Source organism: Ammospiza nelsoni, chromosome 4, assembly GCF_027579445.1.
Source record: "Ammospiza nelsoni isolate bAmmNel1 chromosome 4, bAmmNel1.pri, whole genome shotgun sequence".
Classification (NCBI taxonomy): domain Eukaryota; kingdom Metazoa; phylum Chordata; class Aves; order Passeriformes; family Passerellidae; genus Ammospiza; species Ammospiza nelsoni.
In genome coordinates this window covers 1,572,172-1,643,321 of record NC_080636.1, presented here as the reverse complement: position 1 = coordinate 1,643,321, position 71,150 = coordinate 1,572,172, and the positions used below count along the sequence as shown (strand labels likewise).

At 47.8% G+C, this 71,150-nt stretch overlaps 1 protein-coding gene across 1 annotated transcript; it reads right to left on the bottom strand.

Annotated features, from left to right (window-relative positions):
* Positions 1–32,102: 32,102 nt before the first annotated feature.
* On the bottom strand, positions 32,103–56,425 carry ATOH8 (atonal bHLH transcription factor 8). Its single transcript, XM_059471284.1, has 3 exons — positions 56,000–56,425; positions 41,699–41,890; positions 32,103–33,726 (listed from the first exon to the last, which is right to left on the bottom strand). The coding sequence occupies exons 1-3, from the start codon at positions 56,423–56,425 to the stop codon at positions 33,721–33,723; spliced, it is 624 nt and encodes a 207-aa protein (XP_059327267.1). The 3' UTR covers positions 32,103–33,720.
* Between the last annotated feature and the right edge of the window lie 14,725 nt (positions 56,426–71,150).

Sequence of the window (71,150 nt, the reverse complement as noted above, 5' to 3'; positions counted from 1 at the left end):
CCAAAAGTTGTTGCTGACAGCTGAGGAAGGAGCTGTGCTGGTGCTTCAGGAACCATGCACACCCCACTGGTGAGAGCCCCCAAAGCCAACTGGTTTACTTTTCCTCTGAGCAGTTTAAGAAGTGGTGCAGGCATGATGGTGCAGGTTTTTCCTCCCGTGTCACTCACCTGGAGAGGTGGTGCACTCTCCATCTCCAGATGGCTTTTAAAAGAATGTCCTGAAGCCTGTCCCACTCTCCACAGCTTGGTGGGACTTGTGGGTGGAAAAAGAGGCACAAACTGTGGGAACAGGAGGTTTCTGCCCATCTTTTACTTATTCTGGTGTCTACACACAGTTCCTCAGACAGGGAGTGAACAGATGGAGAGCATGGCTCTGCCCTGTGACAGCTACTGCACCTCTCACTGCTTTCCCATCTCACCTCTGGCCTGTATCCCCCTGGGACTGCATCCACAGCACCACAGGGACCCTGATTTTGGGCTCCCTGTGACCTTCCCCAGCCATGCCACAATCTCTTCCTGCCTTGTTTATTGTTCCCCTCCGCCTCTGAACCAGCTGCTCACATTGCAGAATTTACAAGGGCTGATGGTATTCCACGGGAAGGAAGCAGAGCTGCATTTCAGCTTATATTTATGTGGTTCTCCTGCTTCACCTATGCTCAGGGCTTCTGTAAGACCTGTCATCACTCAGCAGAAAGGAAGGAAACAATGAGTCCTTGCCTGAAAGTGATTTTTCTTTTGCAGACACTTTTGATGAAAACAGAAATCATCTTGGGTCTGTTAAAACGGAACTGAATCTGCCGCAGCTGAGGGTGACAGCAGTAATTTGCTTTTCCTGATCAGCCACCTGGTTGTCCATCCTTCTGTCTCCTTTTTGCTCTCAGACTGTTCTTCCAGTGCAGTCTGACTGCACCTCTTTCCCCTGCAGAAAATGGAAACCCCAGGAGGAAACTGAAGCTCCCATAAAGCACTGCAATGTGCATTTTAGGTCTGATGGTTTTCCTGTGGTCAAAAAAAAAAAAAAATCCATTATAAAAATTATTTGTTTTGAGGGAAGGTTAAAACATCAATAGAAATGTGACCATACATGGACAAGAAAATCCACCCTAGTTGTGTGCATCCAGTGTTTGCTGCCATGTTGTAGGAGTATTGGATGCAATCACTTTGCATGTGGTGTGTTGCTTTGAGATTTGTCTGTGCCCTATACAAAGGCAGTAACTCTGCATGCTTTATTTCAGGATATATTGAGAGTTCAGGTGAAGTTCTCACACACAGCTCAAAGAAATATCACAGTAAAGACCAGCTACAGAAAAAGCTTTCACCAGTGCAGACTTTTTGCTAGGAATAGTACTTGGAGAAGATGATTTCCCTTTTTCATCTGTGTCTCATCTCTTCCTTTGACAGCCAGTCTGATATTGCCACATGATTCTCAACCAGAACAGAACTCTTCAGTTCTACCTTTCTTGCCCTGACCAGGTTAGCAAACTTTTGTTCATTGACCAATTTTTGTGAGATTTATTTTAGTCTCCTCTGGCAGAAGGATGAACTTCAGAAACATTTTGACATGTGGGTGGAGAGCAGGGATTGTTGGAGATCAGTGCAGCAGAGCCAAAGCCTCGTGGTGTGGACACCCATGTGGGGTAGGACAGATGAGCTCTTCTCCTCCACTCTGGTGGCATCAACATGAGGACAAGCTGCAGCACTTTAACACATTGGCACCAGTGAGAGCCACTCAAAAGGAAATGAAGCAATCCTATTTCCCAAACAGCACCCAGCAGGGTCAGACGCTTGTCGCAGGGATGGAGAACGAGATGGTTTGAGGGCCTGGGGACATGCAAGAGGGTGTATGAGGATGTGAGCTGTGAACACCCGTGGTTCTGGGGCTGCTGTGAGGTGCCCATGGTGGGGCTGTGACCCAGGGGCAGTCAGGGTGTCACTGCTGGGCACAAGGATGTGGCATGGCTGGGGCGGGCTGGGCGCCGCGTCCTGCTGGAGCCACTCAGGGCTGCCAGGCAGAAAGCAACTCATCAATCTGTTGTGCTTACTTTCTCCTGACCTGTGTGATCAAGAGGAAATTGCCCGGGACAAAACAAAAAAAAAGTGAAAAAATGGAGGGGGGTGGAGGTTACAACCTTCCTGCTTGCACGGGGAGGCTGTAAAATGGCCTTTGAGGGAAGCACTGGGTCTGTCCCATTGTGGGGCTGCTTGTGCTCACTCAGATTTTCAGTGTCTGCAAATATGTGCTAGAGGGAGTTGACTGTTGCATTTTTGTCAGCTCCCTCCTCAAAGGCAGAACTTGACATCCTGCTTCTCTTTCCCTCTTATTTGTCTCCTCCCGCCTCCCCTTTTCCCCTGTCCACATGACAGTCATAAAAAGATAATGGAAACAATATGGGAACAGTCCCGGTTAGAGCAGCTTCCTTGTGGATGAGAGCCACGTGCAGTAGCTGGGGAGGCTGTGAGGTCCCTTTGGAAAGCCAGCAAGGGCAGGTCACGGTGTCCTTGTTTCCAAAATCAGCTCTGTGCTAGGACTGTACTGGTGGAGTGCAGCTATTGGGATACCAGCACTGGGCACTGCACTGGTGGGACTGGAAAGCCCAAAATGAGTTTATTACATTTGAACTGGGTTTTGTACTGAAATGCTCTTTAGGGCAAGGCCATCAGAGGGTGATAAAAGCATCCTGAATTCTCTCCTCCTCCCATCCTGGCCATGGGCCTTCCCAGTCCCTGCCAGGCAGGAGCTGCTGGGGATAGGCCTGTTGGCTGTAGCCTGGCAGCTGTTTGCAGCCAGGAAGGACAATATGCTGATTGCAGAATCTGGTTTAATTACTCACAGCACATGCCATTAAGAGAAATTGGCTCAGCTTTTTCAGGAGCAACACATCTGAACTGACTCACCTTCATAAAACTTGGCTCACATGCTAATTAGATGGCTTGGCTTAAAAAGGTTGAGCCCCTATTCTGCCACCAGCTTGCAGGACCCAGTGTTATTTAAAGATCCTGGATTTCCTTATATAAGAGTTCAATTGTTTTTTCAACATTAAAAAAAAAAAAAGACTCAAAAGAGAAAAGGAAAAAAGAAAAAACTCAACCCACCCTTTAAACAGAATATAAATTTATACATCATTGAGTTCTTAATTTTCATGGAATTTCTCTCCCCCTCACAGACAGAAGTTGTATATACAGGATTTTAGTATTTCCTCTCCGGCTCCAGCCCCAATTTGAAGGACTGTAAAAGTTTGAACCGATTCCAATCGCGCGCGGTTTGCACGGTCTGTGCTGCGCTGCAGAGTCAAAACAGCCCACACAGTAACAGACATGCAGTAAATCTTGGGAGAAGTGTTTCCTTTCTTCACACACACACACACAGAGGATTGAAATTCAATTATAGTTTTAGAATAATACTGAAATTTGGAGGCAGGGGATGAGAAAGCAGCGGCGCTCCTCACAACGAGGAGCCCGGCGTGTTTTGAAGCGCGATCAGGTTTCAGGGAGCTCGGAGCTGATGATAACGTGTTCAGCACATTCTGCGGTCAGGCTGGTTTGCAAACATGAACTCATTATTACTGAATGATCACAGCAGTTAATTGTCTTTGGAGAGAGATTTAAAGTCCCCTTGCACTGGGGTTTTTGCCTATCCCATGTACTTTTTCACAGATCTCGGGAAGAACAGAATGTAAAGCTACAGATAATCAAATTAGCCTTTAATAATGCTGTGAGACCTGCGTGCACCACAAATACACAAAATCCTTCCTTCTCCTCTGCTTCTTCTCCCTTGCACATATTATAAACAAAGGAAGAGAGCAGCAGGCTCTGTGCCAGATCTACCCATGTTTTCTCTTTATCTTTGCTTCCATCACGTTTTTGACTAATTATAACGTCGTGCCTGTAGGAGAAGGACCATATCATCACATATTTGCAGAATGCTCAGCAGCAGCAACGACTGTGGAACCCAAAACAACCCAGGACTTTGCTGGCTGAGCGTGAGGCATGTTTTAATAACAGAGTGACACTGGGTGGGGAGTTTGCCAGCGATGCTCACATCAACCCCGCAGCGTGAGGCTGGACTGAACACCCTGAGAGGGGATGGATGTTGTCTTCTACTGAAAAGGAGGTTGGGCTGTGATTTTGGAGAGGAGAACAGCCCATTTTGGGGAAGCTGCTGCTGTCTCCCGTGCAGGAATGAGCCCAGAGACTGGATGTAAAAGCTTTAGTTTCCCTTCTGGGTCAAGAAAAGCTGTGAAAAAGACCCAGGTGAGAGGTAAACATCACAGAATCATAAACCAGTTTGGGTTGGAAGGGACCTTAAAGGTCATTTAGTTCCAAGCCCCTGCCATGGGCAGGGATGCCACCCACTAGACCGGGTTGCTCCAAGCCCCATCCAACCTGGCCTTGAACATTTCCAGGGATGGAAAATCCACAGCTTCTCTGGGCAATCTGTGGCAAGGTCCCACCACCCTCCCAGTAGAGAATTTTTTCATAATATCCAGTCTTGACCTGCTCTCTTTCAGTTTGAAGCCATTCTCCCTCGTCCTGTCACTCCATGCCCTCATCAAAAGCCCCTCTCCAGCTCTCCTGCAGTCCCTTTAGGTACTGCCAGGCTCTAGAAAGTCTCCCCAGAGGCTTCTCCAGGCTGAACAAGCTCGTGTGTCTCAGCCTGTCTCCATAGGGAAAATACTCCCACCCTCTGTTCATCTCTGCGACTTCCTCTGGATTTGCTCCACCAGATCCACATCCCTCTGGTGCTGGGGATCCCAGAGATGAACACCACCCCAGTGGGGTGTCACAAAATCAGAGCAGAGGGGCAGAACCCCCTCCCTTGTCCTGCTGGTCACACTTGTTTGGATGCAGTCCTTGCTTTGACGCAAAGACGAGAGCCGGGAAAGAGCCTGGGCTGGGGAAGGGGAACACGAGGAGGGGTAGCAAGAACAAGGAGGGCAGTGAGGAGGTAAAGCCAAGGAGAGGCAAACACAGCCCTTGAGCCCGAGAGATCTGATCAGCTGAAGTGTTTCCAGCTCTGAGATTTGGTGGTTGAACTTTGCCTCGGAATTGGTTGGGTCAGGTGGAAAATCCATGGGGATTATATCCTTGCTCTCTTCCAGCAGGAATCAGCTTTTGTATTTCCAGGGGTAGCTGAAATACTGCTTTCCCACAGTAGGGCTTTTTTTTACAGGTGTTCAGCAGCAAACCCTAAAACACAAAAAACCCAAAACCCAGGGGAGCCGGGCTGTGGAGGATTGAGATTCATTCTCTGCCACAGAGGCTTAAAAAGTGCCTTTGGTTGATGCATTTCTGGAATAATCAGAAAATTAGCCAGGAGATAGGAGCAGATGGGCAACATCTCTACCCACCACGTGAGGTTTGCACCTCCACTTGAAGTTGCCTAACTGAAGCCTATGCTACCCAGAATCCCAAAATCTGGTCCTGATTTGCAGTGCCTTTGCTAACAGAGTTTGGGTTTGGGCTTATGGCCGAGAGCAGCTCAGCCTGTGAGTTTGGACAGAACAGGCTGGAGGATGGCACATCAGTGACACATTGCTGAGATGTGTCCCTGCCCATGGATTTCAGTCCTGTCTGCTCTCCTGAGCAGCCTGGTGCACAAGGCACATTGCCTGTGGCTTTTCACTGGTAGCCAGATCAAAGACCAAGGGTCCTGCCAAGTATTTTGGGTATGTTTCATTCCACCTTTGGTCCTTTCTCTTTCCTCAGCAAACACTCTGCCATCCAGTCATCACTTTCACCTGAGTCATTTGGTCAACAAAATTTGGCAAAGACAAGGTGGCCTCGTAAATAATTTGGGTTTTTAATGGATTTGTGCAAGCTGCTGGTGGGGAGAGCATTGACTTGGTCCCCAGATTGAGGCCACAGTGCAAAATGTACTATGGCCACATCTTTTCTGTCCTGGGAAAAAGCTGTAGGGGAAAAGTCTCCAGAAAAATAGGTTTCATTAGGAAAATAGGTTTCATTAGGCCCAATACTCCTTTTTTTTTTTTTTTTTTAATTTTTTTTTTAATTATTTTTTTTTATTCTGTGCAGTTCAAAATCCATTGTTGCAGTACATTTGAAAATATATCAGTCTGGGGGGCTGTTTTGCTTTTTTACATCCTCTTTCCAATAGTCTTTTGGCCATGCTGGGGAAGGACTCCAAAAGATGCTTTTTCTTAACCCTAGGTGTGGCTCCTCTCTAAGACCAGGTTACATAACACACTTGGGTGTGCGGACACATGACAGTATAAAGCATTTTCCAGTTAGTAATCTCTATTTTGGGGTCTTTGAAGTGACATAATCTCTAACCCCACTGGAGCTGGCACACAGGAAAGATGGGCACCCACACCAACACTAAAATTTCAGGCACCAACATGCCTGAAATTTCAGTGTTGTGTCCAGCTGCTGTCAGTAACATACCCCAAAACTGAATTGAAAATGCCATAATAATTGGAAAAACACTGACCTCATTTTTTTCCCCCTGGTTCATTCACATATTTAGGAGTGAAAATGCTTTCACAGCTGATGGCTCAGTGCAGACTGGTTTCCATGCACCCCACAGCTCTGAGAATCCCAGCGGATGTGTAATTGTCTGAGCCATTTTGGGTCACCAAACAGACAGGTTATTTCAGTCACTGCACATTAAACTTCTGGGAGCCTCTAAAGTGAGGATTTGCTGCCACATAAAACTGGTGTGGGATGGGCTTGGGAGCCAGGATTTGGTAGTATTTAATCAGAGCATTTGCAAGCAAGGGCAGCAGAGCCATTAGGGGCTTTGGGACAGCCCAGAGCAGAGCGGTGAGGAAAACAAGTTCCTTTGCTAATGGAGCAACTTAATTTTTGCTTCCTGTTCAGAATGATGCCCATAAGACATTGCCTGGGGCCAGAAGCTCTCATTCTATGGGCAGAATGGGCAGAACAAGAGAAGAGGGTTCTGTTATTCAAAGTTCATTTAAAAATATTTGATGACTCACAGGGAAGGACAAATTAGCTTAATCTTGCCAGCTCTTAGTGGCTTTTGGTTTTTTGTTTTTTTGCTTATTTGGTTTTTTTGTTTGTTTGTTTTGTTTTGCTTTGTTTTTTTTTTTTTTTTTTTTTTTTTTTTTTTGTCTTAGGAGTCTTCAATGATCATCCAAAGGTGTGAGCTGGGCATCCTGGGGAATGGTTTGGGCAAATCAGAGGGACCATGCTGGGTGGAAACTGGGGATTTCTCTTCCAGAGAGTCTTTTCCCCTATTAGGCCTTTCATGTAACCTGCTCCAGCTCAAGTCCAGCATCACAGCCTCCCAGTTTGTCTCCTTTTGACTTAAAATGAGTGAGATGAGGGCTGGGTGCTGGTGCAGTGGCTTTCACTATTACAAATCTTGTCACAAGCTGCCAGCTGAAGGTGCAATAATGCACCTGTTGCTTTTGCTTTTTGTGCCAGAAACATGGGCTTCTTGTCACTAGGGAGGATTTCTTCTAGTTGTTTTTAAGCAGAGATCCCCTGGTCTTCAAATAAGGAAACACCAGAGGTGGCATTTCATACCCACTGAAGATTAGTGGTTTGGAGAAAGATATCTTATTGGGATGAGAAGCTGAGCTGTGAGAAACAAATATTTGTTTGCTTGTTTGTTTGTTTGTTTGTGTGCCTTAGCTACAGAACCCAACATTTGTAAAAAATTTAGGTCTTCCTGTGGCCAAGCTTAAAATTTGTAGCTTTATTTCAAAAACCCAAGAAATAAAAAAACCCCCAACCCATTCTTGTGTCAAGACAAAATGTTCCTTTGGTTTAAATAATTTTTTTTTTTCTTCAGGCAGAAGATGTTTTTCAAATCTACTTCTTAGAACTTTGTATGATGAAACCCTAAGAATCTTTTCTGTCGTAGAAGGAGAGCCCATGAAGGCTTTTTCTCCAGCCTGTAGATTAAATTTCCCAATATTCACAGAATCATAGAATGGTTTAGATTGGAAGGAGCTTTGAAGAGCAGGTAGTTCCAACTTCCTTGCCACCAACAAGGATGCCATGGAAAGGGACACCCCATCCATGGCATGTTCATGTTGAGGTATGACAGGTTTAATAGTGTCAGTGAGAGAAAATGAGAAATCCCAGCAGAGCCCTTTAACAGGGTGACTCAGGTGGCACATTGCAGCCTGTATCCAGACTGGGAGTGTATTTTGCACAGAGCTCAGCAAACCGTGATGCTTCCCACATTTCTGCAGCTGCTTTTGAGTCTCCTACGGCCCACCTTGCCCTGGGGGCAGCTGGAGCTGGGTGCTGTCATCCCCAGCAGCAGGACCTGGTGTGGGACTGCTCAGGGGACAGCACGCTGCCCCTGCAGTGCTGACCCCAATAATTCAACCCTTGGGGCTTTGGAAATGTTTAATGGTGAAGCTCTGTCCTGTGGTCTCGTGGTCAGGGGCAGGAAGATTGGAGATTTTCAGATGGCCCCAGGAAAAGAGGAAATTGATGCAAGGTCCCTCTTAGCCCAAGGGAATGTAGTACCCATGGAGCTGCTGGATGAAAGAAAGGGGTGTTGATGTGTGTAAGGGAGAAACAATCAAAACTGCATTTTTGGGTAAACTGACTCCCCACTGAAGATAAATAGTCTGGCCTTCTCTGCTAAGTCACAGCCTCCCATTCAAATCTTTGGGTTTTCTGTTGACAGAATGACCTTTAATTGTGTTAAAGGCTCTGCAAATCTCTGTTTTGGAGAGGCTGGTAGCTGGAATGGAATGGCTCCTTACGTAAAGCCAAGAGACATGAATAGTTCAAGGCAGCTGCAGGGATTAATGCTTTGCAGGGCAGCTCTTTGTCTTGGGCCATGGAGAGGACTGGTATTTGGCGCTCTGTTTTGCTGCATATTTTATGGTCTGGAAGAGGTCTTAACAACTTTTATAATGCAGTCACTCCACAATGGCTCTCTTCAGTGGGGCTGAGGGCTCATTGGTGTGAAAACATTCCCTGTTTCCCTTTTTGCAGGGCCATATGGGACGGGGTGCCCTCCACTGAGGAATTCCTTTCTCAGTAGGAAGGTAGAGGTAAAAGACTTGCTGCTAAGATCTGAGGCTCCAAAGGTCATGAGATGTAGGGTGGAGTTGTGAGTTTTGGCAAGATGACACATGGTTTTGGTTTGGTTTCTGCTTTCAGAAAGGGAACATGCTCATGTGCTGAGCCACTGGCACAGGGTCCTTGGGGTCTGAGACCACGACCAGTGCTCTGCAGTGCCAGGTCTGGGGATGCAGAGACAGCCCTTAACAGACACCAGCTCAAGATATTCAGGGCTAAAGGAGGTGATCTTGAGCCCTGTAGGATGATTTGATCTCTGGGGCCAATTGCTATTGTATGCACTAAGCCACTGCTGTTGCTGCATTTTAGGCAAAAACATCTTGCTCATACCTACTAAATACAAAACCTTGCTGCTCCACCAGTTATGATACCAAATTTCCTTCATGCTGCTTCTTTCTTGCAGTTTGTTTCTTCTTTCCAGCATATATTTGCTTTCCACTTGTTTATTACAGCAGCATTTCTCTGTTCTGGCTCAAACTTTGCTTCCTAAAAGCTTGCAGCAAGTCCAGCCACTGCTCTCACTCAGCTGGAGGGACAAATCAGGTAAAATCTCCTTCTGGGCTATAGGAAATCTGCAGGGAGGTGGTCCCATTCTGAAATTTTGTGGAGAGGAAATGCACATTCTGTGAGATCATCCACTGTGATATCTGCTGGGAGGAACTAGAGGTGCCATGTGCAGTGCTCAGCTCACCCAAAGCCCGTCTGACAGGAAAAGGAATTCCTGTGTAATAAAAATTAAGATAATTGCCTATGAAGAAATGTTTCATTGTCGAGGGTATTTTCATACACATTAGTGGAGAGGAGGTCAAACTCAGAGAACATAAGATCAAGTCCTGGAAGAGATGGCTTTGTTTTTGTTTGAATTACCATTTTGTGTTTTTTTCACAAATGTCTTGGGTTCTGGGGTAAGTCTTCACTTGTTTTTCTGCAGCAAGCTTTAAAGTCCTAAAACTATGGAAGCTCTGAGAAAGAGAATATCACTGTTCTCTCATTTATTCCACACCTATTGAGGAAGATATTCCACACATATTGAAGAAAACAGCTTTTTTTATCCCAGCATCTCAAAGTGCAAAGCTGAGCAGTTCACCTGTCTCCATCTGAACCCCCAGACCAGATTTGCTCATCTCTGATGTGAGGATACTGGGAATATGGAGTTTAAAGGAGTCACAGCTGGCTGTGGAGAAGCATCTGGGTCTCCCTCATTATCTGTTCTGATCCCGCATAAACAAACTTCATGTCAAGGGACAGTGAAAGTAAAGTGGGATTTTCATGTTAAAGAGAGGGAAAATTCAGAAATGGGAATATGTGGGAGGAATAAGAACTGTTACAGATTTCTGGGCTTTTGTGGCTGGAGTAAGGGCAGTTGGGTGGAGCACCAGAAGATGCTGTTTCAGTCTTTCACTTCCCTATAAATACATGTAAGTTCAGGACTATTGGGACTGGATTTATAGTGAACTTTGCTAGGAGAAGTAGTGGGGGATGGACTTAGGGGGGGAAAAATTATGAGAAGATGCCTTCAAAATATTCAGAATGAGGAGAGATGCTCTTGGTCATGGGCTTGGAAGACCTTGGGTTTGTTCTGGGGTCAACCGTAGGGCACCATACAAAGGCTTCAGCTCATACATGAGCTTTGCAGTCGTAACAGGCTTAGAAAAAGGTTTTCCCCCAGAGGGTGGCTGGGCCCTGCCCAGGCTCCCCAGGGCCGTGGGCACAGCACCAGCCTGGCAGAGCTCAGGGGGTGTTTGGACAATGCTCTGGGGCACCCTCTGGGATTCTTGGGGCTGTCCTGTGCAGGGCCAGGAGCTGGAATTCATTGGTCCTTGTGGGTTTATTCAAGCTCAGGATATTCTGTGATCACTGTGGAGGTTTATTTGGGAAGGCCTGTACTCCTCCATGGACTTGGACATGTACACTAGGCCTTCATCTGGGAAATAACTCCTGTCTTTCCACCAAAGGGACCTAAGAGAGATAAACAGGACACCTTAGGACCAAATATTATTTTCTCACCTATTTTGGCTCTGCTGAACATCAGCACTGGCATATAAAGAGCAAAAATTTGGAAGACAATCTTCCTGTGTGCAAGCAAAGAGCAGTGTCTGTGGGGTGGAGCAACACCTGGTGGTTGGGATACTGATAGGGTTAGCAAAAACCCAGAGCTGAACTTCCAGGCAACACACTGCTGACAAGCAGGAGTCACAAACGCTCAGATTTTGATCTCTGCTTGTTTTTATGCAGTAGTCCAAGGAGTCCTTGAATGCACATGTTTCACCACTCTGTCCTTCCAGAGAGACCCCATGTGATGTTTGATCCTGAGGGGCCTTGGCCTGAGCAGCAGGGCCTGCCTCTCTGCTCGTCTCCTTCAGCTGCACTCTCCAGAGAACTCTTTTCTCCTCCTCTTTGTCTCCTGCTTAGTAACATCTCCTTCTGTTTGTCCTTGGTTTTAACAACTGAGAATGTGCTGTGTGTTGTCTGCACTGGATTTTTGAATGAGTGCCTACTGGCCAGCTGGTGCTGTTGGCATTTTGGCCTAGACTGATGAGAAGAAAGGAGAAGGACTTGGATTCGGGACTCCAAAAACTGAAACCACCTCATTTTTCATCCCCTTTGATTAACTCACTGGTTTATTTGCCTGTAACAATGACAAATGACACCACCAGCTGATGCTATCACATTTGGCAGAGTCATCCTGGTTTTGAACTCGTCAATTAAAAATCTACATTTTATGGTAATGCTTCACAAGCTCTTAGGGGAAAAATGTCTCTGACAGATACAAGCTAAGTAGGAATCTAAAAGGTTCCCAACAGTATGAACAAATAGTTCCTTCATGTCCTACTATTTATTCAGAACTACAAATATTCACCAGAACTACAAATATTCACCAGTGCTGCTCACTACCATGATTGTAGGATGTCTGTGTTTTATTCTCATTGGCTTTTTTGTCTGCTTTACTGTGGGTCTAATGTTGATGTTTATTTACACCAGTGTAAACCGGGAGCACTTTCATAAAAATTGTCTGTGCTGGCTTTACAGTAGTGCAGGCTCCAGAAAATGCCTCACCCAAGCAGCTGAGGGCAGGTGGTTGCTTGTTGAAGCAGAGATCTCACCTTTCACTTAAAAACTGGTTCCTGCCTCCCTGGATTTTAGGAGAGACTCTCTGAATGCAGAAATCTCAAACCAAGAAAGCAAACTAAACCAGTAAATGTTGTGTTCTTCCCCTCTTGTTGCCTGAGGGGTAGCTGGGAAGGTGTCTCATAGTTATTGAGTTTTCAGTCAGACTCTGCTGAATGTCAGGGCTTTGCATGGAAGTTACCCCATGCCTGCTGCATCCATCAATGCCAGCAACAGTTTGGTCTCCAAGATGCTTGTGGAATGGACCAAACCCTCTCCTGAAATATTTCAGGTCCAATGGAGAGGAACACAGACCCCAAATCCCCCAGACTACCTGGCATGCTCCATCAGGGGATCATGAATCCCACCCAGTGTCCTAAAATCCAGTTTAATTGCCATCATGAATTTAACAAGTGAATTCCAACTTTGACCCTGCAAGTTCTGTACCCAAATCCTCATGTCCCTGCAAGCCATAGAACATGCCCAGGAATAGGGGACAGGAGGAAATCTTCAGAAGAAGCTCCAGGAATGACTCACAGGAGAGTAAATGGTTCCCTTGAGTGTTCCCCTGCAAGACAGGAGCAAGAAGATAATTTGGATTTTTTTCTGCTTACCCAGGCACAGAGGAACGGGGGTTGTGTTCAGACCCACTTTTCTGGGGAACAGCTCTAATAAAATCAGAGGTGCGATGACCTGTGCTTGCTGCTGTGAGCTCTGCAGCACATGGAAGAGGAGGATGAGTCAGGAGTCACACACCTGGAGCTGTGGAGCAGACACAGGTAGACCTAAATGGCTTTGCATTTGACATGAAGTCTAATTTCTGCAGGCAAAGCCAGCAGAATGAGTGGCTGTGTTGTAAGTCAGACCTGTAAAATGTGAAGTACTCACCCCCCTCCTCCTGTGGTGCTGTTAGTAATTAATTCAGCACATCTGCTAATGCTCCTTGTCTCTCTCCACTGCCCATGGCTCTTGTTTAAATGTTAATACCCCATGTGCTACCTTTTATCTGGAGATGAAGATGGATTGCTGTGTCAGGCTGTATTTAAATTCATTTTGCTGTTAAAAATTTGTAATTATATTGAAAGGTTGTATGAAGTCCAAGACCTCTCTGGGCTACTGTGGTTAATTAGCTGCTACAGATATTGTGCATTCAATCAAATTGTTCTCACTGCATTAAATTTGGCTATTAAACACTTGGAATAGTTGAGATATTAGCAATGCTCGATGGCTGGAAGGTCACACTCTCCGTTACGCATCCAGGCCGTGTGTCAGGCAATTTCAGTAAATGGATTTGTGGGTTGAAGAGCCCTCTGAGAAGGGGTTTAGTAATGGTTGGCAGATTTGCACAGGCACTGAGCATGCAGTGGGAGGCTGGGGCTGGGACATTTATGATGAGGTGGGTTCTTCATGCAGCGGATCAGGTGAGATCTGGCCCTGCTTGCAGGCTCCACCAAGCAAACACTGTTTGTGAGGGACCTGCTGGAAAGGTCCTGCCAGGCTCTTTGCAGGAAGGGAGAGGATTCCTCTAACTAAATTCAAATGTAAGTGAAAAGAAAGCTTTCAATGATGATATGAAATTGGGAAGGGAGCTACCACATATAAGTGGAAATGAATGTTTTTGTGCATTGGCTTTTGACAAAGCCTTGTGACCACAGACAAGGAAGACATCTCTTGAAGGTGCATCTGACAGGAGACAGCTCCTGAGTGGTGGTCTGGGTTCTGCCCAGCTTGATTGAAGGCATCATGGATGTGGCTGAGACACCCCTGGGGTACCTAACACAGAGACCTTCACTTTAGAGATGGGGACACTGAGGCAGGAGGTTTGTCACGGTCACAGACAAGGGAAATCTAATCTTTTCTAGAAACTAACCCAGAGCTTCTCCATTGCTCAAAGTGCACTTCAGTGCTTTATTGTGGTTATTAAAGGTGGCCCTCAGCCCCTCTCTGGAGGGATGATGCTGCAGCATGGGGTCCACATTTCAAAGCTGTCAGAACTCAGTGCATCCCTCTGGGTGTCCACAGTTGCTGAGGACCCCTCTGGGGGGCTCAGAGACCCTGGCACACAGCCCATAACACCTGGGGATTTGATTTTTACCCCTGGAGCAAGTTACCAGCTTTGTATGAGGACATGAAACTCACACAGGTTTGAATGGTGTAATAACAAAATGATCACAGGGTGAAAATGAAGATTTTAGGATTTTTGGTTTGGGGGTTAAGGGGACAAGATGGAGGAATCTGAGTGTGTCCAGCCTTTCTCCTTCTTCTTCTTGTTTTCCATTTTCTGCAGTGATGTTGGCACTTTGGGATTGGTTTAGAGTAGAAGTGCACTGTCTAACATAGGTGATGGGTATTGGGAATTAAGAGTAAATATAATAAACATAGTTTGTAATATAAAAGGACAACACAGAGTGCCTGTGTCTGCCCTGCTGAGCAGATCTCAGTGGGGCAGAAAGAAAATTTTATAGATAAGAATTAATAAACAACCTCAAGACTGAAAAGTGAAGAGTCCAGACTCGTTCTTCAGCTGCGCGGGCCGGAGCAGAGACACCCTGCACATCTCGGGGCAGCAATTAACACCAGCAACCCGAGACAAAGCAATGCAGCAGATCCTCCCTCCTTAGCAGCTCTCATCTGCCACCTCCATGGCCCTAAATGAGGAGGGCAGTGAATATCCACTTCCCCAGAAAAAGTGCATCAAGCTGTGCTGCGCCCCTGACTCCTATTCCATGAGCTCCCCAAAAACCATCACTGCCATCTGCTCCAACACAGGAACGCGCGCGCTTCTCTTCACCGCTCCTTCTTTTGGAAAAACACAGCGAGGAGGTTGTTCTTTCTCTCTCCACTGGCCATGTGCTATCTCCCAGCCCCGCAGCCCGCAGCTGGCTTTCTTTGCCGGAGGATTTTGGCTGAGCTGCGGCGATAATTACACAGCTGGGCAGTGGGAAATCCCGCCCAGTAGCTGACGCCTGCCTAATCGCCGCTGGTCGTGTTCCGAGGCTCCAGGACCTGCTGTAATAACACAGCCACTTAATTAGTCTTTTCCTGAGTGAAGGCTTTGGAAAGCAAAGCAGTTGCAGCTTCCTAGATCCTCTTAACTACGTGAGTACGCAACGGGAGAAAGCAGCCCCGATAAAGGGCCACAAAAGGGGTTTGTGCAGCTGGGTGCCACGTCCATGCCCTGCCTCAGTTTCCCCTTCTTGGCTTTCTTGCTATCAGGACCATCCAAGTAACACCACGCCTGGGGCGGGCTTTATGACAAGGACATCACAGTTCAACATGTCAGAATAAATCAATATAAACATTGCCTTCTGTCCCAGGGCTGTCTGGCATTTCACCCACCTCTCCATTTGTGAAGCTTTCACCACGAGCAGCTCCAGCTCACCACCCAAGCTAACTGCTCCATGTCAGAGCGTCTGAAACCAGCCTGTGCTGTTATTTTAGCTCATTTCTAGGTTTGCATCAATGACAGAGTGTCTCCTCTGTGTTTGGAGAATTCAGACACTGAATTAACAGAGAGCTGAACAGCAGTAATTTACTGTGCCTGTGCTTTCACCCTGTTGCAACTGGGAAAACTTTGCAGAGGTTTAAACTAATTTATTCCCCTTGCCCTGCTTGCCTTGGGCTTAGGAGACAGCATTGTTAAGCACGGCTCAGCTGGCAGCATTGCACTGTGTCAAAGCTTAAATAAACTTTGCTGAAAATCAGAGTTAAAAGAGTGTAAAGGCCATTATTATCCAAACGTGGAAAAAGAAAAGAAAACCCCTTATCTGCTCCTCTTCCTCATTGACCACTCGGTCCCCTCATAATCCCTCATTACGCCTTTATTGCCTGGATTATGAGAATTTAGCAGCCCCTCAGACCCTCCTCCTTATCCCTGACCCATCCCCAAATCCTGACAACACCTCCATCCTCATAACCAGCTGATGGCCTCTCTCCTCCTCACCCACACATTCTTTATTCCTCCCCTTCTCCAACCCACCCCAAACCCATCTCCTTCTGCCAGCAGTTCTTGTCTTGGCTGATCTCTCCAAACGTCCTGCTCAAAGTCCTCCAACTTGGCACTTTTGCTGTGTGGCAATCCCATTTTTGCCTAAATTTGAGACTATTCACCTCTTCTCTTCCTGGCACACTCTTCCACTCAGCACTGATGTGTGGTTGCCTTCCCTGTGCTGTCTTTCCTTCTCCTGGTCTCCCTCTGCCTGCTCTGGCAGGGCATCAAATAACAACCACAGAAAACACCCAAACAGGCCTTGAAAGCAAGAAAAATGGGGTACTTAAAGGGGGAATGCAGCCATGAGATGGCTCTGCTTACAAGGACTCCAAGATCTCTTTGGTTGGATGTCTGAAATTGAAAACCCAGTCCAAATTTTTATTGTAGTTTGCTTTGTAAAGGTGCAGTATGAAACTCTGGCACTCTGACTCCAGTCCAGATTTCCTCCTCTTCTGTGCAGTTTCTGGTTTCAATGTTGGGTCAGATCAAAGCTACCCCTGGAGACAGGGTGCCTACACCCTCTCCATTCTGAGCTGGGTTTGCTCTTCAGTTCCACCTCCAAGTTCAGTGCTCAGAGCAGACACATATTAGTGTTTTTAATTTTCTATTTAGTCTCAGCACGGTATTTATGTCAGGAGTCCATAATATCTAATTTTTCTTGTCCACCTTTCACATCCACCTTTTTTGTGCCAAACTTTGAACATTAATACAGATTGTACCAGTTCTCTGTGGTAGACCCAGGGCCAGCAGCTTCAACAATCCTGAGGATAATTGACATTTAGGCACTCTGGAGGACACGTACCAGCAGCTTCTTCTCCCAGAGCCACACGCCCAAATATATTCCCAGTACAAACACTGCTGAATCCAGGCTCCAGATATTTATTTTTCTTTGCTGCATTTTTTATTTCCTGAGAGTTGGTATCTCAGAAAAAGCTCAGGCCATTCCCAGCTCAGAGCTGTCCTCCAAGGCAGCTCCACTGCTCTAAAGCCTGGTTTTGTGGTGGTCAAAACCAGACCAGGATCACCACCCTGAGTCCCCTGGGTGAGAGAAGAGAGGAGGGGAGAGGAGATAAAAGTGCAGGTATGATAATCCCTGCAGTGGATCTGCTTACAGAGCTCTTGGGTGAAATTGTTCATTCAAAACATTCTTTTTGCTGAAAGTGCCTTTAAAATAAAAATCAAACCAAAAATCTGTGGGAAATGTCCAATTTCAACAACAATTTTAAGGTTTTCATTGAGGAAGAAAAAGCTTGAAAAATGTGCAGTTTTCTGGCAAAAGTAAGCTAAGGAGTTTGGCAAAAAAACAGATGAAAACCAAAAACCAGAAATCCCAAATTGTTTTGGTTTCTGGCCAAAATGTTTCCAGTTTTTGATTGCCAGAAACCAAACATTTTTCAGTTTTTGCTTCTTGAATGAAAACCCCTGAACTTCTGCAGAAAAGTGTTAAGATAAGCTTTTGGTTTCACCGATTGTCTTTCATAGGAGCAGAAACAATTCCTGCCTTTTCCCTTTTTCCTCCGTAGATGGATGTGTGTGACCATGGGACTGTGATGTTCCATTTCTGAGCTCCATTTGCTCTCAACCTGAGCTGCAGCACCTTCTCTGCCTGGTTTAATCCCTCCAGCCCTGGCTCTCTGCCCATTTCTGGCTGTTTGTGGGCAGGTTTGAGCATCCCCTGCAAAACCCTTTGAGCCTTCAGCTTCCAGAGATGTCAGGAGCATCTGAGGGTTGCAAACACATTACAGGACTAGCTGAGCATTATGCAGGATCTGGCCCTCAAAAATCTGCCTTCATCTTGGTGGGGAAGCCTGGATTAGGCAACACATCTTGGCTTCCTGATTGTGATTTTCCAGCCTTGCTTACCACCCACTGTGCCTGGGATTACACCTGTCTGAGTGTGCATGTTCTGCATCGCTGTGTTCCAGCTTGGATACACTCCCTTAAAAACAATTACTTCATGTGGTGGATCTAGTTAGCACTCCTTCCAGCTCTGAGCTGCCTCTGACCCTGCAGATGCTAAGTGTTAGCAGTTGTGCTCTAGTTGCTGTAATTCTCATTATCTCAGCGTAGACAAGACCTGTTTGCACCTTAAAAGCTTTAAAATATTTTAGAGGAATCCCTACGGAGGGTTTGATGATGGGGTGTTTTTTCTTCCCAAAAATGCTGAATGCCAGTATCTGCCAGCTCCTTCACTGGAGCTATGTGAGATGGGCACTTGTGGCAGCTCAGCCAATCTTTTTGCCCTTTACCAGCCTGCTGAAATCATTGCCAAATTTAAAGCCAGGCCCTAGTGGGTTTTCTTCTTGGTTTCAGATGTGGAGGTGACCAGCTGTTGATGGAGTGTTGCAGAGATCTTTGGAGAACAGTGTGCATTCAGCTTGGAGATGAAGGGCTAAATTCAGACCATTTGTGCTCTTGGCATGCTGCTCCTCCTCATGGCTGTGTGTTTGCTTTAGAAGTCTGACTGGCTGACATGCCCCGGCCGCCAGCTAATGCGGATTAATTCTGACTCTCCTCAGGCTTCAAGGAAACAGATTGTGGAGGGGTTTTCATCACAAGGGGAATTAAAGAAGCTAGCAGAGTATCTTAACCCAAACCACGTCACCCATTGCTTTCAATCAGAAAGGAGGACAGATGAGATTAACCTCAAAACCCCCCTGGCTTCCTGCAAACCACAGTGCCAAGTGAGATAGGAATGCAGGAAGAGGATGATTTTTTTTTTTTGTGGACATGTAAGGAACTGGACTTAGACCACCAAGCCCATTCCACACTGGCCACCGAACAGTCATCAGAGGGTGTTGACTTTTGACCACTACTGTTTTTGTTAACAGGAAAAATAAAACCATATGTTGCCTAAGTAGATGCACAAAACTTTTCTCCAAATCCCCACAGACAAACTGTCAGCAGCAAAAGTATTTACTTTGGTAATGCAGCTGGGCTTAATCCCAGCCCCATTGTGTTTGTGCATGCCTTTTCACCACGGAGCTCAATAACATGCTGTTTGTGAAGAGGGTGAATGAATGCATGCAGCATGATTTCGGCTATTAGGCCTATGGGTTACAGCCCGAGACAAAAGGCTGGAGTCAACAATGGTAGCGCTACACAGGCCTGCTCATGCTTCCAGTTAGGCTAAATGGGAATCTCAGTCATCAGTCACGTCAACTGGCCATCAGCTTGAGGTAGGACAGCAGGACTTGGCCCGCTGGTGCTGATCCTCAGCTGGATTAAATCAGCGTAAATCCAGCGCAGTCCAAGGAGCCACAGCTGAGGATTTTGGCGCCTACTGTCTATTTTGGAGTTCAGTGGTTGTTGAATGCTTAATTCTCAGGGCTGCAGGCTCCTGCGGCTGAGCCGTGGATGTGCTCTCAGGCTGCTTCCTCCTGGCTGGGGGTCACAAATGTCACTGAAGTCCCTGGATGGCACCTCCGTGTGTGCCAGCCCCGGGGCAATCCCGAGCACAGACACGGGATAAGTGCAGAATGGGTCGAGACCAGACCTGGGGAGAAGGACTTGGGGGTGTTGGTGGTTGAGAAGCTCAACATAGCCCCCAAAGAAGATTGTCAATGTGCACATGAAGCCCAAAAAGCCAACTGCGTCCTGGGCTGCATCACAAGACGGGTGACCAGAAGGTCAGGGGAGGTGATTCTGCTCCTCTGCTCTCGTGAAACTCCACCAGCAGTGCTGTGTCCAGCTCTGGGCCCCCAGCACCAGAAGGAGCTGAACCTGCTGAAGGGAGTGCAGAGGAGGCCACAAAGGAGACCAGAGGGCTGAGCCCCTCTGCTGTGGGGACAGGCTGAGACAGCTGGGGGTGTCCTGCCTGCAGAACAGAAGGCTCTGGGGAGAGCCTATGGCACCTTCCAGTACCTAAAGGGGCTACAAGAGAGCTGGAGAGGGACTTTTACAAGGGCATGGAGTGACAGGACAAAGAAGAATGGTTTCAAACTGACAGAAGGCAGGTTTAGATTCAATATGAGTAAGAAACAGTTTACTCTGCAGGTGGTGGTGCACTGGCACAGGTTTCTCAGAGAAGCTGAGAAATGACAGCTGAACCCATCACTGGAAGTTCTGAAGGCCAGGGCGGATGAGGCTCTGAACAACCTGGACGAGGGGAAGGTGTCCCTGTCTGTGGCTGGGAGCTTGGATAGAGACAATCTTCAAGGTCCCCTTCTATCCCAAACCACGTGGGGATTTTATGACATGGCCTCATCAAAATTTGAGTGCAGAGTAACTCCGTGTGTGAGTACTGTGAGCACTGAATGTTTTAAACAGGTGCTGGGGAAGATCAAACCAAACACCAAATCTGTTCTCTTGTGAGCAAACCCTTGCAATGAAGGGCAAGTCCTACAGCAGCAGGGCCATGCCTGGTGCTGACACTGATTTGCCATGGGTCCAATCCCCATGGGGAGTGCTGTCAGTGTGCCCTGGTCCCCACTGTGCTGGTGACAGGGCATGGGGCACCCTCACCACAAACTTGCCAAGGGCTGTTTTACAGCCTGAAAAGCTGGAGCTGCTGCAACTGTAGTTTGGAAAGGGGATGGAAAGCCACCTGTACTCATTGTCACCAGAAAAGCCATGATATTTCAGAATGGTTCCTTCTGACGCAGCTGCAGCTGGAAGAGTGAAAGTTGTCCAGCTCCCACTAAAAACTGTTTTGATGCCTTTTTCTTGTGCTGGAAGTGCTCCATGGAGATGGATTTGTAGCAAACAGAGTTGCGCTTTAAGTTTGAGGAACCCTGACCATGGTTAGCTTAAAGCAAATTATCTGTTCCCAAACAAAATAAGTGAGGAAGAGGCCAAATTTCTTTTTGTGAAAAATACAAAGAACTGCTTTTCTCGGGGTAAAGGCTTATGGATAAACCAGATGTTCCCAGATAAAAGAAGATCTGGTTATGCTGAGACTTCCATAAACCTTTTTTCTAATATAATAAACTTGAGCAGATCGCTGACAGATCTATGCAACACAAATCATTCAGATCTGCAAAAAGCCCATGACAAGATGGGTGATATAAAATATCCTTTGTAGACCTGCACAACAAAGTAAAACACCTGATAAAACTTAAGAGAGAGTCCCTAAAATACCCCTGTAAAATATGGGACACTTGTGTTAAGACTGTTTGACACCATTTGCTTCACAAAAAATATTACAGTTATTTCCACAGAACCGAACATTTGGGATGAGAAGTTGACATATTCTGGGGTAGTGAAAGAGAAAAGCAAGAAGAAATTAAAACAGAGAGAAAGCCCAGAACCTTGGACACGCTCTGGTAACACACACTTTCAGCATCACAAAACTCTGAAGCTATGGCAATGTCAGAGTATTGCCATCAGCAACATAACCTGATTAAAACACTGACACTGTGCTGTGAACTGCACAAAAGAGAAACCTTCTGTCCTGAAGAGCTGATGGAGGCCAGGGCAGGGCTGGGAGGCTTTGCAGAAGGAACATTGAAGACAATAAGGCAACCATTAAAATGGAAAATGCTGGTATTTTTCCTGGTTTTTTTGGGGAGTGGCAAAATGACTCTTTTGTGGAAGAATTTCAGCTTTCAGCAGAGAAAATGATCCTTTTGATATTTTTTCCCCAAAGAAATTTTCCTCTCTTTATTTTTTGTTTAGGCTGGTGTTGCCACTGAATCTCAAGATTTTCTTCAACATTTCCTGTGGGACATGAGGCTGGGAATTAATTTAAATAATTCTTTTTATATGGAAGTTCTAAACCTCTCAATGATGCCCTCATCTTTCTTCTTCTCCTCATTATTCAGGACTGAGTCCCTTGAGCAAAGCTGCTTGAAGGGACTCCCGATGCTTCTTAGCCTGACACATTTTCCTTCTGTTGCTTGGCAGTTTTTTGTCCTGCAGCCATGCCAAAACTGCTGCTCGTGGGTTGTGCTGCAAATGGGGTGTGTGCAATTTCTTTAAATCTCACTTATTTTGTTTCCCCCTCTTTGGCGCCAAGTGTTTTCTTTCACTGACCTGCTTTACAGATAGTTGAACAGGTCCTAAGGAGGAAAACATTCAGGGACCTCTTTAGCTGGCTTTGCCTCTGGAAAAATGTCACATGGAAGATGTTAGGGGAGCATTTCCTGGCCAGTGCCTTGTGTCACTGCAGCAATCATCTCTTTGAGCTCAGCCATGGGCGGAACAAGGTCTCCTCTGCTGATCTCAGTGCTGTGTCTTCCTGTGCCAAATTCCTCCAGGTAATGAAGGTCTGAGCAGCACACCCAGGGTGGGAATTGCTTGGGAAAGGACACGAGCACGGGCAGTCCCAGAACAGTCACGGGTTGCTGGTTATTGCCATTCCCAAGGCTCCCCAAGCCTTTGCTTGGCCGCAGTGCCCAGGCAGGCTGCTGCGGCAGAGAGGGCTGAACCACAGGGAAATTATAAGTGAGTTAAAATCTCCGTGGCCTCCTCAAGCCAGCCAGGATGCTATTTAAAGGACTCTGTTATTCCCTGCTGCATCTTCTGGCCTGCACAGGGAGCTTTCATCAGCGTGGCTGGCAGAGAGAGCGAGCGATAGCGCCTTGGAGAGCTCACGCGGCTTTCCACAACACCCCGCCTTGAAAGAGCCTTTGACTGTGCATCTTGCAAAATGTTTTCTCTGAGCTGTCAAAATACTCATCTGTCAAACCAGAGGAGTCTGGAATGTGTTACATGTGTGTGTTGGGGCACTGTGACCAACAGAGCTGGGGCCGTGGGGAGGGGGTCACAACAGGGGCTCCCTGAACCCCATGGAGACACCGTGGTCCATCGGGCGTGTATGAGGTCCTAGGAGGTACCTGAACCCCTCAAACCCAAGGGGGATTCTCTCCAGGGGTCACAAGTCTTTTACTAAAAGCAGCTTGCCTGTCTCTCCATCCCTGTGTCACCAAATTTTGCTTTGTGGTATGCTTTTGTTCTCCTTGTGAAAATTTGGACCCTCTTAGGTTTGCGAGCAAGTGACATTTTTGGTACCCCATCCCTCAAAGAAGGGCAGGTCCCTTGGCTTTCTTCTCTCCCACATGGGAAGGGCCTCCCAGCAGGGGATGGCAGGGACACAGGGTGATGTGTCAGAGCACACAGTTATTTCCATAGCACCAAACCTCCATGGGTTGAGCTGAGAACCCTCACAGGTGACAGAGCTTCCAGACCTGGTGTGGTCCAGTCTTGCCCCAGAAAAACCTTTTGTGGGCTGAAGGCTCTGCTGCCCTGCTGTGTCTGAGATGTTGAGGAGCAGGACACTGGCCACCACTCAGCCTTGAAGACGTGTGAGGGGCTGCTGTAGTCTGGGATTCAGGTCTCAGCAGTCCTTTTGGTGTGTCTCATGCCCAGCCCAGAGGACATGAAGGCTGTTGCTGTTCCAACATCCAGATTTTCATAAGGAGAAGGAAGGCACACACAAAGAAAGCTCTGGTAATACAGGGATGGAGAGACAGGCAAGCTGCTTTTAGTAAAGATCCTGGGCATGTCCCTGGACCCTCTTGGAAGCTGTTTGGAGCCACTATATTTCAAGAAGAGATTTTGGTGTCCTGTGCTGTCAGAAACCATCCAAGTGAGTCCTGATCACGGCCAGAGGGTGTCCTTCGGAGCACGTGGGATTCCTTGGCCGGGCTTGGTGGCTGGCTGTGCTGCTGGAGCCCCGCTGATGGTGCCAGGCTGACTCTGGGACAGCGCCAGGTGCCAGCCGTGTCCCCAGGGCAGCCCAGGGAGCAGGTTCCTCCTGAGTGCTCGCTGCTGGGAATGCAGGCATAGTGTTTCCATGAGTAAGCCTCGCTTGCAGGGGTGCATGTTTGCAGGATGAGGCCATGGAGAGAATTGGTGACTGAGCTCCTGCCCTGCTGCAGAGCTGGTGAGGTACATGTGATGGGGAGCTGGGCAAGTGCACGCTCCAGAGCTTTTAATTTCACGCTTCCTGAGCAAGCACGCTGTTCTCCATGAAAACTGCAGGACCCTTGGTGGGTTTATTTCTGTATTAAATCTGGCTTTTCTTTAAAAGTAGAAAAGGCTTAAAATGGGGGTGATAGAGAGATAGGTGGGTTTGACTGTGGGCTGAGGCAAGTGGCGTCTTTCTGGTTTGCACAGTGTGGTGTGGTCCTGCCCTGTGGGTGAGATGCTGCACATCACAGAACATTCAAAAATACACATTGCAGACATCTTTCTCAGTTTGAGCAGTGGCCTTTCCCTTCTAAGCACAATGGATAACAAACGAGGTGTGAGGAAGGGGCGTGCAAGGAGCCCCCAGGCAAACTCAGAAAGGTTTAGTACCCCCAGACAGCAGGTCCCCATTCAGGCCCTGACTGCAGTCTCATGTCATGTTAACATCACATAACTGGAGCTGATGTGCTCCCAGAAGGACTAATTAGTTTTGATTTTGGATGATGCTGATGTGGCCAGACCATTTCCAGCTCTGAGGTCAGCTCTGGGATCTGTGCACTGTGCTTTGTGCTGCTGTGCTTCCAGGTGTCCACAGAAAGACACTTCTCCTCCACTTTTAGTGAAGTGCAAGGAAAGAAAGGTAGTACTGAATGTAGCAAAGCTGTTGGGTTTGTAAATGTAATTTTTCCCCCTTTCCTCTAATTCACTGACTGCCCAAAAGCCCTAAACACCACCCTGGAGCTACAAATCCTCACCAGATTTCTAGTCCTTACCTGGCTTTTAATCCTTTAAACCCATTTTCCCCCACCTAGCAGATAGCACATGGAAAACTTTGTGCTCACAGTCATACTCCCTGCACGGATGTGAGTGCAGTCCAAGCAAATAAATCCTGAGTGCAAGCATTCATACATGGAGAACTTCACACTCGGAAACATGACCACACTGAACTGCTGCCAGAGTTTTAAAGGCAGCTTTTGAAAATATTGGCCCTACATCTTGTGTTTCTGCAGCAAATGGTTTGATTCATCAGGGGAACACCAGCTAGCTGCTCATCAGACTCTGCGTCCTGGAGATGCAGGGAGCAGAGAGACTGGGATGGAGACAGCTCTCTGCTTGTGCATAAATACACCCTGGACTGATTATCTACCAGAGGAAAAGGAAATCTTTATGATTTCTGCCTTTATTTGCCATGTCTCTGTAATTACAAAGACTCGATATAGAAGAATATCTTTCAATATATGAAGCATATGCTCCCCAGAAACACTCAGCAGCAATGTTTTTGGCTCCTGTGACTAATGCTTGCAGAAGGTTCAATTTCCTGACCGTCAGCACCAGCTTTTACTAAGAATGAACATTTTCCCTTTCTTTTTCCCCTCAGTTCCCAAAGTATTATTGATAGTTGATTATTACTATTTTATGCGAGGTCACAGCAATTAGTTTTGAACTGCAGACCTGCAAATGTGCAGTCTGTAAAACTCAGGTCAGTATTGAGGTAGTGTATGTCTGTAGGCCACCCTGAGGCTATAGACTCCATCGTGGAGAAGTCAGGAGGCTCCAGAGTGGAGACCTGATCTCCAGTGTTCCTTCAGCTTTTATAAACATATGTCTCGTGGAGGACTCGTGACCATTTTGCAGTGTTTTTGTGCAGGATCTGCTCCTTTCAGCTCACCAAAGAGGCGCTGCTCTTGCAAGGAGCACCCACTCTCATTTCATGTCAGCCTCGGGGTTGCTCCAATGGGTGCTGCCAGTGAGGTGGGACAGCTCTACCCCTCTCAGCCTGGCTGCTTGGAGCCCTGCTCACCCCACAGCCCCCTTCTCTCTTCTGCTGGCTCAAGGCTGTCCAACTTGTCTCACTTTCAGCCCTCCCAGCCTTCTTCCAAAACAACTCCCTCTGTACATCAAACCTGGGAGCGATTTATGGTGTAATTAATGAGTTATGTGCTATTAAAATGTGTGCCACTGAAAGGAGTAGAGCAATGGGATCTTCATTGCAAAGACCCCTAAACTTCAGCCCATGGTTTACACTCTCTCACATGTTTGGGATGGGGGCCAGGGTGTTTGGAAAGAGTTCTTCACTGGAAGCACTGGAATGGGGTCCCCAGGAAAGTGGTGGAGTGTCCATCCCTGGAATTGTTCAGAAAACAAGCGGGTGTGGCATTTTGTGATCTGGCTCATGTTGGTATTTGCTCTATAGTTGGATTTGGCCTTTTCCAACCTTAATGATCCTATGATTCCATGATTTTATCAGAGGGAACATGCTCATGAGGACAGGACCTCAATTTTACTACCCACCAGTGTTTGAAGTAAATGATCTTTGCTTGCACAAAACCCATCCCTGACACTCTGACATCCCTGACACACCAAACTGGTTTCTTGTTCTTAATGTTGAGAAATCCCTTGGGCTTAGAAAGATCCAACACATTGATGTCCCCAAATCACACTTGTTTCAATATTGAAACAAAAGGACACGGATTTTGTAAGATATTGGTGTGTTGTGGGTTAAAACTTTTGAAGCAGTGTCTTGGGCAAGCTTATTCTATGTGTCACTTTGGGTTAAATTTTATACCCCCCCAGCACTTAACTTTTATAACACATTTTGATTCAATCAGGATTTGCTTGAATGCACCTGGTTATATCTGAAGGCAGCATTTGTGCTTCTCTGCTGCTAAGTGTGGTTACACTTAAAATGATCCTTGAAGGAAAAGGTACACTAATAACAGTAAAATTAAATTGCCAAATACCTATCAATGACAATGTGTTGTGGAAAACACTTTGATCTGAATAAAACACTTAGCTCTACACAAAATGAAATATTGTCTGATACCTACGCCTTTTCATAAGCAAGTGGAAACAAATGTAATTATGATAGGCAGAGAGAAAAATCAATGTTTTGATTTGAAAATTAGTCTTTTCTGGATTGTTTTTTCTGGCTGAGACAATCTGACAGCATTTTATGAAATATTTTGATCTGCTTGACATTGTCTCCCTTTCTTTTTTTTCTTTTTTTTTTTTTAACCAAAAAGTTGTATTTTTGGCTGAAAATTTTTACTGTATCCAGAAAGGGAAATTGTTTTGTCAAGGGTATTGTAAAAGGCCCTGTGTTTCATTGCCTTTTAATGGAACCTTAATAGAAGTTGGCAGCGCAGATGACGAAGCTGGAAGGCTGCAGTGAAATTCGAACAATCAGAAATTGTTCAGAGGTTCATGACCATGAGAGAGCCCTTGAAGCCCCATAACTATTCACTGGGCCATAAAAGTGGCTGATCTCATTTCTCCCCATCACGTCCCATCCTCACAACAGCTAGGAGCCCGTGGGGGACCATGCTGTGCCTATTGATTTTAGATGGAAGATGTGCAGATACTGCAGCGAGGACAGGAAGGATCAGCTTCACCAAAAAAATGCATTGAAATCTGGAAAAGCTCTTGGGCCTGTGAAGGAGAGGATAAATTTAATCAATGTCAATGTCTCCTGCCGATTCAGAAAAGCCTGACTATGCATTAAGCTGTGATGACCTCTGGCAGACTTTTAATCTAGATGTGAGCATTTTAACTTCCTTTGTAATGAGGAGCATGGCTTCTAAATCCTCTGAAACAGTTGCATCTGAATGGGTTTATGCTACTTGCAGCTCCCATTGCACCCTCTGCAAGTTCCTTGGCCTTTTGCTGGAGTATTCCTGAAACCAGAGTTAGAAGAAATATTCCCCAGGGATGGCACTACCTGGACTGGAGCTCCTCTTGCTCTCCTGCCCTGGTTATTTGTTTCTCTTCATTGTTGTTACATATCCCAAGGCTTTTAGCTCCTAGTCTAGTGTTTTGTCTATTGCAGAGCCCTTAATGATGGTTATTTCCTGGTAGTGAATTCTGAACTTGGTCTAGGGGGACCTGTTTGTAGCACAGTTTTCCTCGATTACCCAAAATTTACACAGCAATTCCAAGCTTATTATATGGGGCATAGTATGTAATTACAGGCATAACATATTAGGTCCTAATAACAGCAAATATATCATCACACAAATCATTCATGTTCCTGTGCTGATATTTTTAAATGGAGAGGGTGAATACAATTACTAATAATGACAATACCCATCTTACAGCTGCAGTGTAATTGGTGCCACTGTGACATCAAGCAGGGCAGGGGCAGGAGAGAGGAAACTTCCCCTGAAATATGGTTGAGTCCATGAAATACCACATCCAAGAAAACCAAGGTGGGAACCCTCTCTTTATAGTTTATATATGAGAATTTGATTCATCAACACTCAGGAAGAGGAATCCATATTTTCTTGCTTAGATGATGGATCTCCTAGTTATTTATGGGAAGGAGGAGATGGTTTTCAAGACCCCAGAGTTGTGGAGGGAGAGAAGGAATCCTATAAATGCAGCAGCAAAGGGAGATGAAGCAGCAGGTCACCAGGTGAGCTGTTGTCGCAGACATCTTTTCATTAAAAATCCTTCCTTAGGATTTTTCTTCCTGAGAAGCTGAAAGGCCTCAGCACCAAAATGTAAACAATAGTTATCTGCTGCTGTGGAATGCAACAGGTGCATCTGGGATTGGCCCATGTTGGATGTTTGTAATTAATGGCCAATCACAGCCCAGGTAGCTTGGACTCTGTCTGAGACACAAACCTTTGTTATTCATTCCTTTCTATTCTTAGCTTAGCTAGCCTTGTGAGATGAAACTTTTCCTTCTTTTTAGTATAGTTTTAATGTAATATATATAATAAAATAATAAATCAAGCCTTCTGAACATGGAGTCAAATCCTCGTCTCTTCCCTCACCTGGAAACCCCTTGTGAACACTGTCACAAGCTGTGTCTCACCTTCCAGCTTGGTAAAGCTGGGCTCAGCCCAGGATTTGTGAAAAAGGTGCTTTGAGTCACAGTAGACCTCCCCTAAAAGGTTATCCCTGCCAAAGGTACGTGGCTTGTAGGGAGAAGGTGTTGGTGCTGGCATCTGTCAGACAGCCCTGGGTGGGGATTTAGGACACAGGAAGGGTTCAAGGCCAGTCCTGACCTTTGCATGCAGCTCTGTGAGGGATTGGTGTTCATACATTTGGGTTTATGAGGCTTTATGTGTGATTTGGGTTGGTGCACATTGGTTAATGGGTTGATTAACACTGCTGTCCCAGCACTCCAAGATGCCCCATCTCAGCACGAGGTGGAGGGTAGAAACAATGGAGATTTCTTTTTCCTGTACTACTATATCAAAAAGTTCAGGCAGTGACTTTTGTTTCAACATCTACATATTTATATCTGCTGCACAGTTTAGGCTGAGATTTGCTTCCTTTGCTGACAAGCTAACCTGCTCTCTGGGCTCTGTCTGCAGCAGCCCACCAGCACCTTTGCCAACACTAACCTGGATTTACAATGCTGAGCCCCCATTCTCCTCGGCAGCAGGACAAGGGTCAGCCACTCTCATTCTGCTCAGGTCTCCAGAGCATTTCTAAGTGACAACAGGAGGAGACTAAACCAGTATGCTTGGGTCTGCCCTGAGGCATGTCCTCAGGGGCGCATTGTTGGGAGTTATTAACAGGACCTGGTTTGCATTGGCCACCTTGGTTTGGGCAGAAAGTTTCTGTTTTGGCCACATTTCGGTATGGAAATACCCCAGATAGAGCAGAGATGATGAATGGGAACCATGGCAGCCAGAACCAGCCTGCCAAAGGGATTTTACCCAGCCATGCAAAGACTGATGGGTTAGTTTCTATAGAAACACTGAGTGGGAGTGTTTCTATTGATGTGGGGCAGTGGGAGGAGATGCTCAGCTGAGCCTGGCAAGGATTGTTGTGCAAATGTGGTTGTGTTGGTCTAGAAATCATATAATCATAGAATGTCCTGAACTGGGGAGGACCCACAAGGATCATCAAAGCTCAACTCCCTGCCCTACACAGGAGAAGCCCAAAAAGCCCACAGTGTGTCTGACAGCATTATCCCAACACACCTCAAGCTCTGCCAGGCTTGGTGCTGTGGCCACTTTGCTGGGGAGCCTGTTCCAGTTCCCAGCATCTTCTGGGTGACGCGCATTTTCTTAATATCCAAGCTAAACATCCTCCGACACAACTTCATGCTGTTTCTTTGGGTCATAATGGTTACATCCAACACTGAAAGCTACTTTGGGCTCAGTGTTCAAGGATAGAAATGGTAAGAAAAAGTCATATTACTCCCCTGCATCTCTACTAACCCACCAACCATGAGCAACAGGAAACCCTCAAAAGAAAGGAATCTGGCTTTATGGGGCAGATTATTCCACACATCTTTGAGACTTCACAGACAGCCTTCATAGACTGCCTTTCAACCCCTGCCACCTTGAAGTGTTATATAAGTGGTCATACAAAACCTGGCTTGAAAAAGTTTGGATTTAGAGGTGTCGGCAGGACAGAGCTCCTTGTGCAAGAAGGGCTTGGCAGCTGCAAGGACATTATTTAACAAGCAGGTAAAAGGTGACTGCTGCTGCAAATCCTGAGCAGTACTTTGAACAAGTCTGGCAGTGTTGTCACTTTTATAAGAGGATCCTTTGGTTTGGTATCAACTTGGCCACTGAGTTCCTTCAGCAATTGCTAGATCAGAATTAAGGGGAAGAGCTCATGCTCTTCACCCACCACAACTTTGCAGTGGATGCAGTATGAGCAGTGGGTACAGTGCTTTACAGCCAGGCAATGTTATTGTTTTGGTGTGTGAATTCTGATTTATTATGGCATCTGGGTCTAATGTGGCATTCAGCATCTGTGAAAAACGCAAATATCTCCTCTTTACAGAGTGAACATCATTCCCCCTGCTCCCACAGTGGGTCAGGGTCAGTGAGCAGAGCCGCCACCCTTTGTGGGCTGTGTGTCCAAGGCTCCTGTGCCCTCCCATCCAATATGTGGAGCTGGCAGCCGGCGCCAACTGGCAGCAAAGGTTTTGGCTCTGCTGACCCCAGGGAGGTGACGGCACGAGGGCTGTTTTGCTTTTCCAGCATGATAACAAACATCATCCCCTGTTATCTTCAGAGAGAGAGACCTCTCGGGGAGGGGAGGAGCGAGGCAAGGTCAGCTCTGTACCTCAGCTGACACCACTGCCCATGAAAGCTCCATGGCAGCGCTCAAACTCACGTGTTTGCCACCCTTTGTAAACATTTATCCTTCTTGTTGTTGTCAGGGCTGGTTGGTGGGGCTGGGCCGAGGTGCAGGGGCAGTGGCAGGGGTGGCATTGCTGCTCCTCTCACCTTGCCTGACCTCCCTGTGATTCAAAAGCACCCACACATCCTCTTTGGAGTCTTGCTCACTTAAATCAGGCAAACCAGTTTAATTTTTTAGCTTTTAGGGACTTTCTCTCTGCCATCTCCCTGCCATCTGGGAATAGCAGGGAATATTTAAGGAAAGTGAATCTGGGAATTTTTAAGTGAGCAACATAATCCCAAGGGTTAATATTTCCCTAATCGAGGGGACAAAAAATACTGTGTGACCTCAAGCCCCAGTTGCAACCCAGTGATGCTGTCCAGCTTGTGACTTACGTATTTGCAGCAAATTCCTTATCTACAACAGGCACTGAAAGGAAAAAAAAGGGTAAATAAAGCCTATCAGCAGTATTGTATCGTTGGCTCTCCCTGCAGACCTTGCTTTACTGATAATTATTAACTCAAACTGAGAGCCATTGCAGAACTCATAACTAGAATATGATGGCATTTCTCAAATTAAAAATGCTCAGGGAATGCTTCACTCTGCTCAAAGAATGAAATGCCCACAGGGTTTCCTGTGTGTACCAGGACAACTTGGGGTTGTCCCCATTGCTCTTGCTCAAAACCCAGAAGGGAGAATTGCAGCATGGCCATGGCAAAACCTACTGTTCTCCCTTTAGGTCATCTTGTGAGGTTGTTTTGTTTTGTTTTGTTTTTTCCCTACTGCCTTCCATTTCCCTTTTTCTCACTGTTTTCTCTGGCTGGGCCACACACACAAGGTCCAGTTGCTTGCTGGTTCTTGAAAGCAAAAGCACTTTAAACCCAGTCCTTTGACATGAGTGCAAACAGCCCTGGAGCATTTCCCACAGTCAGTGAGCTCAGCCCCTCTCCCCATTACAAGCTAAAAAGCTGGCTTTAATGTATATAATAAAAGACATCGTTAAAAGCCGTGCTTTAATAAAGAAATACAAATGACAATCTAAAAATGTATTTTATTGGGCTGCTAATAATGACCAGCGGTGAGAGTGGAGGGGGAGCCATATAATGAGCTCCTGGGAGGGGGTTTGGACACAGCTGTCCCACGTGTCCCAGAAATGTGGCAGAGGACATCTCGAGCTCCCTGGGAGCCAGGGGACAGGCTGGCACTGAGCAGCCTGGCACCCCAGACCCCGGTTTGGCACAGCAGCTCCCCAGCTCGGGGCTCACCAGCCCATTGCTCAGCTTGGGAAACGAGCAGGCAGGCACTGAGGAGCTCAAGTTTTGCATAATCACGTCAGTAAAACAGAGACTGTTCCCTCCCTTGCCCAGTGCCTCCTGCCTGCCCCAGTGCCTGGCGGGGCTGGGCCAGACCCCACTGGAGTAAGTCAGACACAGGGGAGGGAACCTGATTCACACTGAGGGCCAGGATGTGAATCTGGCCCCACAAATAACGGCATTTCCCCCTGGGATTAACAAAACATGTTAATCTTCTTTGTTTGGGAACTCATTTTTTTTTTTACTTGAACACAGAGCTCTGTCCCTCCATCATTAGCAGATGTCCTGCATACGAACTGCATTACCTATAAAGTCTGCTTACTCCAAGCAAATGTTTCTCCATCTCTTCTCTTTTTTTTTTTACTTCAATTTGAAGTGAAAGGTACAGTACAGGATTCAAATGCTTTTGCATTACACGGGTTTCTGACCACTTGAAAAACCCCATGGAAAAAACGACTTCACAAACCTGAAACACCGGCTGAATCATTTTGCTGCACTTCTTTCTGCCTGGCTGAACTTTCTTATGATTTCTATTTTTTTTTTTTTCTCTCTCTCTCTTTGCTTTACATGGCACTTTGCTTTCGCTTGTTTAATTTTATTTCTTTATTAAAAAAAATAAATCCATAGCTCCTGTTTCAGCTCTCACTTCGTGTCAGTATTTCTACCCTGTGGATGTGTCGCACAGGCAGGAACATCAGGAAATTGCCCAAAAGGCAGAACTACAGAGTAGCTCAAAGGAAGAAGCAAACCTGAACACCACAGCATGGTTCGGTGTTGCCCCAGCTCTTGCTCACACCAAAAGCTGGCTCCAGGGAAGTGCAGGCTGCAGAAATAAGAGGTAACTCACAGAAGGGTACAGAAATTGGGCTTTGTCACCCACAGCTGGCTGGCCTGCTTGCCACGATCTGAATGGCTCCTCTGACTTTTCTTTGGCTCAAAGGTTTAACATTAAGGCAAAAATAAGACACAGTGTAGAAGCTCCATCAAATCTTTGGCACAACAGCAACAACAACAACAACAAAAAATTACTGTACACATGAGCTGAGAGGGTAACATTTCCCAGTTAAGCAAAGGGAAAAGTGCTAAATAAATTGCACGTACGAAAAGGTGGCTGGCTTAACAACAATAAGAAGCATCCCTGTCCTTTTGTTTTTCCTTTCCTTTTCCTTTTTTCCTTTCCGTTCCAGAGGTTAAGAAAGTTCCTTGGCCAATCGTCATCTCCAATAGGGGTTTCTGCAAAAAAGCTGCTTTCAGTCTTCATCTGGATCGTGCAACCTTTGCCAAGACCAGACGTAGCTCTGGCTGGAAGCCCTTGTGAATCCTCCCTTGCTGGTTGTTACTCCTGGAAGGAGAGAGAAGCACCGTGAGATCAGTGGGCACGCGGTGTCCCTCGTCCTTGGGGACCGCTGCCCGTGGATCTGCAATGCTCCAGAGCTGGGCTCACACTGGAACCATCTGTGGGTGCCACAGTGGAGGCCAGGGCCTGCACAGAGGACAGGGGGTGCACAGACAGGAAGAGGAGGGCTTGGGGAAGAAAAACAACACAGTAATTTGGCGTTGGGTCTAACTCCTGCCTGCTGAAACAAATAAATAATTAAAGTGATGGCAAATATCTGCTATTTTCAGTTCAGGAGCTGATCTCAGAAAGCAAAGGAGTGGCAGCTAGAAGGGTTTAAGCAGGAGATGGGCTTTCCTTCCACATCTTAGTTGTTGCATTGAATTTTCTGCAGGCATAGCTGCTTGGTCTGTGGGACTGCAACTTGTCCCATGTGCCTGTCACAGCTGTGGCAATTACTTGGGAAATTACACTGGGCTACAGAATATTATGGCCAGGTCCATAGGAAAATGGTCAACTCCAAACCGTGGCAGCTTGAGACAAGGAAATCTCATCTAAACCCCCTTCGGCATTAAAATAAGCCCCACAAATATCCCACAAACAATGGTTAACATAGTTCAAAACAGAAGAAAATCCTCAGGGCCTGAGGATTTCATGAGATCACATCCCCATTGTCCAAACTGCCTTCATCACGTGGGCTCTAAATCCTCTTTTAAATAACTTAGGAATTAGAAACTTGGAAATGAGATCACATTTAGCTAGTGCTACCAGCGTTTCTTGCTTTTTGCCAGTGGATTTAAGAACCTTTCAGAGTGCAGTACAGCTTCTGAAAGTCCTTTGGACACAGTCACCGATTCCCTGAACAGGTCAGCCACATTTCTGTCAGTCCTAACAGGGTCAAACTCCTTAAAGCCTGGCCTGAAAAACTTTCTTCCCCAGTCTGTTTTGTTTCTGTACTGCTTGTCCTTTTCCACCACTGGACATTGTAACATCAGGGTATAAAATGCTGGTAACCTGCTGGTATTTATTTGATTTACGGCTACCATTAGGGCAGCTGCTGTGATATCAACGATTACAGCTGGTCATCCATGACAGGCTAAGGGACAGGGGAACCTAAAGTCCACCTTTTCACCCCCTCCTGTCAAGTGCAGACCCAGGGAAGCTCAGGACTGCCCCAGGACCATCAAGGTTTCTCTTGATAAGAATATTTCACTAAAAGCACCCAGGTCATCCTCCATGCAATGAATGCTGGTGTCTGCTGGACCTTGGATTCCTGGAGCTGTCTCTGGACAATCCTACCTAGAGCTGCTCAGAGAAAATTTAGGAACTTGCTCTGATTCAAGGTTTTATTTGGGATTTTGAATAAATGAGGTTCAGGTGGGAGAATGACAAACAGCCTTATGCATTGCCAATGTTTCTGTTGGGACCCTTCAACAATATGTAATGTATATTAATAACCTGTAATAGAAAAGGAGGTTTTTTAATTTATCCCACATTTACCAATGGAAAGAAAATGTGAAAGAAGGGAAGCAATGACTGCTGTCATCAATATTAAAAGACAGCAGAGAGATCAAAAGCATTTGTGGGTTTGGGGAAGCAGGATGGCTTTTAGGAAGAGGAGTCTCAGGGCCAGGTCTCTGCTCTGAAGTCGCTGCAGCTGGGGAAGATCAACCATGGGGGAACAGGAGGGAATATGCACAAACCAGGCCAGGGCATTTGTGCTGTGCCTTCCAGACACAGGAAACGGGAAGGGGAATGGAGAGATCCCCCTGCAACACGATGGAGATGCTCAGCACACCTCACTGGCACCACTGGACGGGTCCCCAGGCACTGCCCAACGCTTGGCCATGGGTTATGCGTGGTGGGAAGAGGCTTTTATTTCCCCCTCCACCCTTTTTCACTCAGCCAGGAGCTCTGAAGACAGATTTATGAGCCTGGGTCTGCTTTAAACTAATAACATCAGAACTCCCATGGCTCTTGAATTTGACAACTGGCCCAATGACCTTGGTGAGTTTGCAGCATCCTGGAGCATTTCAATCTCCATAAATCAAAGCACTTCTGGAATTGAGTCAGCCTTTGTTCCAGGGCTTCTCCTGTCTCTTCTACTCACATCTTCCTTCTGCTGCAGTTACCCAATATCTGTGGGGTGGATCTTACCCTATTCTTGGCAACACCCTTGCTACAGAGGGGATGGATCCTATGCTGGGATCCTGCTCCCACCAAGGGAGAAAATCCCTGGTCCCATCCCTGTGCTGTGATGTGACTTTAAAGCAAAGGGGCTTTTGGGGTGCTGTGATGGAACAGGGGAGTCCCATATCACATCCTTCTGTCAGGAAAACCTTTGGGCCCTGCTCTTTGGGGTACTGAGTCCCACATCACATCCTTCTGTCAGGAAAAGCTTTGGGCCCTGCTCTTTGGGGTACGGAGTCCCACATCACATCCTTCTGTAAGGAAAAGCTTTGGGCCCTGCTCTTTGGGGTACCGAGTCCCACATCACATCCTTCTGCAAGGAAAAGCTTTGGGCCCTGCTCTTTGGGGTCCTGATGCTCAATGCCCCAGTGGGCTGATGCAGGGTGTGCAGTGCCCTTGGGGTACCCTGTCCAGAGTTGAGTGATCTTGCTCATGAACTCCTCACGAGCCTTAGCACCCGTGCCCCACCTGCAATCCTTGTTTTGGGCTGCAGGGACACGCAATGCACAAGTGATAAACAAATTAACCTCACTACCCTCTCACTGCGCTGTTTATCAGCAGGTCCCTGGGTGGGTAACCCTTCACCCAGCATGCAGCAGGGATAACCCATGGCCGGGCAGACCCAGGTCCCCTCCGTGCCCCCGGGGATGCTGTCCCGTGGCAGACGGACAGAGGGACAGGTGGCTCAGGGCGGGTTGGGCTCTCCTGTGGTGCAGCTCCTCCCTGGAGCTGGCGGCCGTGGGGAGCAGACTGGCTGGCTGCCCGCGCTCGCCGGCAAGTCCGAGCAGGGAAATGAAGCTATTTTTAAAGAGGAACCTCTGCTAAGGCAAACTGCAGGGGAAAGGCAGGTCGAATCTCATAATGAGACCCCCTCCCTCCTCCTCCCCACACAGGATGGGAAGCCACGAGGAAGAAATGCCATGCAGAGCATCAAGGTTTTACTGTGCTGGCTCTGAATGGTTCTGATAATCAATATCAGATGATCAATAACAGCGAGACCCTGCAGTCAGGATCAGCTGCACAAACCAGGGGGTGGGAGCTGTGGCTTTATCTCAGGGCTTTGTCAAAATAAATCACGAGTCATGATACAGTGTTATCAAAAAAATATGCTCCAAGCAAATGGTTTCAGTGCTGTACAAATCAAGTCTGCCACTACCATTTCTCTTTTATAATATAAACGCTTAACTTGTTCACTCCTGCAGGTAAATACGCCTGCAGAACACCCTCCTTCTAATTTTTTCAGCAGGAATAAGTGTTACCTACAGCAGGAGCTCTGCTTTTAGCAAAGTAGCAATGAGGGGGCATCAAGGCATGGCACAACACCACAATAACTATTTTATATAATGCAATAATGACATACATAATGTCAGCCCTTTTAGTGCAGCAGGCTGCAACAAACAGAGAAGCTTTTTGTTCCATATATGTTTCTATATAGTTTAATTATCTGGGAAAAGACATATATACAGCTTATTTTTAATTTTTAATTCCTTGCGTCTGTGCTCATCCACACACACAGGCACAAAAACAAGAAACTAAATTCCAGCCGAAAACTTTTATTGAGCTCCAACAGCTCGCCTGTTATTCATAACCCAGTTTCCTCTCTCACAAAGAGACCTTTCGCATGGTTTTGGTTTTTTTTTTTTTTTAAATGTGTGTGTGTGTTTCTTTTTTTTTTTTTCCCCTTTTTTTTTTTCCCTCCCCTTCTGCCTCGCTAACAGCTGCTCGCAGTGTTGTATCCTGAGTGATGATGAGGTTCTGAAAGTGTTTTTTTGGAACAGATGGCCAGGAGAGAGCTGGGGAATGTGCCAGCAGCGAGCTGGGGAATGCGCCAAGTCCTGCAGTGACTGAGTACTCCGGGTTCCAGCTCGCGTGCCTTTCCCCTGCCCTCTGCCCCAAGTGGCGCCAGCAGGACTTCCCAGCTCGCGCTCCGAACATCTGGAGTCTGAGACTGCCAGAAGAGCCGCCACGGGGGGAGGATGGAGCAGAGAGAGAGAGAGAGAGAGAGAGAGAAAATGTCCCTCACCCATCGCTCCCTGCTCCGGCTGGGCCCCCATGGCCGCGGTGACGCTGCGGCCTAGCACGGGGCTGATCCTGAGGGCAAGGGAAAGGAGCCTTGCCACGGGGGTTTGGGGTTTGGGGTGCTGGGTGCTGGTCCGTGCTTGGATCCTGCTCTGTGTGCACTGAGTGACTGTGGTTGTGAATAAAGTTCTGCCCCACAGTTTTGGGGTCAGATCCTGTGGGGCTGGGGGGCTCCAGTGCACAGCTCTGCACCCTACAAATAACAGGGAGAGCCCCCCAGCCATGCACCCTACACCCTTATCCTGCAGGGCACCAGAATTCAGCCCTGGAAAAAAGAGATTCTGGGAGCAGCAAGCTGGACCCCAAACACCACAGAATCCCTGTGAGGCTTTCAGATACCCCCTGGCCACTGAGGATCCTGTGCCATGCAGAAACGGGGTACCCTGGGGGTAAGGAAAACTTGGCCTTCCCTTTCTCTTGCTGCTGCTGCCTTTCCTTTCTCTGTGCTGCTGGAGAATGCTCCTGGCCGGAGCTGAAGGCAGTTCCCCCCTTTTTCCAAGACATCAGCGTGGCCCCTGCAGGACTTGGGGCTCTGCTGAGGGTGTTGCAACCCAGATCTCCAACGTGGTGCAACTCTTGGGTGCACGGTTAAGGACGAGGCTTAGTCCAGATCATTTATAACCAAGCAAGAGACAGCTTTAAGGAATGAAAACTATCATCAGAATTCACCACCACCACCCCCCCACAGTCAGCTTTTTTTCTTCTTTTTCTAAGAAAAGGCATCTGAAGCCTCCTTTGTTGCTTATAAATGAGATCTCCCATCACCAAGCACCCTCAACTGCAAGAACTAAAATCACCTTATAACTGCAGTCAGGACAGAAAAGGGGATTTTCTTTTTTTCTAGTCAACTTTGAAAGACTAAAGCCAACTTTTCTAATTAACAAAAATGGGAATAGAAAGGGCGGGGGGGGTAAAACCACTCAGTAAATTTCCTATTGCAACAGCAAAATATGAACAACAACCTAGCGTTAGGGACACAGGATAATTTGCCCCCAAAAACAAAGCAAAAGGCAATGCACAATCCAGCAAATGCAACATCTGGAGTCTCTGCCTGCCAAAACAAACTCCAACCAGCTACTTTTTTGTGTGAAAAGATCATGGTGCCACAGCACATTGCAACCAGAGAGCTGAGAGAGAGGCAGACACAATAAAATGGAGATGACAGGAGATAAGGGTGCTGTGGACCTAAGGTGCAGCTCAAGGAGGTCTGTGCTCAGGATCGCTGGGATTTTTTAAAGAGAGAATATAAAAGGAAACTCAAAACAAAACAGTAACAGTAACAAAAAAAAACAAGCACCCCAAAGCCGATAATTCAGAGGAACTGCTCAGTAAGCAGCGGTTTCAGAGACCTGATTAAAACCACACAGAGCTCACAGAAACGTGCCGATCTCAACATGAATGAGGGAGCAGCGATTTTGGGCCAAGCCATTGTACCCTCATCCATTTGCCTGTGTGAGACCCCCCAGGAGAGACATCCCTCCCCACCACCTGACACCCAGAGCTTGGACCAGCTGCACAGCCATCCCACATCTGTAATTGCCCTCTGACAACAGCCTTTTCCTCCCCTGAGCTCACGATCTGCTGGGCTCAAGGAGAAAGGGAGACGTGCAAGATGAGTCCTCCCAACGCAGGCTTTGCATCCCCACTCCCATCTACTGGGGTTTACCAGAGTTACTCAGTGGTACCTGCTGGTTTTGGCTTCATCAGCAGCTGGATGAGCTCCTGCCATCACCTGAGCAAATACTGATGGAAATTAAAGTGTACTTGTCATCCTTAAGGGCTGCCGTAAACTGGCAGCAGAACTATAATTTCCAGAAAGAAAAGCAAGGCAGAGCAGGGACTAAGACCCTGCCTTGGGTACCAAGCCTGGCTTTTTTTTCTGAGAGGGCTTTTGGAGAAAGTTTAGGGTGGGTGTCCTTCAAGAACGTGGAGAAAAGGCAGATTCTCTCCTGGTGATGCTGTTTCTGTGGGTTGGTGGTGCCTGGGAGGTGCCCTGGTAGAGTTCATTGTTCAGGCACTCTTGGTTGGCTTGGGGCTTTTCTCCATGTATCCACTCTGAAGGGAACCACCATAAATGGTGGTTTTTTAATTCTTTTAATTCTTAATTTAATTTTTAAATTAAGGACGGGCCCAGCTCTAACCCTCAGATGTAAACACCCTGGGATTTGGAGCCACTTAAAGTCTGGCTCCTTGTTTCCTGTCTTTAAGCCTGCATTGGTTTACATACACCAAGACAATGGGTCTCAGCCCACGGGGCACCCAAAGCCTGAAGAGCAGCCCAGAAATGTGCTGCAGCCTCATCAAGGATGCTCATTCTCTTCCTTCCCTCCCTTGTGACTTTGGGAGGGGATCCAAGACCTAACTAGCAATCTACTAAAGCCTCACAAAGGATGCTCATCCTCTTCTTGACATGGAGAGGGGTCCCTAGACCCAACCAGCAACCTTCTGAAGCCCCAAAAATTATGCTTTTCTCCTCCCCCATCTTAACTTGGAGAGGAGACCCAAGAACCAACTCTCAGCTTGCCCCAGGGTTGGCAGCACCACTTCAGTGTCCCTGGGACACCACTGCCTGTGGCACTACAGAGCCCAGGGTGAACCCCCAGGGTGAACCCCCAGTCTGGGGCTGTGCCCTGGAGCTCCCCACACCTCCCAGTCCCAGGCAGAGCTGCCAGCTGTGGGCACGCGGGGCTGTGTCTCTCTCTGCCTGGCACTGCTGCTCCGTGGGCATAAATACAGCCCCTGACAGCCAGAGGAAGCAACAGGGAGTGTGCTATTGTGTTTATTTATAAACTGAGTTGCTGCAGGATGATTTGTTGGGCTGAAGAGGAGAAAAAGTGAGGAAACCTGCCCGAATCAGAGGCAGATCTTAACAACACCGGGGAAGGAGCCTGCTCCCCAGCTTAGCTGCCCATTCATCCATTCAAATCCTGCTGATTTATTATCCTGCCTGACAAGCAAGCTCAGGGAGCAGGGGGAAGTTCAATTCAAGTTTACAAAACTCTTTTTGTCATAAAAGCCTGAACAAAGACATCAATCACTCCTTTAATTCAGCCATGTCACTCTCTGAGAGGAAAACTGGCAGAACGCTCTGCTTCTTCCTCCCGCCGCTTGACGATGATTTCACCTAATTGGTTCAGTGTTAAGTAACCTAAAGGAATGCAAGGCGTAATTAGATTTAACGTTGTTTCCTCAAGATACCCACATGTCCTTCAGGTCATACATCTTACTAATGTGTTTATACATATAATGTCTCCATCAGCTACCTTTTTTTTTGTTGTCGGGTGATTTTTCTCGGAGATAAGTGTGAGATTAAACAAAACAGAAAACACAGGAGGGTGACAGCGTTTCACAGGCTCCCAAAGGCGACTCAAGGCAGGTTTGGTTTAACAAGTAACAGTCCCAAGATGACTCTTAATGGGATCAGCTCGTGCTGAAACACACGATGGGTGACTAACAAGGGGAAGAGCAGGGAGGAGAGAAAAGCTTTTGATTAGGGAGGAATGTGGTTATTACAAGATCAGATGGATGGAGGAGAAAAACACACAGAGAGAAAGGCGAGGGACAAAAAATATCAGGCAAATTTCACAAGGTTCAGAAAAGAAGGAAACTACTTTGGATTTTTTTTCTTCTTTTTTTTTTTTTTTTCTCCTCCCTTTTGTAACTTTTACCATTTTTTAGGGGGTGAGCTGGGGGAGAGGCTGTAACATACCTTCCTTTTTTTAGATCTTCCTTCTGCTTGTAAGGTCCTAGTGCACTGCTCCACGCATTCAGAGAAGCTCATGTTACTGTGGTCAGCGCTGTAATCCAGGTCTGCTAGTCTGGCCAGGGAAAGGATATAGTTACAGGCTATTCTCAAGATGGCCAGTTTGGACAACTTTTGACCATAAGAATAGCAGGGAACCTAGAAAGGGCAACAGGGAAAAAGAAATAATTAAAAATTAGGCCAGATAAACAAAACATCTCGCTTGAAGCATGACAAAACAACTCTCAGTTATTTTCTTCGCAGTTTTAACACAAATAGAAACTCTAGTGATAAAATACCATATGGTCCCAACGGGTTTTTAAGAAGAACTCCCCTGCTGATCTCCATGGGGATGAAAGCAGCACGAAGTCTCTTGATTTCAGCAGGGCAGTTCTGCTTAAAATGTGATGGCAGGATACAGCCCAGGACATCTGCCTGCTGCTCAGGTCACCTCTTGGAGGCCCTGTTTCTCAGAAACCTGCATCCCCATGCCTCCCAGTAACTTGTCCCGAGTAACTTACTCCCTACAATCAGCTCCCATATCATCACAGGTCTTGCAGAATAAGGCAATAAGAAGATATGAGCAGTTATATCACTCAAAAATCAACAATTGTGACTTTCAGCCCGTGCAAAAACACAATGTTGTTGAGTAGCAGGACCTTGAGTGAGCAGTAATTTCTACCTGTTCTAATTTCTAACACTCCATCATGGTACCTCACCCCACAAAAGAGACCAAAACAGAGCCTGTTTCAGGGAGCTGGGTGTATCTTATGCAATTTATTTCTTCATCCTTAAAGATTTCTATTGCAACGTGAAACATTTGAACAATTCAAACTATTCTGAATGGGGCTCAATAACTGAGCAGTATGTGGTTCTTGCTGCAGAAGGGTGGGTTGCTTTTCAATCATGATCTATAAAAACACTACCTCTACACTTGATTTTAGGCATAAAACTTTAATATGTCCAGCTTAAAGAGAGGTCTTCTGAATTCAACATGCTTGGGCACCCCATTTTCTAGTCTGCAAAATTGCTGAAGGTCACTCAGCCTTTAATGAGCAAGAGTCTCTTGCCTACAGGAAACTGAAGCTGTGCATTCATCTGAAACCCATCCGAGCCCCTCAGGTTGTCTGACCACCTGTCAAAGCCTTCACATCATCAATCATTGGCACACCTCAGTGTTTCTCCACCACCTGCCTCTGCACCAGTCTCCATTCTCCACAGCCCTCTAGGGTGTCACACTCAGCTTAGGGCTGGGGAGTTTTGTTTCCTCTTGCCATGCCCGTGCCTCAGCTTCTCTCTCCTCCACAGGACACAAAGATGGGATCACCCCTGGAATGCTTTCCCTGACTTTACAGAAGGTAAAACGGGTTCAAGCCCCTCCACAAACCCCACAGCACCCACACACAGCTGCCAAAGGAGGAGCAGAACAGCTCAGGCACAGACAGGATTTCCCCAAGTGTTCTATCAGGCTCCAGCTACCATCACCTCCATCACTACAGCGAGATGTGCCATCCCCAAATTTAGCAACCCATGATAGATCTTTTCTGCCCATGAACTTGGTCTGGTAAGCTGAACCAACCCTGTTGATTTTGAGGAGCCACAACATCTTTTTGCAAAGTGTTCTATCCAGTCTATATAATTTTTTTTCTCTTTTTGCTTGTTTTGAACTTGGCTCCTACTGTCTTCCCTTGAGGTACTACAGTTCTGTATTAGAAGAGAGGACAACAGATATTTATTCACCTCCTGTGACATATGTTTTTTAGTTCACCATCATCTTTTCAGCCTCTTTTCCAAAAGAAAAAGATTAATCCTGTTCAGCAGACTGTTCTATGGAAGCCATCCCATATCTTTGGTGACCCTTGCTGCTCTTTCCTGAACCTTTCCCAGTCCCTTTGGAGAGGAGATGATCAGAACAACACAAAGTGTTCATGTTGTGGGTGCATGTATCTAACAGATGCTTATGTTCTCTGTTTTTTTTAATGTTCCTTTCTTCCTAATTCCTGATTTGATTTGTGACTGCTGCCAGACACTGACCTGAGACTTTCCTTGAACCATCTAGAGAAACCCCAAGGTCTCCCTTCTCTGAAATAATGATCAGTTCAGAGTCTATCACTTCACACATGGACTCTGGTATGGGTTTTTCCATATGCATCACTCCACTTTATCTGTGTGGTATTCATTTCTTCTGCCATATGATTACCTCATCACTCAGAGTCATGAACCTCAGCACAGCTCACACGGACACAATTTCAGGCGGTGGAACCTGACATTCCCTGTTCAAAGCAGGGCTGAGCTCAGAGTCAGGTCCTGGTTTGTCCACCCATGATGTCCCTCCCTGCAGGAACTGGCCCAGTTTCCCTACCCACCATTCCCTGCCTCTACACTGACCACTGACCCACACTCCCAGCCAAGCTCTTTGGTTTCTTCTTCCCCAGGGAACACTCTGCCATGGTGCTTATGGAAATCCAAACTGGCTGCTTGGCTCACCCTTTCCCAAGAGCACAAGGATTTTAGGGCTGTTGACCCTATGGGCCATGACTTGTACAACACACAGAATCCTTTAGGCTGGAAAACACCCTAAGGACATGGGCTCCAACCATTAACCCAGCACTGCCAAACCCTCTCCCCAAGCACCACACCTACACATTTTCTGGACACTTCCAGGGATGGTGACTCTGCCACCTCCCTGGGCAGCCCGTTCCAATGATTTACCACACTTTTAGTGAAGGTATTTTTCTCATATCCAATCTAAACCTCCCCTGGCACAACTTGAGGGCATTTCCTCTTGTGCTATCACTTGTTGCCTGTGAGAAGAGACCAAATCCCACCTGGCTGCACCCTCATGTCACGAGTTGTGCAGAGCCAGAGGGTCCCCCCAAGCCTCCTTTTCTCAGGCTGAGCGCCCCAGCTCCCTCAGCTGCTCCTCATCAGACCCTTCCCCAGCTCTGTGCCCTTCTCTTGACACACTGCAGCACCTTCATGTCCTTGTAAAGAGGGACCCAAAACTGAACACAGGATTGCAGCTGTGATGTGGCTGAGGTGCCTCTCCAGAAACCAGCCATAAAACTTCAAATGGCCTTTTTTTAATACGCACCATCTACTACTGATACCCCTGAAAATACAAGGAATCACAGAATAGCTTGGGTTGGGAGGGACCTTTAAAGGCCACCTACTCCAAACTCCCCCTGCCATGGGCAAGGACATCGCAGAGATTCTGTTTAAGAGCTCCTTTTTGTCCGACAAAACCTCTCTCTAAATCCCTGCCTTCACTTTTTTTTGCTCCCAGCAATGCTCCTGCCCTCAGTACCTGGTGCCCAGATGCAACGAGCTGAGTTCTTTTAAAGCAAGAGCTCCAGGCAGCAGCAGGAACACCCAGGGCTCTTTGGACGCCAGCGCAGGGAAGCGGCAGAGACCCCAGATCAAACAGCACCAGGGAAGAACAAAGCAAGATGGAAACTAAAATGGAAGGATTCAGTGAAATGTGGGAGTAATTTCAGAATTAGAGCAAGAGGGAAGTTAAATTGAGTGGAAGGAAAATAGACCATGAAATCCTTGAGGCTGATGCACAGACGCTGTCCAGTTACAACACAAGCCGGCAGGCCAATGTCTCCTTTCCTCATCTGTTTTGCTCTTTCTTTTGTGTTTTGGGATTTTTCTTTTTCTTAAGGAAACAAAAAGAAACAAAACAAAACCCAAACTATTTTGTAGGACGTGTTTGCTACAAAAGGCAAGGAAGATTTCAGTGCTAGCACAGCTGACAAAACCCTCATCTGGGATTACACAGCACTTTTCCCACACTGCTGCAGCAGAGTCCAAACTGGAGCTGCCCTGTATGCCCATGGGAAGAGTTTCACCTTGAGGTGTTCAGAGAGTCCTGTGATGGGTGCAGGGCTCCAACATTAAGAGATAAGAGTTTTTTTTGCCATGGTAACAGTGTTAGAAAAACTATTTCATAGGAACCCTCCCTGTCTTGGCTCAGCTCCTGCCATTTTAATGTTTCCTTTTGAATTAAACATGGGAAATTAAGAGAGGAATGAGCCACTTAGTTCAAAACCAGAGCCAAAACTTCCCCAAGTGTGTCTGTGTGTAACTTTGGTATTACCTCTTCTTTAACACAAAGTCTACAGGAAAGAGGGGACAGATTTGTACAAACTGCAGTAAGGGGTGTCAGTGACACACAGAGAAATCTTCAAAATCCAACTTAAAACAGAGAGAGTGTTTTAGAGGTGGGAAAAACACCTGAGGCTGGTGTGGCCCTGCAGGTGTAACCCTGCCAGCTCCCACAGAGCCTCCACACAGAACTTTGGCAGGCAGGAACGTGCGCAGGTATCTGTCCTGCTCCTGGCAAGGACCAAACCCTTCCCCTCTGTCACCTTCTTGCTCCTCATGCCTGAACTGAACAGGCTCCAGTGCTTTGATGGGGCAGCTGTGAGCTGAGCAGGTCCATCCAGAGCCAGGGGGAACCAGGCTCGAGTTCCTGGGCAGTTAATGGAAATATTTCCCTTATCTGACCTCACCGGTCTCTGGGGAGCAGCAGCACAGCTCACCATCTTGCCTGCAAAATCTGCAATGATTAAAAGGAATTAGGAAGGAACTGCAACTGAAATTTCACACCAGCCCTGAGGAATGCAGCTGTCTGCGAGAAAGGCAAGGACACCAGCACCATCCTCAGCTTTGGGACATCAGCACAGAGTGAGCTGGGACCAGAGCTCCAGCCAGAGGATGTTTGTTAGTTGTGTCTGCAAAGGGCTCTGCAGAGTCTCATGGGTCTTATCAGTGATCCCCAGGCTGGCAGGAGTTGAAGCAAGGCAAGATGAATGCTCCTGGGACATATCCCTGTGCAGAAGAGCCCTTCTTTGGCAGGAAAACAGAAAGGGATGTGACCTAACAGGTCTGGTCTATCCTTGACGTCTCAGACTCGGAGGCAGCGCCCTTGGAAAACCAGAGATGCTCCCTTTGAAGTCCGTGGGAAGGCTGCTGTGCTCCTGACCTGCAGCCAGCCCTCCTGAGCGGGGCAGGGACCCACTGCAGCTCCCCAGGGCATCACTGTCACCCACCAAAGCCAGGGGCTGGCATCTGGTTCTGACATGGCACAGGGGAGGAGGCTGCCGGAGGAGCTTGGGGAAAGCAGGAGATGGTGAAAGGGCACAAGTGTCGCCCATCTCTAGGGTGACACAGTATGTTCAGGCAGGAACGTGAGCAGGTATCTGTCCTGCTCCTGGCAAGGACCAAACCCTTCCCTTCTGTCACCTTCTTGCTCCTCATGCCTGAACTGAACAGAATTCAGGGCTTTGATGGGGCAGCTGTGAGCTGAGCAGGTCCATCCAGAGCCAGGGGCAACCAGGCTAGAGATGAGGGTCCAGAGTGTGTTCACTGTGATGGCTCTGCAGAGAACAACCAGGAGCATCCTGTGCACTTTGGGAGCATTAAGCCAGTTCACATCATTGAGCTTCTGTGTAGCTCTGTCTTTATAAAATAGATACCATTTCCATGAACACCCTCTGGACCTGTACAGATAACATCTGTGAAACCAAGCCTGCTTTTACACTGCACGAAAATGCTGGGGTAAAGAAGGGTGTTGGGTGCTGGGGGTCCAGATGTCTCTGTGACTGTGCTCCAAATGTGATTTAGCAGCACAGACGTGCACAGATCCTCTCCACAGAAGGTCACACAGGGCAGAATTGGGCCCCCCAGGCCCAGCAGGGAAGATGGGACAGCTCTGAGGCAGTGGAGAGCTCTAAGGCAGAGTTTGAGATGCAGCACAAGCCAAGCCCTCCTGAGCTAGCTCCTCAACATGCCATAATAAGCTGCTGAATCTACCTGCCTGCTAATTCATCTGGTTTATTTTTTATTCTGGGAGTTAAAACACATCAGGGCCCCTCTCCTTGCCCCCCTCCCCCAGCAAAACATTTGGCTGCCTCTCCCTGCATCCCAACACGCAGCCCAGCGGCGCTGCCTCATTGTTTGTGCTGAGCTTCCTGCCAAAAACATTTCCAGAGGTTCATATGAATGTCCAGTACTTCACAGTCCTGGCTGTTGCACATCCCTTTCTAGCCCAGGGTGAGTCAGACACTTCCTGGGGCTCAGGCACCTTGGGGAACAGTGGCAGGGTGGGGCAGAGGACTGACAGTGTCCCTGCCTTGTCAGCCCTGACAGGGGAAGCCCCTCTTGCATGATCTCAAATTATCTGTAGAGCTGCTGTGGATGTGGGGATGCTCATCCCTGAAAGGATGCCTCATCCCAAGGCCAAGCTGGATGTCATTTTGAATAACCTGGGCTAGAGGAAGGGTGGGGTTCGAACTGGATGATCTTCAAGGTCCCTTCCAGCCCAAGCCCTTCTGTGATTCCATGAGTAAGATCCTTAACAAGCTGAAGGCTTTGCCCAGATCATTGGCTCTATTTAAGATGTGTTACATTGTAGGGAAGGGTTTAGAGCCAGCCTTTTTCTCTTTCCACTCAATTCTGGGGGTGAAGTGAACACATATGTGTCCTTTTGCTGCTTGCAGGACTCATCTAATGACTTTGGTGTGTTCAGGTTCACCAGCAAGGTGACTTGGTCTCCCTACCTTGTCTCAACAGCTGCAGGCCCTGAGTCCTTCTAATATTCCAGGTGGGACAATGATGACTTACACAGCTGTAGGATGGAAAAGCCTGCAAGTACTCCTGAGACATCCTTTCACAGTCCTACCACATCCCTTCAGAGCTGATTCCCAAATATCCCTCCTGCAGCACAGCAGCAACCAGGACCCACCCATGGCTCCTCTGGTGCTCACTACCCTGACCTGGACCTTTGGGGCAGCACCCTTGGGTTTGAACCCAGCCAGATCTAAAGCCAGATCTTTCTGTGTGGATAGATGGCATGGCAACCATGGAACTGCTGCTAGGAAAGGGCCCCAAAGAATCACAGAACAGTTTGAGTTGAAAAGGACCTTTAAAGGTCATCTAGTCCAGCCCCCTGCAGTGTGCAGGGACATCTTTAACTGGATCAGGTTGCTCAGAGACCTGTCTAGCCTGACCTTGAATGTTTATAGGGATGGGATATGTATCACCTCTCTTTGGCAACCTGTGCCAGTGTTTTACAAGCCTCATTGCAAAAACCTTCCTTATATCTAGTCTAAATCTACTCTATTTTAGTTTAAAACCATTATGCCTATGGCAACAGGGTGTACCAAACCTTTGTCTTCCTTTAAGGGAAAGGGGTGAAGGGGCTGAAAAAATCTCCCAGAACCTTTTCTCCTCCAGGCTGAACAATCCCAACTTTCTCAGCCATTCACTTGATCAGCTTCCTCTGTGCTTGCTCCAAGAGATCCACATCTCTCCTGTGCTGAGGATTCCAGAGGTGGATGCAGCACTGCAGGTGGGGCCTCACAGAGCAGAGCAGAGCAGAGGGGAAGAGCCACCTCCCCTGACCATCCCTGGTGTCACAGGGTCAGATGTTCCACAGAGCTCTACTCCAGCAGCTACTCCGTGCCGTGGGGCTGAGAGGCTTTTGCTTTCTCTGCCCCCAAATGCAGCGGCAGCAAGGGGCAGCCCTGTGCCAGCAATGCAATCCCAGCAGTTTGAAAGCAAGCCTCACCCCTGCCTCACCACGGGGAGCTAAGTGCTCAGCCCAGGCCCAAACCCAGCTGGAAAATGCCACCAGGAACAGCAGCAGCACCGCTCAGGCAGGAGCCCCAGTGCTGACCGAGGTGCCTTTGCCTCTTGGGTGGGTCCAGGCTGTCAAACATCCCAGCTCCTGCTTCCCTCCCAGCTCCTGGCTCCCCCATCGCTCACATTACACAAACATGAGTTCACTGCTTGGAGCACGAACTGGCTTCCTCCAAACAAAACCTAGGTGTGGTGCTGGGTGAGTTTACCAGGAGTCCCTTCCAAATGGCAGCCTGGTGAATGCTGCCCCAGCCTGGCTCTGCTTCCTTTGGGACAGTTGTCCTGCACTTCCCACAGAGGTTTTGCACCCCCAAAGCCTCCTGCACATCCTCGGGGCACACAGAACACTCCCTCAGCATCACGCCTGAAAAATATCACACTGCTGGGCTGCAGCAGTGACCAAGTCCAGCTGCATCTCTTACCTTATTGCTGGTTCTTTGAACCACTCCCCAAAATAGTAACTAGACAGACAATTACTGGGGTTATCAGAGGAGAAATCCCAGGGCTACTGGGCACAGAAAATCTCCTCAGAAAGGGGCTGCACTATAGTGGGAAAACACTTTTTTGGGTGGTAGTTTAGTAGTGGCTATCTACATGTCTGAAGTCCAATGGATCCAAACCCCTGGTAAATAGTAAAACAAGCTCCACTGGAGATAATGGCATTAACTCAGCTTGGATTTGGTGACTCTTGGACACCACAGGATTTTCCCCTCTCTTGCTGTCACTGCTGAGCCCCAGGAGCTGTCACCATGAGCCCGTGGCAGCTGCAGAGGAGCAGAACCTCCCACAGCACACTCATGGCTCTGTTTGCATCCCTGCCTGGCACAGGGGACAGTGCAAACCAGGACCAGGATGGGATTTTTCACCTGGGGAACACACATGGCACTGACCAAAGGAGATGCAGGCTGGGAACAAAGAGCCTGGGGAGATCTCTGCAAGGCACTGAGAAGTGTCCCACCTCCCCACTGCAGTCCAGAAAGGAATTTGACAGTGGATTAAGGCAGGGAGCAGAGGCTGGAGTCAAAGCTTGATGGAGAAAAGCAGATTCTTTTCTCCAATTTCAGTGGGAGACATAAGAAAACACAGAGGTTAACTCAGGGTGGCTGCAGCAGGCAGAGCAAACACCTCCTGACAGGAGCAGGATTTGTAGCAAAGGATAAAATCAGCCAGACAGCAGCCAAGGGAGCAAAAATGCCTTGTTCTTGGTGACACACAGCCATTGTTTTCAGGATTTTTGTCCTTTTGTTTGGTTTCCCCCTTATTTTCTTTCCTCCTGTGTTGCTTCAGGGCAGTATTTTGTCATCTTCTTTAGCTGTTAAACCACAGGGCTGCCCCACTCTGGGTTCCAAATATCCATCAGTGTCACTTGGGACTGGCAGCAGCCACGGAGATGCTCTGGTTAACACTGGGCTGCTCAGTGACAACACCCAGCACTGGCACTGCACACTGTGTCTGGAAGATGCTCCTGCTCTCCTGAAGTCCAGCTGCATCCCTCCAACAGCCCAACCTTCCTGCCCAGCCTTCACTCCCGGAGCTCAGTGGGTGGTTTGCCTACAGGAGCTGGGTTTTAAGGCACCCGAGGGTTTCCTGCTGGTGGATCACAGAGGGATGAATCACTGGGAACAGGGCTGGCAGATGTCAGCAGGTGACCAAGGACAGCTCTCAGCCAGGACACGTCAGTGACACTGGTCACATGCAGGGTCCCGCCTGCAGAGGTGACAAACCACAGCCACCCTTGGGATGGCACACAGAGAGGGTGAGCACGCAGTGATGCACCCACAGAGCGGCCTCAGCCTCTGCTGGCTTGTGCCTAAGGCACTGCTCAAGCCACAGCTCCTCCATCTACTGCCTGGTTTGTCCCTTCAAACCCCTGCAGACGGTTTGTCCCCACAGCCACAAAATCTCCTCCTGCAGCCTGGAGGCTTCTGCTCCTGATGTCTCACCATGCTCCCAACGGGAAGGAACAGGGACTTTTCTGCACTGATTTAACAGCAAGCCACAGCAGCCACGTGCGTGCCGGAGGCACAGAGTGAAAGGGAAAACCCTGTGTGGGGGGAAAAACCTCCATTCCAGCAGCTAAAAAGCCCTATAAAACCCTAAAGCATCTCCAGAACCCACACGAGTGCAGAGAGCGAGGCTGTCAGCTGCTGAGGCAGAGAATGTCCTGGCAACGTGGTGGTGAAAAGATTGAGGCAAACGCCAGAGCACTTCAGGGGAAGATAAATGTCTGTGGACACATTTGCTCCCGGCACAGACTCCAGCTCGCTGTGGCTCCGTGCATCACTCTCTTCAGGAGGAGCTGGACAGCAGTGCTCCAGAGACAAACCAGATGTGCAAGCCCAGGCAGGCTCCAGATCAGGAAGGCTGCTCTGGTTGTCTCCATCCATCCAGGGAGAGTTTGCTGCCACCTTAGGGCTGTCAGCACAGCTGAGGAGCTCAGTCCCAGCTCCTGGGAGTGCAACATACTGGTTTGCTTGGCTGTCCATGCAGTCTCATGGTGAAGAGCACAATTCCCTTCTGGCCAGGGCTTCCAGCAGAAAATCTGGTGGCTAAGGCCGTACTGCAATAAAAGTTACAGTGGTTCAGTTTCACAGATGGGACTTGCTGGAGGATGAGTCTCTCGCTGCCAATAGGAATTTGCAGACAAAAAAAGGAGACAGAATTGCACTGCCTGGAGAACAGTTGCTTTGAAGATAGGCAATGTTGTTGTCACATCTTGCCTCCTCCAGACGGTAGCACCACTCCATGAATTTGAACATGAAAAGGATGGGTAGGAATCTTCACATGGAGGACAAGGTGACCCCAGGTCCCTGTGAACTCAGTGCTGTCTCTGTCTGCCTCAGAGATGTTTGGGTTTCTGACCACCCACCTTGGCAGGGAGAGGAAGATGAAAGGGATGGAAGTGACAACACCTCATGTCACATGTGGAGGGTCCTGCAGCAGCCAGGGCAGTGCAAGAATTCACTGACCAGCACCTGCCAGGGCATTTGGGGGCAGGAGAGCAGTGCTGCAGGTAGGAGCTGCCCAGTCACAGGGACAAGAGCTGCCCAGTCACAGGGACACCAGAAAGGCAGCAGCAGAGGGACAGCCAAGTACAGCAGAAGTATCTCACCACCTCCAAGTGCCTCAGAGCAGGTCAGTGTTTTCCAAGGAGAACTCCAGTTTGCCTCAGGAGCCTGCTGTCAGTGGAAGGATCACTTGGACAAATGATACTTGGGGGACAAAGGGGGAGAAATCTCTTCCAGACTTAATAGCTGAAGACCACAAATACCAAGACCAGAGGGAAGAAGCTGATTCTCAGGAGCATCTGCTCTCCAGTCCAACTTCAGTGCTGTGGCTGTATGGCATAGGCAGCAGGGTGTACAGCAGCTCAATACAGAGAGGGAGAGAAATCCTCGTTCCTGGTGGCTGTGACACCAAGGGTGAACACAATGGCAAGGACACCTCTCTCTCAACAGCAGGCAGCTTCCCAGAGCTGGCAGCTGCCCGCCTGCCTCCCACCTCTGAGGGGCCCTGGCCTCCGAGGCAAGCTGGGGACAGCTCAGTCCTCAGGGACACGGCTGGGTTCTGGGTTAGCCTCTCCTTGTGCGAAACAACTGCGTTTGGCTCTTCCTCCACCAAGAACTGGGAGGAAAAAAAAGCACCCACACCCCTTCCTGCCATCTGGAGAGTCAGCCAGCACAAGCCAAAACATGTGTGCCATATGCAGGCAGCTGTGGAGCGCCGGGCCGCCGCCGTCAGCCCATCTGTGCGCCGTGCTTGCTGCGTGCCAGGCGCCTGCCCTCGGGTGGGCTGCTCAGACAGGGAGAGTGTCCTGCAGAGAGCCACGACTTCCCTTTCCTGCTCCTCCTCCTCCTCAGCAAGCACGGATGGGCTCCCTACAGCGTGGCCGTGGTGGGTCTGATCCTGCAGCAATGGGGTTTTATCCCACGTGTGCCAGTGAGGATGGCTATCTCCACTCCTGCATCCAGCAGGGACACCTGTGGGTGTTGGGTACCAGGGGCTGAGGAAGGCTCCTGCTTCCAGCAGCTGCACAGGCGGCACCTGACCCCCAGCCAAAGGAGCGTGGGGCCAGGGTGGGCTGTGTGCAGGCACGGCACAGTCCCCTGCTCCTCGCCCTCCTGTCCGCAGGGACGGATCAGTTTCAGTGCCTCAGGAAAAGCCTCCCAGCTGCTTAAGAGCCTGATATGTGATGACAAGGAGGGGACAGAGGACTAACCAAGGAACAAGAGGGGAGGCCTGCAGCAGACAGCACGCAGGGATTGCCTCTCTCAAGGGGCTGAAGGCCCTTGGCACGCCCTGGCGTGTGGGAAGGCGGTGCTGCCCTGAGAAAGCCTCCCTACTGCGTGTACCTCCACCAGGGCATCTCCACAGCCCTGCTGGCCAAGGTGTGACAGAAAGGACCCTCCTGTCCCCCGATGTGAGCAGCCCCCCAGAATCCCCTCTGCCGTCACGGATGACGCGAGTGCCAAGGCAGCAGCGCCGTGCGTGTGTGCAATGAAGCTGGCTGTCACCTGATGTCACCGACGGCACCCGGCGCGCCGCTGGCAGCCCAACAAGAAATGAATACAAATGTCATCCAATGATGGTCGGGACAGCCAGCCCACCCCTCAGCAAACTGCTAGGAAAACCTCATGGCAAACATGTCCCAGAGAATGATTTCTTTCTCTCTGCAGAGCGAGCACAGCTCGGCCAGTTCGCTCCAGTGCTGACCCTGGAGAGCGGCTTTCACAGGAGGAGAGGACGGCAGCTTGTTCTCCAGGCTGCCTGGGCTCCCAGCTGAGTCCATGGCTGAAGAGATTTATAGAGACAGGGCCAAGGCCAGGAATCTGAGGCTTTTCAAGAGTTGCCCATTTCCCCAAAGAGTGCGGCTTTAATTTGTTGCCTGCCTGACTTGTGCTTGAGGCTCAGCCTAGAACAAGATTGCCAGTGATTTGGGAAATCAGTGCTACTTCCCCTTGCGGTTTTGGTGGTGTAGATGTCTGTCCATGGAGAATCAGACTGACACTTCCAGGCGTGTTACAAACAGTCACCAAAAAACTGAAATATGGAAGCAGCTCACAGAAACAAAATATATCAAGTCTGGAGTTTGCACAGACAAGGGGTGGCCTCAGCACCGGGGGACAGCACCCAGCACACACTGGATTACTGGGATTATAACAGGAGCAGTGAGATACCACCACAGCACAGTGATCAGAAATGCTCTCGTTTAGTTGTTCACCAGCGATTCTCTCCTGACACACAGCTCTGGTCTCAGCCCCTGAAATCTGTTTGCCAAAGTAGATGACGGGAAAGGATTAACTCTTGGGGTGCAACCACCCAGGACACAGCAGCCATTGAGAAGGGCTCCAGGCAGCATGCTGAAGAGAGGAACAAGCAGATTTCCTCTAAGCAGGGGAGCAGATTGAGTCCTAAAGTGAGCACACTTGGGGAATGGCTCACATTAGTAATATCCAGAAGATGGTAGGGAAAAGCCTGTGTGTGTGAGCTCCCCTGCAAGCAGACCACGCTGCTCCCACCAGGCTGGAGGGACCATCCTGGGAGAAGTGATGCTTAACGCTTCTCACAGACTCATCTGCAGCTTACCACCCTCTGAGCCCTGTGCCTCTCCTCCTTCCTGCACACCTGGAACAGTCCCATCAACGTTTAACAGAAAGGCAGAAAAGCCAGCACATCTGGGCTTGCACAATGTGACAGCACATCTTTGTCTATCACTGCACTCTACACGGTGCCTACATGCACAGAAGGCTGAGTACAGGGGCCAGGGCACTGATTTATCCTTGTGCAGAACATACAAGATCCTTGCAGCTTCTATGCATCTCTCCTCATCCTGGGCAGGTAATGGAAGGATTTTGACCAAAACCTTTAATTTACCTTTCAAAAGTGCCACCCTGACACTGTGAACATATCCTTTACAGCCAACCATCAGGATTTTCAAGTCCTCTCAGCAAGAAAGCCCAGCACAAGACACACTTCAAACACAGCCTACAGTAAAAGCCATGGGAAGCTAACTGGTGGAGTACCACAGCTCAGCTTGGCTATCCCTCATAGAACGTTTCAGAGGCTGCTGCAAGAACCCCAAGGGCTCTGAGGGATCAAAGTCAACAGGAGCACGGTGCTGCCCAAATTCCCGGTGATCCCTTTGGGGCAGCTCACCGCAGCTGCACAGCTGGCAAGTACACGTGCTCTAGGTACAGGAGCATCACCCCAGCTCCCAGCTTGACCAAGTGCCTCTCTACACACTCTGTTCTCCCTCGGAGGGATTTATCAGGTTTGTTTTATTTTTCGCTCTCTACACCACTCTCCCTCTGGGAGAGAAAAAAAAAAAAGTCCAAAACTTTCTAACTGCAAGCAAATTAAAAGCCCTTATTTATTTATCTTGAGCGTTAGCACAGTTCTAGGGTTGGTACTTCCAGGCATTTTGAACCGACTTCCCCTCCTGTCAGGCGGCCACTCGGCTCCTGCCCTTCACCTCCCCCGGCCCCGGGGCAGCGCGGGCGCTCCCCGCACACCCCGCGGGTCCCGGCGGGCAGAGCCCGGGCCGGGCAGGCGGAGCGCTGCGCGGTGCCCCCGCGGGCACTGCGGGGCCGGGCGGAGCGGTGCCCGGGCGGCGGCAGGTACCTGCTTGCGCAGCGCCTCGAAGGCGGCGCTGATGGTGTGGACGCGGGTCCTCTCCCGGGCGTTGGCCAGCAGCCGCCGCGTCTGCTGCAGCGCTTTGATCTCGGGCGAGACGCCGGACGCCTCGCCCGGCCGCGGGCGCGGGGAAGCGGCGGGCGGCGGCGGCGGGGCGGCGGGGAAGGCGCTGCTGGCGGCGGCGGGGCCGAGCGCGGCGCTGCGCGGCTCCCAGGCGGGCGGCGCGGCGGCGGCGGCGGGGGGCGGCATTGCGGGGGGGGCGCGGAGCGCGGTCCGCCGCCCGCTCAGCACTTTGAGCTCCACGCGGAAACTTTTGCAGCCGCCGTGCTTGCGCCGCAGCCGCCGCAGCCCGCCGAGCTCGGCGGGGCACAGGCGCGGCCAGGGCTCGCCCTCGGCCAGCGGCGCGCTCCGCATGGCGCGGGGCGCTGCGCGGCGAAGCTCAGCCGCGGCCGCTCCGCCGCTGCCGCGCCGCTCCCGATGCTGCCGCTGCCGCCGCTGCTGCCGCTGCCGCCGCCCCGCTGCCGCCCATCTGCGCCCGCCCGGCCGCGGCGGGCAGCGGAGCTCCGTCCGTCCGTGCGTTCCTCCGAGCTCCGCGCAGCTCCCGCACAGCCCGCCTGCCTCCCGCCGCCGGCAGCCGCGCAGATGAGCGGCTTTAAAGAAACAGGAAGGCTGGCTTTTTTTTTTTTTTTTTTTCTTCCCAAAACAGCTGTGCTGCCAATCTCCTTTGTTCATCCCCCCCTACCCCCCCTTCCCTTCCCTCCCCTCCCACCCCACTCCCACTTTCTTCTTTAATCTCGCTCTTCCATGGAGCGATGGAAGAGAAATCCTGCCCCCCGGAGACTCGCCGCGACCCACCGTGTGCGCTTCTCCCCCAGCCCCCTGCCTCGCTTCCCCAGGGAAATCTGGGATTTGCTTCGGTTCCCAACCCGCTTCATTCCGCTTCTCCTCCCTTATCACTGGTTTTCCGCATCAAGACCCTCATCTGCGAGGCACGGGGTGCCTGACTTCACGTCGCCTTCCTGAATGTGCCCGGGAGCACCGCGGGCACCCCGGCGGGATGGGGAGCTGGGGGAGCTCCGGCGCTTCTCGCACACGCATCCCCACATCCCTCCCGCCGCTCGCGGAATCCTCCGGCGGCTGCCCCGCCACCGACTCGGACCCGCTAGGAAGAATTATTCCGCAGCAACAGCCTGCCCTGTTTTTCACACGGCTAACAAGGGAGCCTGCACTCGTGGGTTACTGCTGCCAGCTTTGGGCTGCCTTCTGCTGGCGCCCCAAAACACCTCAATTCCCCTCACCTCAGCCTTGGGGGGCCAGGGGTCTCTGCAGAGTGGGCAGACAGGGTGGGAGGGAGGGATGGAGAGGTGCAGTTCACAGTCAGAGCTGTGGCACAGCTGGGAATAAACTGCATTTGTCAGGATTGTAGGAAAATTTTGAGGTGGAAGGGACTTCAGGAGATCCTTTGTAATGTTTAAAAGTATCTCTGTTATTTAGGCACCTGGCTTTTCAAACTGTCTAAACCCCTTAGACATTAAGTTGTACTGAGAATCAATGGGATGCAAGTGTGAGATGCTTGGATTCACAGCAGTGAAAGGGATGTTGGTTCCTTACCCTCTTCATCCTCCTCTTCCTCCCGTGGTGTGTCAACCTAGCAGCCCTCAGCACTGCGTGGGGTGAGGAGAAGGAGCTTCTATTGACCTCCTGTAGGTCCGTGATGCAACACAAGCTCTGCCTGCTGACTAATTTCCTCTTGCTACTGTGGCCAGGCTGCCCCGGAGCAAACATTGGAAGGGTTTCCTCACGTGGAGAAAGCAGAGGTTGTGGAGAAAGCTCTGGAGAAGATGTGCTGAGTGCTGGTTCAGCACCGCATCTGTGACAGCGGTGCTGCCTCCCCCATTGCCTTCCACGTCCCAAGTGGCCCTGCAGTTTGATTTTCCCTTGCAGAAGGACTTTAGGTGAGTCAGTGGAACTCACAAGTGCCTGACTTCCCAGTGTGGGTAGCAGCACCCCCCTGCCTTGTGGTGGTGCTGGCAAACCGCCCTGATATCCTCAGCTAGAGCCTATGAGTTATTGCTGCTAATGCTAGGGCATGCCTTAATGACTATTTTCTCCATCTTTCATCTTAGTTCCTCTAACTCTCAAAGCGTAGAGCCAGCAAAGGGATTTTCAGTTGACCATGTTTCTCCCAAGCATCCCAGTGAGTGGCAGTAGCACCAGCCCCTCCAGCAGGGTCTATCCTTCAGTGGGAACCTCTGTGAAACATTTGGGGGCTCTTCTCATGAGAGGAGCAACTTGGCCCAAAATTGCACTCTCAGCCATTAAATTCTGCCTCCCTAAAATCCCCTCGCTCTTCCAGCTTGACTCAATGAATCAAATCCATTTGGGCAGCAAATAGATGAAAGCCATTAAAACCAAAGGCATTTGCAGCCCTTTACACCATTTTCCCCCTCATTTTGCCCCTAAGGCATGTTTATCCTCTCAGTGCTGGTTGTGTAGCTGCTCCCTTGGTGGCTGCGTTTCGGAGTGCTTCCAAGAAGAAACCTAAACCTGAGTGTCCCTAGTCACATAACCCCCTGTCAGACCTTCCCCTTCTCTCCTTTTAGTATCCCCGTGGTTATGGGTATCACAGCATGGCCGGGGTGGCCCAGCTCAGGGCTGAGTCACGCTGGGCCCTGTCCCTCCACGTGACGCGCCGAGCGGTGCCTGTGCCCGTCCCTGCCTGTGCCCGTTCCCAGAGGGGACAGCAGCGACAGCTGCCAGCGCCAGAGCACAGACTGTGAGCACAAACCTGCTCCCACCCTGCTCACCTCTCGGGGTCTCTGCTGGTCAGTGACCCTGAGATGCGTTAGAAAGTCTCTTTTCCCAGCCCGGCGGTCAAAGGAGTCAGAACTCTTCACTTCTCGGTCTCAGCGTTGTTTATTGTTCCTTATCTATAAAATTCTTTCTCCTGTCTCGCCAAGGTCCTCTCAGCAAGACAGTCAGAGGCACTCTGCCCTCCTCAGAGGTGGTGCTGTCTTTTTATACTAAACACTACATGTACAATATTTACAATTACTTCCCAATACCTATCACCCATGTTAAACAGTGAGCTTCTACTCTAAACCAATCCCAAAGTGCCACTATCACAGCAGAAGATGGAGGCTAAGAGGAAGAAGGAGAAAGGCTGGACATGGTCAGATTCCTCCATCTTGGCCCCTGAACCCCCATTCTAAAAATGCCAAAAATCTATTATTTACAATTACTTCCCAATGCCTATCACCTATGTTAGACAGTGAGCTTCTACTCTAAACCAATCTGAAAGTGCCACCATCACAGCAGAAGATGGAGGCCAAGAAGGAGAAAGGCTGGACATGGCCAGATTCCTCCATCTTGCCCCCTGAACCCCCATTCTAAAAACGCCAAAAAATCTATTTGTCACCCCGTGATAAATTCACTATCATTCCACTTAAACTTTGGTGGGTTGTAATTCTTCATATAAGGGTGGTGATTGTTTTTTCCAAGGGCTAAAGCAAAGGCACAGGGGCCTTGGGCTCTGTGCCAAGGTCTCTGAGCCCCCTGGGCAGGGGCTGGAGCCCTCCAGGGCAGCCAAAGGAATTTCCTGGGTTCCAACACTCACCTTCCTTTGTTAAAGAAAGACAGTCTGGGTGGGGACTGTGTCATCATCCGGTTCGGTTGCTCCTGTTTGCCTACACGGAGGTTGAAACTGGAACTTGCATGGGACTAGACTGAAGGGAGAGAGATTTAAACTGCATGAAAGAGTTTGTGCAACATTTTCTACCAGCTTAAGTTGTTTAGATGAAGGGTTACTCTTTCATTAGGCAAAGGTGAGTTTCCTGAAGAGCAAACCCATCCCTTCAGGGCATGCCGTGGTAGCCCCAGAGCCGCACGCAGTGGGGATGGGCAGTGATGCCCGAGCTCACCACCTGGCCTCTGGAAAACAAAGCATTGTGCCTGTGCTGGCACTGGAATTTGGGCTGGGAGCAGTGTGTCCTGGTGCAATGCCACCAGAGAAACATGGCTTTTGGGAGAAAATGCAAACAAATCTGCAGGTGGTGCTGCCTGCTCTGAGCCATATGGATGCAGCAGCTCATCCTGCTGCATTGTGCCTGCGTGCCAGAAGGATGGCATGAGGTGCAGAGCAGATGGAGGGAATCACCTGGCTCTGGGGGAGTAATGCACAGTGACAGCACCGTGGCTATGACTGGTAGTGAAACTTTTGACCTCTCCTTTCTGCAGACCACATTATGTCGACTTTGTCTGCACTCAGAGCTGTATCATTTTAGCAGTCCTGCTGTGTCCTGTGGATCCATTTTTTACAGATATGGATAATGCAGGTGCTTGTAGGACATAGATACACTCCAAGGAAGGTTTCCTCTCTGGCACAGCCAAGCTGATGGTGCCACTGTCCTATCCCATTGCCCTTTCTCCTTCTTGCTGTACTCCCATTTCCTCCCTTTGCCAGCTCTGAGATTCTCTGTGCTTGGCTGAGCAAAGCTAACCCAGCCCAGCCCTGTTTGATATACCTGGCATTTTTTGATGTGGTGATGTGGCCATGGCTACACACTGGTGAGGTGAGAAAGGGGTTGCTCCTGTGCTTTGAGACCAACTGAGAAAATAATTTCAGCACAAGCACCAGCACCACTTGTCATGCAACTCTGCTACCTTTGCCTTCAAGGGGAGATAAAGGACAAGAGGAAATGGCCTCAGATTACACCAGGGGAAATTTATGTTGGATATTAAGAAAAATGTTGTGACCAAAAGGATTGTCAGGCATTGGAAATAAGGAAATAAACCCTTTGCCAGTCCCCTGTGAAGAACATAAGAGTCTTGGGTAAAAATCACTGGAGAAGTGTTAACCTGTGCTCCCAGCATCCTGTGTCACTGAGCTACTCAGCCATGGATTAACTCCACCCAAACAGGGTCAAGCTCTCACTTTACCCTAAATCAGCCCCATACCCTAAATCAGTCTCTGCCTTCTGCCACTGGGTGACACACCCTGTTGGGTGGCTCTCTGCCCTGATAAAAACTAATGTGGTTGTAAGAAATTACTGTGAAACCCCAGAATGGGTCTTCAGACAATATATTAAAAAAAAAACAAATAAGTAGGAAGGAAAAGGACATTGAAATGAGCTACTAGGTGGCAAGAATTAGTTGTGGGTGCAGTTGGGATGTTGGAAAGGCTTGTCTTCAGAGCCCAGGAAAGATATGCTGCAGGTGGGTGCTGGGGGATGTCTCCAAAGCAGTGCCCAAGGGATGGGACATTTTCCCCAGGAAAGCACCCTGAACATTTCTGGAGGATGATTCAGCTGGTGACAGCTTTGTACTTCTGAAAACCAGAACACACTCCAAACCCTGTGAAAAAACAGAGCTCTGCACTTATTCAAAAGGAACATCCACTCTCATGTACAGCTTCCAATGTCCTCCTTAGGCAAGAGGAATTATTTTAAAATGCTGTTGAAGAGCAAAACCAGAAGTCTGATTGCAAGTGGCATGTTGAGGATATCAATGTAAAGCTGAATCATCAAAGTGAGGCTGAGATGCAGCCTTAATCTTTCTTCTTTTAATGTTTAAATATGTGTCATGCAGCCTGACATTATCATTAATAGTCTGACAGCATTTCAGCAGCCATCTTCCTCAGGAGGTTTCACAGCTTCAGTATGTGTTTCAAAATGTACAAGATATAAGAAAGAAGAAAGGGAGAACTTTTCTTTTTGCAGTAAAAATTCCATCGGGAGCACATTCTTTTATTGTGAAGTATTTAAATAACAAGCAAAAAAAAACAAAAAAGAAAGAAAGCATAAGCTTGGCAGTCTGAAAGTTTTGTCCAGTCCTTAATCTGAGGATAAAAAAAAAGAAAAAAAGAAAAGAAATGGAAAAAAAAAAGTCTCTGGTTTTATAGTTCTATGAAAAATACATCTTAAAAAGCAGCAATTTGAGAATATAGGGAGGCAAGGAGAAGAAAAGTGAGGAAAGGCTGCTGAAACACATGTCTATTATTAGTGAAGAGAAGTGAAATTTCTACAGCATTATGAAAACCCTGTAGCATTTCTAAATACCCATAAAATGTACAGTGGGAGTTGTAAGAACCCGTAAAGTTGGTGGTCTCTCATCAGTGGGTTTTTTAAAGCTATTTGGAGACTTGGCAAATGTGCATGGGCAGGATTATGGGAGTCCTCTTGGATAATATGAAACTGAGGAAGGATAGTGAAATGAGATAGGAAATGAGAATTATTCACACACAATGTAAATTGGAATCATATCTGTCATTGACTCCAAATTGTATTTCTTTTTAAATGCTTATTTTTTTACTTGACACAGTCAATATGCATTTAGAGGGAAAGAAGTGCTTATGACAGTCTGCAGCTTAATTTTATTCTCTTAGCTTAGAATGATGAGATTTAAGTCTCCTCTCCTCTCCTCTCCTCTCCTCTCCTCTCCTCTCCTCTCCTCTCCTCTCCTCTCCTCTCCTCTCCTCTCCTCTCCTCTCCTCTCCATCTGAGGTCCGGAAAATATCTTTTGCCAGTGTATCTCAGCACAGAGCAGAGGGTGAGATGCTTTTCTTTCCTGTCCACATCTCCATGAGGAGGATGTTGCTGCTGTCCCATGGCTCTCCTGTCTGTCAGAAAGAACTGTAGTGATTCCCCAGAGGCACAACAAATGAGCCTTGTGAGAAGACCAATGCAGTTGTGCCAAACATAATGATCAATACATAAAAGAATAGTGGAGTCTATATTGTTGGAATTGTAGAAATAAAAACCGGACTCAATTAAAAAATAGATGTTACATTTTAAGCTGGGGACATGATGCAGGAATTACTGCATGAATTTGTGTGGAAAGCTGGACTAAATAATCAAACTGGATCCCTCTTGCCCTACAAGCCCTGAATCCCCAGCAGGTATCTGACTTTCTGATGCACCACCACACTGCTTGGTGGGACACACTGGGTCCTTGGCAGTTTTGCAAAGCAGACCGCATCAGTTTGGATGCACTCTGCTGCAGGTGGAGAGGCTCAATTTCATGAAAAAGCAATGCTGTTTAAAATGAAAAGAAGCTGAAGTTCTTATTCTAGCCCTGGTGGAAGTGCTGCCTTACCCAAAGCAGTGACTCAGTGCCTCCCCAGCTGAGGGGGGACTATTGAAGTGTCTCCAGTGACTGCCAGAGGCTGGGCCACGCTGTGCCAGCTTGGACAGCGACCCTGGGGCCACCGAGGCCAGGAACAGCTCACCCTGGACTGCATCAAGAGCTGTGCTGGCTCCAGCATTGCTTGGGTGTGAGGTGTATGGGAGGCTGAATGGCTGGGTAAGGACCTGCAGAAACCTCAACTGTTTCTCCATCTGTGAGCCAACGCACTGATTTATGCACAGTTGCACTGGCAGCTGTTCTGGCTTCAGCTCCATCTGACCTCTTACATCATTAAAACCAATAAAAATCCTCCCATTTGTTTGCTTAGGACCTGTCTGAGGCTGGGAGGTTGTTGCTGTGGTCAGGAGAGGGGTTGTGTGTGGAGATGGACGTGAGGTATAGTCCCAGCTCTGCCAAAATCCCCTGGAGGGCTGTTCCCTGTAGTGCTCCTGATCTCCTGGCTCCTGGCAAGCAGCAGCAACGTGCCCATCCTCGCCCCAGCCCACCTCCTCCCTGTGCTCCCTGCCCCTGCAGCACCAGCAAGATGCCCAGTATCAACATCAGCTCAAACTCAGTTACCCATGTGCACACAGCATTCTCTAGGCTTTTCTCTTTTGAAGTTTCAGGACCCCTGGAAAAAAGAAAACCCAAACAAAAAACCAACCGGAAAAGTAAAAATTTTGAGGCCTGAAGATATTAAAGTCTTTCACTTGATATTCTTTTGTTTTAGAAAAAGGACAGTTGACCTTAGATAGGACATAGGTGCAGGACAGACTCTCTTTTAGTTAAAACCTATAAATTTGGGGTGGAAGTTTACTTTTGTGGGTAAGGGCAATGCAAACATTTGTTTGCCAGATTTTTCAATGGTGGCTGTTGATTGTGGTCTGCAAGGTCCCAAGAACTCCCAGTGACTCTTAGTGGTTATGTAAAGAGTGTGCAATTAGAGGTGTATTTATTCCAAATTATTTATTTATTACTCCATATTTATTTCACCATTAAAAGCTCTTTTATACCTGGAGAATCCTGGTCAGATTCTCCAGGTGTGAAAGAGCTTTTAATGGTGAAAAGGGAAGAGTACCATCACTCACAGCTCCATTTACGTGAGCTCATGTGCCCACATCTCCAGTGGGCTGTTCACACCATGGTGGAGAAATTGAGGTTTTGGAAAGGCAGAGGATGCTTAGGGAGGCTCCTCTTCATGGAAGTCTTACATCTGCAAAAGTTTATTATTTTCTTCTATAAATCATTCATCAGAAAGGCTGAATTTATTATTTGAGCATACCAGTTCTGTGTTTTTCCACAAAATGTCATGTAGCACCTTGTCTCTGGTTAAGTTTGAACTTCATGTTTGGACACAGTTCTTTAGTGACATATTAGTGAATAAGGACATGGAGTCCAGGGTCATGCTGCTGTGACTTATCTTGAAATCATAAAATAGATTCTAAGAAACTGGAAAAACTAAAAAAAAAAAATAAAATAAGCACATTGAGCGCAGAGTGGTGCTACCTGTGGTACCTCATTCCAGCTTCTGGCAGTCAGCTGCCAGGGAATTGCAAAATGCCAAAGGGATCTCCTGAGGTTAAATTTGGGTTATTGTGTTTAACAGCCCTGCTGGAGCTAGCCACCATTACTGTTTTAAGCCCATTTGTACTAATTTGTAATTTTTAGTGCCCATGACAGTCCCATAACTCATTTGTGAGAGTAATGTCCTTTTTTTCTGTTCTTAACTTGGTGTCTCATAATTTCATTAGTGCCTGTCTGTCCCTTGAAGTTTTGAGAAATGGTGCACTTATTTTGGATCATAATTTGCCGTTATTTCCTGTTCACCTTCTCCATGCAAGTCGTGACTTCACAGACCTCTCTCAGATCCCCTCTGCTGGTTCTTCTCCCAAGATGAAGGGTTTCAGCCTATTCTGGCTCTTATGTCTGGAAACTGTTCCCTGTCTCTGGTGTCTTGTTGCCCTTTCTTGCCTTTTGTAGTTCTGTTCTGTCCTCTGTGAGATTGCTGCATTGGAGCTATGTGCAAAAATTTGTGATATTGCTCTCAAGTATTTTCCTGCTAGTTTTTAATTTTCTCTTTGCTTTTTTAAATTCCTATGGAGCACTAAGTTCTCATTTTAAGAAAATCATCCAGGGTAGCTCTTACCATGAAATTTTTCATAGGTTCTCACATTTGTAAAGTCAAGTGAATGGCATCACTCATGTCCCCATTCCCTCAGTGACAGCCCCAAAAACTCAATTTGTGAATCAGAATTTCATCCTACAGATACAACACTTGACTCTTCCCCATTGCACCTTGCTGTCTGATGTCTCTAATGCTCTTTTTAGAATGTTTATCAGTTTGCCTTACATGGAATCACACTTGTCTCTATTCATTCCTTCTCTGGAAACTGCTTTTTCATTCTGCATTACATTTACTGCTTCTATTCTTTTGGCATAGGCTGATTCAAACAGCTGGCTGGCTCTGCATCATGGATAACCATGCAGCAATTTCCTCTTTGGATTTCCACAGAGCTCTTGGGTGAATGCTGTCTGGTCTTGCAGATTGATCCTATTCATTTTATCAGTTTGTTGGAAAATCTTTCCTACTGATGTTTCAGTTTGAGGTATCTCTGCAGATGTGTTCTTGAGAAGGAAGGGCTGCAGTGTGGGATGCATCCTCAGTATTTATTTGACTTTGCCATCATGAGATAATGTGTCTTGAGTGCTCATCTATCACATATTGATCATCTATCAGTCTGAACAGCTGTCTGGAAAACTACCTGCTGTGAGGCAGCTTTTGTTATGAGCTTTCAGAGCTGTAGAAAATTGCTTTCCAGAAGGTTTTTTAATAAATTTATATTGACTTCTAGCACTGGCTTACCTGCGTGCATGTTTCTCCCCCATTCCCTTTCTGAACTTCATTCCCATACTTTGCTTCTGATAGACTTTATTCTGTTTTTCACTCCACTGACATTTAGGTGCTGTTCAAATAAAGTCTGTGAGTCCTGAAACCATTTGACTCCTAACTTTCCCTTTCAGCTTCCTTTCAGTACAACTCTTCAGTTTTGTGTTACTGCCTGTCAGCATCCTGAAAGTAGAGAAAAAGCTCAATTACTTAAAATATGAAAGATGTGATTGGTAACCAACACATCAGTTTAATGCAGGACTTGGGTTTGTACGAGTCAGTAAATGTCTTCCTACATTTAATATGATATAAAATACAACCCTGCCAAAATTCAAGGCAGTTCTGCAATACAGTTTCTCCACCTTGGCCTCCTAACATGTTTCACAGCACATAAATGCATACTCTGTGGGCATTATCAACTTTCTGACAGTTTAGTCTGTGAACTTCTCACTTCCATCCTGATCAGGGCCCTGCTGAACACTGTACCAAAAGAATACAGAGAAAGAGAAATTAGGCTGAGGGTCTCAGAAATGTGGCCAGGATTGGGCAGGGCTCATAAGAAGTGAATGAAAACAATGTGGTCAATGGATATGAATTTGAAGGATACAATGGTCTGGATAAGCGAGATGATGGGCTGGAAATTTGGCCAAAATACATCTAGGAACTCTTTCAAGAAGAAAATAAAAGTCTAGCCTGGGATTAAGTTAAAGATTGGTAAGAGCAATGGCACAGGGGAGGACCCAGGACAAGGACAGATGGAATGGGAATGAAGTCAGGGAGATGTGAACCAGGGGTAGGAGAGGTCATGCTCAGGAGACACAGAAGGATGGTAGGGAGCAGAAAGCACTGAAAAGAGCTCCTTAAACAGTGACTGGTTGAGGCAAACCTGCAACCAAACCTTCAAGAAAACAACCAGGTGCTTAGGCACTTTTTTTTATTCCCCTGGCTGCAGACCTCAAAACTAAGGCAGAAGTCAGCACTGGTATGGGAAATATTTTGGGACACAGCCAGAGAGGACATGAGAGGCAGTGACACAGAGACTCCAGGTTCCATGAATAACTCTGAAAATGGGCTGTGAGTAGTCCCTTGCTGTACTTGTCTATGTTTGTGAAACAGGCTGATATTTATTCACGGTATCAATGGTGTCACCCAAAGCAAAAATAGCCACAGAGTTTGAGCAATGGCTTAGCAGTGATACTTCTGGGCTTCTCCAAATGTAATGGGACCAACCTTTTCCTAGGTGTCCAGATGTCTTTTTGGAATGTGTTTGCTGCTGGTTGAGAGCTTGTTCAAAGGACAAACACCTTCCAGCAAAGCTGTAGAAAGCAGTTTTGTAAATAAAGTCCTGAAGTTTGCTAAATAAAGTCTTGCACTTTTAGACATGATCCAAAACTGTCTATCCATTGGTTTTCAGAGGTTTTTGGATTAAGTTTCATATGCAGATTTGCCAATGCTCTCAGATGAAAAACTGTGAAGGATATGAAGTGCCAGATGGCATTAAAGGATTTCATTGGGTTTGGAGATAACAGAAACCCTAAACTGAGTGGACCCAGAAATTCTGGCTGCTGGATTGTGATTCCCCATCTGCACTGAACATCAAGGTGGCTCAAATAAAGGTCAGGAACCCACATTACCATTCTCTGTTCCACTGGTGGCTTATAAAATATTTTAGGATGCACTGAGTGGGCTGTATAGGAACAGACTGACTAGTTTAGCAGATGTCAGCACTAGAAGAATGTCTGCCATGATCTGGTGTCTTGTCCTTTGATAGCTGTTCAAAGAGCAGGCAGGAAATTGCACTGCTGAAAAATAAATTGGATATTAGCACACCAGAAAGAGCTGATAATGTTTCTCTTTGTGATTCTGGGGCTGAGCTGATCAGAAAGCCAACCTTGGCTGCCCTGAAACAGGAGCCTGGTGAAATATGTGCTGTGGATCTGACTCCAGTTTTCATGTGGACATTTTTATTCCTGTGCTTTCCACCCACCTTTGAGCAGAGCCAAACATGATGCACAGTCAAACAAGGCATTGAGGCTCTTTAATTTTCACATTTACCCTAACTTAAAACCCTTTTCCTGCTACTGATTGCTCCTAATGACATTCAGAGCCCCTGATACATTCCTGAGATAGCAATTTGCTTTCATATCCACAGATGTATCATGATGAGTATCAAACCTGGTCACAATCAAGGTGGAAATGGGATGTGAGGAAAGCATAGAATCATTCTGAGGATCTATTACAGAGCTTACCTGGAGGGGAGGATAATAAAAATTTCTCTGTTTAAAGGTCCAGATATCTGTGTTCCAACTGATAGTTAAAATAGGCAATGTGCACTGCACTGAGCTAGGCAAAAGAGCATTTCCAGGGCTGCTCCAAAATATTTACCTCTCAAATGCTTTCTGTCAGAAATGCCTTTGTGGATTAAGCAATATTTTTTCCTTGAAAAGTGTCTCTTTCTGGCATGAAATTTCATACGTTTACTGAAGTTGTATATCTAAAAGCAGAAAGTTTATTTTTAGCTGTTTCTATTTATTTTAAGCAAATGTCAGAATTTTTGTGAGAGAAGAAAACTGAATTTTTCAGACCAGCTGTAGTCCATTCACTCTTCCAGATGAAGAGGACCCTGAATAATGTAACTTTGAGGCGTCAAGCTCTGTGTGAACATTGGAAACCCTTAGTAAGGTCTTGACTGTCACAACTTCACTCCCTGTCATGGGAGAGACTGAAGAAAAACAAGACATGTGCAAAGCCTCTAATAATAATTTCTGACAAGCCCCTAAAATTGTCAGAGTTGAAATAATGTGTGCATGTTAAATGTATGACTGCTTTTAGTGTGAAATATTTTCACCTACGAAGGCTCTTGGAGAGGTTGGTTGAATGACTCCTGTTCTTGATGGTGGAGGCTTGATGGTTTCCAAAATTTGCCTTGCTCTAATGTCACAAGCTCTAGGTGCCTGCTGCTGCTGAGCCAGTTCTCCCTCTCCAGTGCCAGATCCCAGGAGGGCTGGATGAACCAGAAAATTAGTTTGGCAAGGTAGATACTGCAAGAATTTGAGAGTATCTTTCTTTTTGGAGATAAGGGCTTGTGCAAGGTACAAGGCACACGGTGTTGTGGGGAAGGGGAAACCCAGTTCTGCAGTGGGGAGGAGTGTTTTGTACATCCTCATATTGTCACTGTGAAATTTGCTGGAAAAATCCCTTCGTCAGGATTTCTCCTGGGAAGTTGAGAAGCCTCAGAGAAAAATGTAAATAATAATTATCTGATTTGTTTCTCCTGTGCTTGCTGCTTTGGAATTGGTCTGGACATTGTTTACCAACAGGTAAATGTTTGATTAATTTCATGTGAATTGTTTTTACTTAATGACCAATCACAGCCAGCTGTGTCAGACTGAGGAGTCAGTCATGAGCTTTCATTGTCATTCTTGTTAAGCCTTCAGTCTGTATCCTTTCTGTATTCTTTAGTATGGTTCTAGTATAGTATTCTTTAATATAATATAAATATGGTAAAATAATAAATCAGCCTTCTGAGAACATGGAGTCAGATTCCTCATCTCTCACCTGTCCTGGGGACCTCACAAACACTACATTCATATGATGGTGGATGTGTTATTTGGGGCTGCTCAGTCACAAATTCTGGGGAAATTGAGGTTTTTAAGTTCCTTCAAGAGCTCCTCGTGGGATTGAGCCTCCAGCCCTGAGGTTCACAGCTGAGATTTGAGCTGAGAGGATGACTGCTCCTTTTCCCTGTCACCTCTGCTACCTTCAAGCACAGAGAGCCCCAGAGAATCCCCCATGGGGTCCCAACCAAGCACTAACACTGTGCCCAGTGCCCCCAGGGTTGGGATACGTGTCTCCAGGCATGGCAGGTTTGAAGTGCTCAGAGTCATTGTTTGATCATTATGTTCCACAAACAATCCTGCTCCCTCTGCAGGAGGACTTATCCTGTTTTCCATCCGTTGATTTTGGATCTTCCCACTGTGAAACGATCCAAGCAGTGAAGAGCTCCTTAATCCCATTACTGAGTTCTGAATAAACTGACCCACGGGGAAGAGGTTGTTGCTGCTGAAAGGCTCTGCATAAAAAGGAGAGGTTTAGCTTCTCCTGGGCTTGATGCACAGCCTCTGCTTTGGTGTTGAATTCCCATGTGCCACAGAGGGAGCCAGCTTTGTGCTCCTGTGGCATTCACATTTTCTGAAAAATCCCTTCGCCCAGGATTTTTCTGTCCTGGGAAGCTGAGAAGCCTCAGAGAAAAATCAAAACAATAATTATCTCATTTGCTTCTCCTGTGTTGTGCTCACATGTGGAATGTGTTTGGAGATTGTTCACCCACAGGTGATTGTTCCATTGCATTCTGCTGTGAGTTGTTTTCACTCTTTGGCCAATCAGGGCCAAGCTGTGTCGGGACTCTGGAGAGAGTCAGGAGTTTTCATTATTATCTTTTTAGCATTCAGTAAGTATCCTTTCTGTATTCATTAGTATAATATACTATTTTTTAATATAATATAGTATCATAAAATAATAAAGTAACCTTCTGAGAACATGGAGTCAGATTCAACATTCCTTCTTTTGTTTGGGGGGAACCCAAATACAAAATGCTCGGGTCCCAGAGGCTGAGAAGGCAGCACCTCTTGGCTCTGCATTGTGCAATGGTCTTGGCCACTGACGTGTTGGATCTGCTAGAAGTGATGTGGGAAGCTCAAACCTGAAGTCATCCTTCCCTGCTTGCCAGCATGAATCATTAAATCATTTGCTTTTGCAGGCTGTGGCCAACTGTAAGCACCCGTGGAAAGGGAGAATTCAGTCTCCTTCTGCAGCCACAGGGGCCAGATCCTAGCCTGGTGCCAGTGGCTTAACACTAATGATATTCATTTTTTTCAAAACTAAGGAAAAAGTGGTTTTTTGTTTGCTTGTTTAGGTTTTTCCCCCTCAAATATGGTCTCACTCAAAATTTCTTCAAGGTATTTTATGATGTGCTATTTGGGATGGGTCAAGAACATTTCTTGATGTGTCTGAGCATCTTTGCAGAGATTCCTCTCACTTGCCCAGCTTGGCAATGTGGGGTAAGAAGGGCAAAGAGAACAAGACAAGAAGGAAGTTACCTGCATGCAGCTGGAACTCCCTGTTTAATAC

What these genes read in the sequence shown, in the direction of transcription:
- ATOH8 (XM_059471284.1), bottom strand. Translation starts at nt 56,425, where the DNA reads ATGCGGAGCGCGCCGCTGGCCGAGGGCGAGCCCTGGCCGCGCCTGTGC. An exon ending in TCGAGGCGCTGCGCAAGCAG is followed by an intron (nt 41,891 to 55,999) that starts GTACCTGCCGCC and finishes TGCCCTTTCTAG; the next exon opens with GTTCCCTGCTATTCTTATGG.